General features: G+C 34.4%; 1 protein-coding gene and 1 pseudogene across 2 annotated transcripts; one reads left to right on the forward strand and one right to left on the reverse strand.

Moving 5' to 3' along the window:
• The first annotated feature begins 22,747 nt into the window (after positions 1-22,747).
• On the forward strand, positions 22,748-25,794 carry LOC100784394 (transcription factor DICHOTOMA). 2 transcript variants are annotated; one of them, XM_003523972.5, is made up of 3 exons: positions 22,748-23,062; positions 23,311-24,628; positions 25,250-25,794. In XM_003523972.5, the coding sequence occupies exons 2-3, from the start codon at positions 23,519-23,521 to the stop codon at positions 25,295-25,297; spliced, it is 1,158 nt and encodes a 385-aa protein (XP_003524020.1). In that variant the 5' UTR covers positions 22,748-23,062; positions 23,311-23,518; the 3' UTR covers positions 25,298-25,794. The 2 variants fall into 2 exon arrangements, with proteins under 2 accessions (XP_003524020.1, XP_025984031.1); XM_026128246.2 differs by lacking the exon at positions 22,748-23,062 and having other exon boundaries at positions 23,244-24,628.
• A 15,485-nt stretch (positions 25,795-41,279) lies between these two features.
• Positions 41,280-45,178, reverse strand: LOC102669037 (uncharacterized; annotated as a pseudogene).
• Positions 45,179-72,089: the final 26,911 nt, after the last annotated feature.

Below are 72,089 nucleotides of genomic sequence, written 5' to 3' on the forward strand. Positions count from 1 at the left end.
GCCTAAATCATTTCCAAATATGCATGTGAATTAGGAAGCATCAACAAGAATCAAGCCAAGGCTATTGTGCAAGCAATCAATGGGGCAAAACACATCAAATGATTATGTTGATGTCCCAAATTCTCACAAAGGTAAACTTATCACTTCCAAATTGAGCTTTCAAAACTATCATGACATGTAGAGGAAAAACAAGGACTTCAAATCACAAAATGTTAAGCGACTTTTATTTTCAAAACAATTACCCATTACTTGAACATATCCTATAATTCAAAGAAAAATATGCAAAGTTGTACATGCAAACAGAATTGACCTAAAATATTAAACTAGAAACCCAACAAAATTAACAAATTTAACACAACTAACAAAATTAACAAAACTAACAAAACTAGCAAAATCAAAGAACACTCCCCCCATACTTAAACAACTCATTGTCCTCAATGTAGCACAAGTAAAAGACTAAAAGCAATTAAACCATCAAATAGAATCGGACAAATGTAATAAAAGTAAAGAAGGAGATAGGAAAAGAAAAACTCCCTAAGTCATGGTGGAGGAAGAGTAGGGAGGAGTAAGGAAGTCTCTTCCACCACTACATCCACTAAAGAAGGGTTTGTGAGGAATGGCTTAAGTCGGTGTCCATTGACCTTGAAGCTCTTGTTTGTGGACTCGCTTTTGATCTCAACTGTACCATAAGGAAAAACATTAGTAACAACAAAAGGACCAATCCACTTAGACCTCAACTTACCACTCATGAGTCCAAGCCAAGAATTATACAATATCACTTTTTGCCCAACCATTAAGTCCATCTTAATTATCATGCTATCATGGAACTTCTTGGTCTTTTCTTTGTAGAACTTGGCATTCTTATACGCTTCTAGGCAGATCTCATCTAACTCACTCAGTTGCAACTTTCTTTCCTCACCAGCTTGATCCATAGAGAAGTTGCGGGTCTTCACTGCCCAGTATGCTTTGTGCTCAATTTCCACTGGAAGATGACATGCCTTTCCAAAGACAACCCAAAAAGGAGACATTCCTATGGGTGCTTTGTAGGTAGTCCTATGTGCCCAAAGAGCATCATCAAGCCTGGTACTCCAATCTTTCCTGCTTGGCTGCAGAATCTTCTCTAAAATTCTCTTGATCTCCCTGTTAGAAATTTCTGCCTGTCCATTGGTTTGCGGGTGGTATGGTGTGGATACCCTGTGTACAACCCCGTACTTTTTAAGCAAGGCATGCATTGATTTGTTGCAAAAATGGGTTCCTTAATCACTAACGATTGCTTTAGGTACTCCAAACCTGCAAAACATATTAGATCTGACAAAATCTGTAACAACCTTAGCATCATTAGTTCTAGTGGGCTTGGCTTCCACCCATTTTGAAACATAATCAACTGCAAGGAGAATGTAAACATAACCAAAAGAGACAGGAAAAGGGCCCATGAAATCTATGCCCCAGACATCAAACACCTCACAGAATAGCATAGGTTGCTAAGGCATTTGTTGTCGCCATGTAAGTGCACTTCCTGCTCTCTGACACTGCTCACAAGTGCTACAAATCTTCCATTCATCTTTAAAGATGGTGGGCCAATAAAAGCCACAGTCAAGCACTTTGCGAGCTGTCCTTTGAACACCCAGATGACCTCCCGGTGCGGAAGAATGACAGAACTGCAGGACTGAGTCAGTCTCATGATCTGGAATGCATCATCTAATGACCTGATCACTGCACAATTTCCACAAGTAAGGGTCATCCCAAATAAAATGCTTAGCATCACTTTTAATTTTATCTTTTTCAGCCTTAGATGCTAAGGGAGGAAAAATAGAAGCAACTAAATAATTGATAATGTTAGCAAACCAGGGAGTAGAAAGAGAATCAGAAATACTATACAATATATACAAATGATCATCCGGGAAATCATCCCGAATGGGTGAATCCTCATCAGACACACATTCGATCCGACTCAAATGATCAGCAACTAAATTTTGTGCTCCGCTCCTATCACAGATCTCCAAGTCAAACTCTTGGAGCCAGAGCATCCAATCGGATCAATCTAGGCTTTGAATCAGCCTTCTTCAACAAGTACTTTAGAGCTGCATGGTCAGTATAAACAATAATGCGAGTACCAAGCAAATAAAAATGAAATTTTTCAAGAGCAAAACCTATGGCTAGTAGCTCTTTCTCAGTAGTAGTATAATTCGCTTGGGCAGCATCTAAAGTCCTAGAAGCATAATATATCACCCTAGGCAATTTATCAATCTTCTGAGCAAGGACAGCCCCCAATGCATAATTTGATGCATCACCCATAAGCTCAAAAGGGGCTGTCCAGTCGGGTGCTTGGATGATGGGGGTGATAGTCAGTGCTCTTTTGAGGCAATCAAAAGCCTCTTTGCATTTATCATTAAAGTCAAACTCCACCTCCTTTTGCAACAAGTTGGATAGTGGAAGGGATACTTTGCTAAAATCTCTTATAAAGCGCCTATAGAATCCTGCATGACCAAGAAAAGATCACACCTCTCGCACGCAAGAGGGGTAAGGCAATTGTGAAATAACAGAAATTTTTGCAGGATCTACTTCAATGCCCTTATTGGAAATAATGTGGCCTAAAACTATACCTTGCTCAACCATAAAATGACATTTTTCAAAATTTAGAACAAGGTTAGTTTCAGTGCATCTATTCAAAACCTTTTCCAGACTATCCAAACAAATATCATAAGAGGATCCATATACAGTGAAATCATCCATAAACACCTCTACGCAATTTTCTAAAAAATCACTAAAAATACTGATCATGCACCGTTGGAAGGTACCAGGGGCATTGCACAGGCCGAAAGGCATCCTCCTATAGGCAAAAGTGTCGAAGGTGCAGGTGAATGTGGTCTTTTCCTGATCCTCAAGAGCAATAGTGATTTGCATATAACCAGAAAAACCATCAAGGAAACAGTAGTGAGATTTACCTGCCAGGCGTTCAAGCATCTGGTCAATGAATGGCAGGGGAAAATGGTCCTTTTTGGTAACCTGGTTCAGCCTCCTATAGTCGATGCAGACTCTCCAACTGTTCTGCACCCGAGTAGGAATCAGCTCCTCCTTCTCATTTTTTATCACGGTGAGGCCAGTTTTCTTCGGGACTACCTGGACGGGACTCACCCATTGGCTGTCGGAGATAGGATAAATGATTCCAGCTTGCAAAAGCTTGGTTACCTCCTTCTTCACTACATCAAGAATCATCGGGTTGAGTCTTCTCTGTGGCTGTCTTACTGATTTAGCCCATCCTCTAAATTTATCCGATGCATACATATGGATGGGCTAATACCAGGAATATCCGCCAGGGTCCAGCCTATAGCCTTCTTATGCTTCTTGAGAACTGATAACAGCTTCTCCTCTTGCTCATCAACAAGGGAGGCAGATATAATTACTGGAAAACTTTTGCTATCATCCAAGTAAGCATATTTTAAATTTGATGGCAGAGGCTTCAATTCTGGTGTGGGCGGCTGGATAATGGTAGAAAGAGATGGTTTCTCAGCCTGTACCTCATAAAGAAAGTCAGGGGTATGTGTACTTCCTGAAACATGGTTAGTTTTATCTGACTCTAGAAAATCAATCTCAAGAGGTAAAACATCACCAAACATGTAATCAATATCAATTTTAGATTCACTCTCAGCATCTAATTCAGCCATATGATCAAGTACAAATTCAGATTCAATGCATGAAGAGTGACAGGCATGCAGATTAGAATGAAGATCAGACATGTATTCATCAACAATATGGTCAATTATTTCAACGGGAAATACAGAAAGATCTTCAGATGGGTGTTTCATAGCATCAAGAATATTAAAATGAATAGTTATATCACCAAACTCCATAGATAGTGTGCCAGCATATACATCTATCTTAGTTCTAGCAGTTTTCATAAAAGGTCTGCCTAGAATGATGGGAACTGATCCTTGAGAAAATCCCTCCTCCATATTCAAAATATAAAAATCAACAAGGAAAATCAGTTCACCAACTCTAACTAAGACATCCTCCATGAAACCAGCAGGATAGGCAACACTTCTATTAGCTAGATGAATTACCACATCAGTTGACTGCAAAGGACCAAGAGATAGAGAATTGAAAATAGAAAGAGGCATAACACTAACAGAAGCTCCTAAATCTAGCATGGCATTGTCAAACTTACTGTTCCCTATAATACAAGGTATGCTGAATGTACCTGGATCTTTACATTTTTCAGGGATTTGGGGAACAAATTTACCAATCAATGCGGAGACATTTCTGCCCATACTAATTCTTTCACTTCCTTTAAGTTTCCGCTTATTAGTGCACAACTCCTTCAAGAATTTAGCATATCTTGGAATTTGCTTTATTGCATTCAGCAAAGGTATGTTTACCTCTACTTTTCTAAATGTTTCCAATATCTCCTTCTCTGCCTCTTCCATTTTTTTGTTGGAAATTGCTCTTGGAGGGAATGGAAGAGGGATATGCTGCTTCTGTAAATCAGAATTACTAGTGGAAGATTCACCTGCATAGAAATTGTTAGGTAACTTACTCTTTAAATTTTTGTCATCATCTTTTTCTGGAGTAGAGTGAGGTTGGGCAGGTTCATTTGCAGATGAGGAAGATGCTACTGGTTGAGGTCCTTGACACTGCTTTCCCGACCTCAATGTAATGGCACTCACAATTTTGGGATTCTGGACAGATTGAGAAGGTAATCTGTCATAATTCTAGGACTGTTGTTGATTTAACTGTGTAGCCAATTGTCCCATCTGATTAGTTAAGCTCTGAATGGAGGCTCTGGTCTCTTGTTGAAACTACATGTTTTGCATAGTCATTTGCCTCACAAGTTCTTCAAGGGAAGGTTGCGGAGGGGCCTCAACTGTTTGCTTTTTCTGGGGCTATTGTTGTTGTTGTTACTACTGGACTGGTGGAGGAACGTATGGTCTGCTTGGGCCAGCAGCATTATGAAAATAAGGTTGTTGTTGTTGCTGCTGTTGTGAAGGACTCGACCATCTAAGGTTGGGATGATTCCTCCACCCGGGATTGTACCTGTTGCTGGAGAGGTCATAATTGTTCTGTTGTGGCTGATTTTGCTGCTGAGGTTGAGGAGGTCTATTGTAGATGTTTGCAGCATAAGCTTCAGGCTGTTCAATTGCTTTAGATTGTTGCACAGAAGGGCAAAGGTCTGTGTGGTGGTCGGTAGAGGAGCATAAATCACAGAGTCTAACAACAGGTGCAGATTTTTGATTCATGGCTAGTTGGGTTACCAGGTTAACCAAGGCATCTAGTTTACCTTCAAGCTTCTTAGTCTCAACTGATGAAGATAAATTCGTGGCTACTTCATGCACTCCTCTAATGACAATAGCATCATTTCTGGCACTAAATTGCTAGGAGTTTGAAGCCATCTTCTCAATTAAATTTCTGGCTTCAACAGGGGTTATGTCTCCAAGGGCTCCACCATTGGCAGCATCTATCATACTTCTCTCTATGTTACTGAGTCCTTCATAAAAATATTGGAGAAGAAGTTGCTCAGAAATCTGGTGGTGAGGGCAACTGGCACATAGTTTTTTAAATCTCTCCCAGTATTCATATAGGCTATCTCCACTGAGTTGCCTAATGCCTGAAATATCCTTTCTGATGGCCATGGTCCTGGAAGCAGGGAAAATTTTTTCTAAGAATACTCTCTTGAGGTCATCCCAGCTCGTGATGGACCTTGGAGCAAGGTAATATAGCCAGTCATTTGCCACTCCCTCTAAAGAATGAGGAAAAACCTTCAGAAATATGTGATCCTCCTGGACATCTGGGGGTTTCATGGTGGAGCAAAAAATATGGAATTCTTTCATATGTTTGTGCGGGTCTTCACCTGCAAGGCCATGAAACTTTGGAAGCAAATGGATCAATCCAGTTTTAAGAACATATGGGACATTCTCATCAGGGTATTGGATGCACAAGCTTTCGTAGGTGAAATCAGGTGCAGCCATTTCCCTTAGAGTCCTGTCACAGGGTGGAGGTTGTGCCATGTTCTCAGAATGTTCAAAATCAGAATGTTCAAAACTATAATACTCAAAATTAAGATGTTCAAAATTAACAACCACAGAATGCTCAGACTCACCAATAACAGAATGCTCAGGATGCTCAAAAGGTACAAAATGATGCCTAACTAATCTATGAAATGTCCTATCTATCTCAGGATCAAAGGGTTGTAAGTCAGATGGATTGCCTCTAGTCATACACTACATTCAGCATGTGTAACTAGTTGCCTTCTTATGCAAGTAACAGTGTAGGTTTGAACTACAACTACCCTCAAATGATATCCAAATGACTTGAAATTTTGTGAGCAACACCCTAAAATCATGAAAAGATGGCACAAATATTTTCAGGCAAAAACTCAAAGTCTAACTATGGAAACTACCTAAGAAAAGTTTTGAAAAATAAAGCAATAAAACTTGAAAAAAAAAACTAGTAAACAGGAAATTTTGGCTAGCTAGAGACCTCAGCCGGCCTTTGCTGGGCTGCCATGATATGGGAAATTTTTTTTCTACCCCAAATACATATATAATAATAGTCATTCTGATACCCGAAGCAAAAGTTATGACCGTTTGAAGTTTTGCTAAACACAAGTTCTCAATTTTTTTTGAATCTCTCAAATCTGGCCACACCAAGTGTTCCTGGTATTTTTCACACAAAATATAAGTCAAAAGAACCTACCACACCAAAATTCAGCCAAAAATAACAACCCTAACTATCAAAACAAAAATCGCCAATTAAATTGTCGGCAGAAGTCACTAATTCAGTCACTAATGGATTTGCACTACTACTCTGTTTCCCAGGTCAGCAAAAGTGGTCGCTAAATCCGTAGCAAAGCACTATTCACAGCAAAACACAAAAACTGAAACAGGGGAAGTGCTGAACAAAAAAACTAAAGCAAAACACCCCACTAAAAAAATAACAAGACACTGAACACACTAACACAACACGAAAACTTAAAACAACTAAACATAAAACACGAATCACTAGCTATTATGAACCTTTGGACATTGTTCCCCGGCAACGGCGCCAAATTTGATCAAGGCCGTACCCGAATCAAATAAACATTAAAAATGAAGTATCTAGGAAGTGATCCTAGGTTGTCTCCCAACGAGCAATGGTCAACCAAACGTTCATAATAGATAGTAGGAAAATAGTAACGAATTAGGGGGGGTTGTTTGCTTTTGTAAATTAAACAGCAAATAGATGTGAATTTGAAAATATCAGAATTAAAACACGTTGCTTCCCCTTGATTCACAAGCAAGTCTCTTATCCTAGATTACGAGAGTTTATCCTTTATTAGTTCAATCACTTAATCCAACCCTAAATTAAATTACTAAGCGAAATTTAACATAAGGCATTCATTATGTGATTAAGCAACACATACACCAATTAATCATGAATGATTATTAAGCATGAACGTAAATTAAGCACAGAGACAATTAATCAAGCACTAAGCATGCATGGATTAATAGCAACAAATACAGAATAATTAGTGAATAGGAGAAGCTGATCAGAATTTAATAGTAATAATAGAACCTCAAAGATAGTTGTGCTTGATCCTCAAGAGAAAATAACGTTGGAGACTTAGCCTTCCATTAATCAGTAGAGAAAGAAATTGTAGATTGAAGCAGGAAACGAAATTTTATTGCTAAAACGAAAAGTGACTAAAACGAAAAAGAGAGTAGCACTCTAAAACTAAAACGAAAGAGAGAGAGAGGAAATGAGAGAAAGGAGAGAGCCTAAACTAGAACCTTGGTGCTGTTATATAGTTTTCAGCCCCAAAGCTTACAAATCTATTTTAAATCCAAGCCCATAAATAAAATAAATTCTAGATAAGATAAGATAAGATAAGATCTAGATAAAATAATATCTAGATGAGATCAAATCTAAATAATATCTAGATAAGATAAAATTTGGTAGAATAAAATAGTCTGCTCTCTTCAAGTCAAGCCTAATTCTGGATTCAAGCCCAAGTCCAATTCTGGATTCAAGCCCAATTGCTTATAATTCTCTTGAAATTAAATTAAAAACACAAAATTAATCCAGTAGGCCCAAATGACAAAATTGCATAATTAATTTGACAATTAAGGCTAATCAGTAATTAAAATGATGACAAAAAGGGTTAAGAAATATGAGAAAATGATGACACATCATCCGCCAAGGTGCTTCCCTTTATCGCCTTTTGGGTGACGTAAACTATATCGAACTCGGATAGCAAAACCTGCCACCGAGCAATCCACGCCGTGAGAGCGGGCTTCTCAAAGATGTGCTTGACTGGGTCCATCTTGGATACCAACCAGGTGGTATGGCTTAGCATATACTGTCTTAGATGGTGGGACGCCCATACCAGAGCACAACAAGTCCTTTCTAGCAGGGAGTAGTTCATCTCACAGGCCATGAACTTCTTACTTAAGTAGTAGATGGCTCGCTCTCTTTTTGCGGACTCGTCATGCTGCCCCAGCATGCACCCCATCGACTCGTCCTAAACTGTCATGTACAGGATGAGAGGTCTCCCGGGCACCGGCGGCATAAGTACTAGAAGGTTCATGAGGCGCTGTTTGATTTTTCCAAATGCCTCTTGACAGTCCTCGTCCCAGTGGACAAACTAGTTCTTGCGTAAGAGTTTGAAAAGCGGCTCACAGGTAGCTGTGAGCTATGATATGAATCTGGCAATGTAGTTTAAACGCCCTAGGAAACCTCGGACCTGCTTCTCGGTACGTGGTTCTGGCATCTCGAGGATGGCTTTTACCTTTTCGGGGTCCATCTCTATTCCTTTCTAACTTACGATGAAACCCAGCAGTTTTCCCGACTTGACCCCGTAGGTGCACTTAGCGGGGTTCAACCTTAATTGATACTTCCTGAGCCTCTCGAACAGCCTCTACAAGTTGACAAGGTGTTCCTCCTCAGTTTTAGACTTGGCGATCATGTCGTCTAAGTAGACTTCGATTTCTCTGTGCATCATGTCGTGGAACAAAGTTACCATAGCCCATTGATAGGTTACCTCGGCATTCTTGAGCCCAAAGGACATCACCTTATAGCAAAATGTCCCCCACAGGGTGACGAACATGGTCTTTTTCATATCCTTTGGCGCCATCTTTATTTGATTGTAGCCTGAGAAACCGTCCATGAAGGAAAACAAAGCAAAATTGGTTGTGTTGTCCATGAGGACATCGATGTGTGGCAGAGGAAAATTGTCTTTAGGACTGGCTCAGTTTAGGTCCCGATAGTCCACACACATTCGTACCTTCCCATCTTTCTTAGGGACCGACACAATGTTGGCCACCCACTCGGGGTATCGAGCTACCGCCAAGAAACCGGCATCGAACTGCTTTTTCACCTCCTCCTTGATCTTCAATGAAATTTCGGGTTTCATTCTCCTTAGCTTTTGTTTCACCGGAGAACAACCGGAGTTCAAAGGTAACTTGTGCTGCACAATGTCGTGGCTTAAACCAGGCATGTCTTGGTACAACCAAGCAAATACTTCTTGGTAGTCCCTTAGTAGGGCCACTAATTCCTCACGGATGGGTGGAGTCATACTCGTGCCTACTTTTACTTCCTTCCTTTCACTGCCGGCACCTAAGTCTACGAGCTATGCCTCTTCTTGGTGTGGCTTCATCCCTCGATCTTCCTGAGCAATTATCCTCTCTAGCTCTGGGGGAAGTCCTACACCTTCGTCTTCTTCATCCTCCATCTGACTCGTTTCTCGCTCGAAATCGACGGTCGGGTGCCAGTATTAGTACCTTTGCGAGATTCATCGTCGGATCTGCACCGTTTAAGCGCAACAAGAAAATAAACATGCAAATGAATTAGAATGGGTGGAGGCACAAGAACAGATGAAGAAAGATCTTTATATTATAAATTTCAAGAACAAAAGACATAACGCCTTAACAAAAGGAAACCCTAAAGCCTAGGCCCAATCATAGGGTTTGAAGCTAAAAAGTTACATTGTGCTTGCCACGTAAACTTCAGGTCGTTCCTCCACCCGCCAGTTTCCTAGCTGGAAATCGGGAGGGCATGGCTGCAACAAATTCTAACTTCTTGGGGAGTCTTCATTGCATATCATGGCGACTAGCCCTTCATGCCTTAAACTCGCACTCACGAAGCTTCTACTGATGTGGCACGGTGGGACCTCTTTGGCCTGTGGTCTCGACCACGGGCCTTGGCCTCTATTTTTCCTTTCCGAGATGTTTTTCCTTATGTCAGCCTGTGTAGGTTTATAGCCTAGCCCTAATTTCTCGAGGTTTCCTTTGATATTTACCAGGCTGTCCCTGCCGCCATTATTCTTGCCCAAACCCATTTCAGGCTTGTAGACATGCCCTAACATTACCCTGGCCACCATCATTGCCGCGCCAGACAGCCGGGGCTACCTTGGGAGGGATTCTATGGAGGCATTGGTTACCACCTCAAAGGATTGGAAATCCGTTTCCAACTACTCTTCTGCAGCTTCCACATATGGCGTAGAGGAAGAACAACTCACCAGGACGTCTTCCTAGCCCCATACTATGGCCAAATGTCCTTCCACCACAAATTTCAGCTTCTGGTGGAGTGTGGAGGGGACGACTCCCACTGAGTGGATCCATGGATGCCCCAATAGACAGCTATAAGTCGGGTTGATATCCATCACTTAGAATGTAACTCGGTAGGTGTGAGGCCCTATCTGTACTGGAAGGCCCGGACCACCATAGAACTCGACCTCAGGTGGGAGGCGTTGAACGACAACTTCTACAACGTGCTCTTGGACATCACATTCAGGCTTGAGCCATTGTCGATGAGAACTTTAGCCATAATGTGTTCCATGCATTTGACTGACACATGTAAATCCCTATTATGCCCTCTCCCCTTGCGGGAATTTCTTCCTCGGCAAAGGTGAGGTAGTTGTTGGCTGTGATGTTATTGATGATCCCCTCAAAGCCCTCCATGGAGATGTCTTGGGCCACGTGAGCTTCATTCAAAACCTTCACCAATAAAGCTCGGTGAGGCTCAGAGCTCATGAGCAGTTCCAGAAGAGAGACCCTAGCCGGGGTCTTGTTGATTTGTTCAATGACCTTGAACTCGCTCTGTTGGATAATGCGGAGGAACTTGCTGGCCTCCTCTAGCGATACCTCTTTCTTGCCGTGGTCCTTTTTTCCCTCGACAAACCTCTCTGTCGGAACATCCTCGCACGGTGCGGGGATCGCCTTGATGTTTTGTCCATCGATCACCTTTGTTTTCCTTCTAGCGTTCATGGGTTGCGCTGGTAGGTCGGGGGGTGCGAACACACGACCGCTGCAGGTTATGCCACTTAAGCCAGAGATGTTGGTTACTTTGGCTGACAGTGAGCCGATGTTGGTAGCTTCTCCCTTCCTATCGCCTGGAGGGGCGTACTTCCATGGGACTGTGTTGCTATTTTTGTAAGTGAGAGGAACAAGTCTAACGCCCGATACCGCCGAGGGGACTCGGGGCCTTTGGGGAGCAGTGCCCCTGGTGAAGTGTATCACCAAGGGTTTAGGTTTCCTAGGACTTTCCTTATCTGCCGACTGCATGCAGATATGCTGTTCCTCTTTCTCCTCGCTATTGACTTCAAGTCGGCCTTGATCTATCATTTGTTGTAATAGATGCCCTACCGCTGAACAAGCTTCCATGTCGTGCGGCATGCCCGGATGCATTAAACAGGAGTCCTTTTCATGCCCACCGCGGGGATTGACACCCGTCTTTTGTAAGGCTTCATAGATAAACCCTCTGGAGGTCGTTACATCCTTTAAATGTTTGTGTTTGTGCGACCTACACAACTCGATGGCATTAACAGCTGCCCCTCCATGGTTGGCGAGTGGGTTTGTTTTTACATTGGGCCCATCCTCTTGAAACGTCAACCATCTTGCTTCTATCAAACTTTGGACCTTATGTTTCAAGGCCATGCACTGTTCGACCGAGTGGCCCGGGGTTCCCCCATGGTATGCGCAGGTCGCATTGAGGTTATACCATTTTGGGAAAGGAGACTGGTAGATCCTTCCCGGAGTCACCACGGCCAATTGGTTGGCAATGAGAGATGGCAAGAGGTCCCCGTACGCCATTGCGATCGGGGTGAATTCTGGAGCCTTTCTTGGTGGAGGGTTCCTCGCCGTGTCGGAGCCTACGCCAAGGTGGGCATGGCTAGCCGGGCGAGGATAGGCTAGAGCCAAAGCTTGTGGGGGCCTCTATGTTGACACGGGCGCCTATGGCTGGGCGGGCGCTAAGTTGAAGAGCTCCCGGCGTGGGCCGAAAAGCTCGGGTGATGTTGTGCATATTGGTGGGTACCGTGGGAGGTTTTCTGCAGCTTGGGCCATGCAGGCGTTGAAGTGACGGCGTGGGCATCTCCCTCCTTCCTCATTGCCCTAGCTGTTCCAGTCCTCCTACTGCTGGTACCGATGGGGGAGACGTAATCGAACTTCCCCCTTTTCAAACCCACTTCGATCCTTTCTCCGGCGAATACCAAGTCCGTGAAGCTAGAGGGCATGTAACCCACTAACTTCTCATAGTAGAATACAGGCAAGGTATCCACTATCATTGTAATCATTTCCCTCTCGACCATGGAAGGGGCCACTTGTGCTACTAGATCTCTCCAACGCTGAGCATATTCTTTAAAAGACTCGTGTTCATGCATGCTCGTGTTTTGCAGCTGGGTTCGGTCGGGAACCATGTCAGTGTTGTACTGATACTGCCTAAGGAAGGCAGTAATCAGATCCTTCCAAGTGCGGATGCGGGAAGCTTTTAGGTTAGTGTACCAGATGACCGCTGACCCATCCAAACTATCTTGAAAGAAGTGCATTAATAACTTCTCGTCCCTGGAATATGCACCCATCTTCCGACAATACATTTTTAAGTGATTTTAAGGACACGTCGTCCCCTTGTACCTATCGAAGTCAGGTACTTTGAACTTCGGAGGAAAGATGACGTCCGGCACCAAGCACAGGTCAGTCATATCCGCGAAAGGATAATCGCCAAACCCCTTGACGGCCCTCAATCTCTCTTCGATGAGATCGAGTTTTTCCTTTCCTTCCGCTGCCGAGGGAGGCCCTCCCACGGATAGAAGTATTGGCTGCATTGGGCGGGGTTGACGCACTCCCGCAATGTTGGGTTGAGGTAGTGCGTTGGGTGCCGGCCCCTCAGTGGGAAATGGGGGGTAGGAATCGACTTCCCCATGAGTGCGCTCTCGAGGATCCTCGTGGGCACTGTCAGGATGTCGAAGAGGCTGCCCGTCGAGGATGAGGGGAATAATGTGACCCTCGTCTTCATGCGTGGTCAGTGGCGTGTAGTTGGGCGGTAAACCATAGGGGTACGCACCTTGGTTGTACCCCAGATGGGGGTTGTTGGCATGCCCCAGCGTGTTCCTCCCTCGTCCCATAATGTTCGGAATGGGATGGTGCACCGCAGTTGGGAGAATCGGGTCTGCTTCGACAGCCGTGCTAGTGGCAACGGTGGTGGTCACGTTACTCTCCATTAGTCGTTTCATTCCCAGCATGGCTTCCATCATAGAAGCCATTTGTTCCTTCAAAGCCGACATGTCGGCTTTCATCTGTTCTTGTACCTCCTCTAAGTCACCCATCGTCCTAGACTTGGATCTGGTGCGATAGGGATGCCTCGGGGCGCGTTTAGTTATAGTGCCTTCCCTAAAGAGACAAAATGTGAGGAGTACGTAACGAGGAATTTAAACATGAATTCATGCTAGAGATAAAGTGTCGGAGAATTTGATTCACACTGTCCTTTTCTGGAGTAAACTCATAGGATAAAAAACATTTTATTCAGAAAGTTACAACTAGTCAAGATCTGAGTGACAATACAAACTCCCTAACGGTTCCTAATTATATGGGCCATCAATTCTATCATATGCTGACAATAGCTGAGGAGCTCGTGGATTTCCTCGGGGGCGGAGTATGCATCTGCCATTGCTTTGGCCTTTGCCAGCAATCAGGGAAGATCTTGACTCCCGTTCAAAGTAAGAGCAAATCGGTCCATCCATATCATCACTTCTCGGTGCAATGAGTCAATCACCCTTTCCCTAGCCTCCTTTTTCTGCGTACACCTGGGTGTATTCATCCGCCACCTTGTGCTCGTGGGTGGTGGCCAAATCTAATTCTTCTTTGTACTTGCTGATGATGGCCAACATGTTTGTTTCGATCTCGCTCAGCCGTTGGGACAAGCTCCTTTTTTACCTCAGGCAAGTCTTCAATTCGTCTTTCAGAATCATGCCTTCTACTCATGACTACTCCCTTTCCTCTCTTCGGAGTTTAAGTTCGTTGTTACTGCCCCACAAAGTCCCTCAGAACTTGTTCCGACCGTGTTCTTCCTTGCAGGCCCTTTTGGTCTCTTGCTCCAAGGCGTTGGTGGTGGCTATGTTGACGTCTCTCAGTTTGGCATTCTCCCTTTGGATCCTAATGGTTGTTGATTTGAACTTTTCCTTGATCGCTTGGGCTTTCTCAAGCTCCACTTTGAGGGCTTGCACCTCTTCGCTTTCTTCCGGGGCTTCAACCTCCTCCCCCTTAGCGGCTCTCAACCTCAGGAGCTAATCCAGACCTTGTGCGTAGGCTTTCAACCACCTATGGTAGCCGCTGATGGTCCTATTGCTACTCCCCCTAAGTTCTTTGTCCTTCTTTTGCACCATTTCCCATGCCTTGCGGACTCCTTGAAGCACCCCCGTGTTGGGGATACTGAAACCTCGTGCAATAAAAGGTGTGAGGCCTTCCTCTGACAGTGCCCCCCTCATGGGGTAGCCCAGTTGTCTTATGGCGAGGACAAGATTATAATTAATGCAACCCCTCGTCCCCATCAAGGGAACATTTGGAAAGCCTCCGCATGAGAAAATAATCTCAGCTTTTCCTTCCTTCCATCAAGGGAACCAATTGATAGACGCTCCTTCTTTGCTTGCTAAGAGTCGGTCCCAATTCACCTCTCTTTTCTCGATGCACGAGCGGTGACCTTCTAGCAGGCAAACGTGTCTCCCTTCTTGGTGGAAAAGGTGTGATGCCAACCATACGTAGAGGGCCGGTGTACAGCAAACAATCCTCGCACTGTTCTTCTCACATCTTCGGTCAAATGTGTCATACAGGTCGGCTAAGATAGCGACGATCGGGCTTTCCTTGCGGTCGTGAAAGGCGAGAAAAGCGTCAATCGCTGCTAGGTCCACCAACCCATCCACGTTTGGAAAGAGGACCACTTCGAAGATCAAGAGTGCCAGGACATCAATGAATGGAGCCCATTCGTCTTGACTTTCCAAGGCTCTTACCTTTGCTTCCAAACATTTCCTTGGTACTCCAACCACTCCATTTTCGACTTGCTTCCCCCGGTCCAATTCCTGTGCCGAGATTTTGACTATTTTGGAAATTCTAGCCAAGGAGGGATAGAACCATGAGAAAAGATATGGTTACCTTCCTCCCAGCAGGCATCCCAGGATCTCTTCAAACTCTTCTACCATGGGTGTTAACTAGAAGTCCCCATAGGTGAGGCACCTCAAGGGCTGGTCATAATACTGGGTGAGGGAGGCAACGGCCTCCGTGGAGACCTCTTCCATAGCTAGGTCCCAAATCTTACCATAGGCTTTGCGGAAGGGTTGCCGCTGGACTTGACCCATCAATTGTCCTAATTCTTTCAGACTGGTGACTCCTAGGCTCTTGATCTTGACTTGATAGAACCTCTTTTTAAGCAAAGGTGCTTGACTTGATCCCATGTTTTACTAGAGTGAAAAAAGTCCTGTGTGAATCAATACTTTGACATCTACCATGGGCGAATGGATGGATGAATGAAGAAATTCTTATGTAATGCATGACACAAACGCATTTTACGGACACGAGAGCCCGGAAGATTATCTCTTTTCAATTACAGCATTTGGACAACACAGTGCCCCACACATGCACTTAAGAAGGTGACACAGACCTTCCGGCTTCTCGTGACAAATGAGAGGACCAAAAAACAATGTGAGCGCAATGATGCGGCGCAGATGCGAAAAAGCACAACACGGGGATGTACACGGTAGGGCAATACCCACAAATAAACATACAACAAAGGTGTACATGAAATTTAAGTTATATGCATGGCAATAAGTAAAAAGCACGCAGCATGTTGGCTTCGTGCCCCTATTTTAGGGACCTAAACGGGAGGAACTAAAAGACTTTTAGTGATAATTCCCAAGGTGGTCATATCTCTCTTGATGGTTTCTAGAGGTATCATCCCCTTCGAAAAAACATATTGCGGCAGTAAGGACTACCAGCAACAATATGTTATCAAAGAGAAAAACTTTAGATAAGGGTTCACTATTATCAAGCAAGTCAGAGACCCAACATGACCACAGATTCACCTCCACTCCTTATTTTCCCATGGACCCGAGTATAGGGCCCCTTTTCAACTCACCGTGTGTGCAAAAAGGAGTTGGTGTTGTGTGCATCAAATGAATACATATTTATCTCATGTATACATTAAAACACACTTGCAGCATCAAAGAAGTTTATACAAGAACATAAAGGAAAAAGGAAACCGATAAAAAGGAAAACACAACTTTTGCACAAAAGATTAATAGGCCTAACTCTCTAAAAACAGTCCCCAGTGGAGTCGCCAACTGTCACAACCTACCTTTCGGTGGAAGGGCGACGCGAGGGCTCACGGGTGCATCTTCCAAGGGAGGAAGGCGCGCGGAGTCGCCACCAACGTTTATTCGAGGAAAATGTCAAAAAAACCGGAAAAGTGTGGTCTATGAACTTTAATCGTGAAAGGTTTGAGAGTTTTTTTTACGCATGGGGAAGGTATTAGCACTCCACGCGTCAGTCACAAGGGACGACAACCTTTAATCAAGTGTGCAAATATGACTTCAAAATTATGTATTTTCCCCTTTTTATGTTTTTTAACTTTTTATGGACCTTTTTGTATTTTTATCTTTTTGTGGTCGACAAAGGTGTTTCCCTTGCTCCTACGTATTCCTCAATTGCGATGAGAAAATCAGACCTACGTAGTTCTTTCAGAACTAAATGTTGGTTAAGTTGTTTTTATCTTTTTTCGCAAGATAGATTTTAATTGAACAGAGGTCATTTAAGGCGTTGGACCATAAAACGATCTTTTGATTCTTTTGAAAGGAGAGAAACGTTAAGGAATTGGACCATTAACGATCTCTTGGTTGTGAAAGAAGAGAAACGTTAAGGCGTTGGACCATTAACGATCTCTTGGGGTTGTAGAAGCAAAGCTTCATGATGAATCAAGAGTGATTCAAAGATGTTTTGATGATAACAAAGATGATAACAAAAGATGATGACAAAGGTGATGACAAAAAGCTCAAAGGACAATCAAAGAATGAGTTCAAGATATTCAAGATAGAATCAAGAACACTTCAAGATTCAAGAGGAAAGTTATTTCAAGAATCAAGAATCAAGATTCAAGAGATCAAGATTCAAGACTCAAGATTCAAGAATCAAGAAAAGGCATAATCAAGATAAGTATGAAAAGGTTTTTTCAAAAACTGAGTAGCACATGGATTTTTCTCAAAACATGTTTACCAAAGAGTTTTTACTCTCTGGTAATCAATTACCATATTGTTGTAATCGATTACCAGTAGCAAAATGAATTTGAAAAATTTTTCAAATGAATTTACATAGTTCCAATTGATTTCAAAAAGTTGTAATCGATTACCAGTGCCTTTGAACGTTGAAATTCAAATTCAAAAGTGAAGAGTCACATCCTTTCACATAAAAGCTTTGTGTAATCGATTACACTAATTTGGTAATCGATTACCAGTGATTGTTTCTGAATAAATCAAAAGATGTAACTCTTCAAATGGTTTTTGACTTTTTCAAATTGGTTTTAAGTTTTTCTAAAAGTCATAACTCTTCTAAATGGTTCTCTTGACCAGACATGAAGAGTCTATAAAAGCAAGGCTTTGATTTGCTTCTCAATATACTTTTCCAATCAATCTTATAAAATCATTTACAAGCCTTGAATCTCTTTGAACTTCTTCTTCTTCTTTGTGCCAAAAGCTTTCCAAAGTTTTCTGGTTTTCTAAATCTTGAAAACTTGTGCTATTCATTCTTTTCATCTCTTCTCCCTTTGCCAAAAAGAATTCGCCAAGGACTAACCGCCTGAATTCTTTTTGTGTCTCTCTTCTCCCTTTTCCAAAAGAACAAAGGACTAACCGCCTGAATTCTTTTGTGTCTCCCTTCTCCCTTGTCAAAGAATTCAAAACGACACAGTCTGAGAATTCTTTTGATTCTTCCCTTTCCCTTATACAAAAGTGTTCAAAGGACTAACTGCCTGAGAATTCTTTTGTATCCCCATTCACAAAGTATGAAAGGTTTAACCGCTTGAGATCTTTGTCTTAACACATTGGAGGGTACATCCCTTGTGGCACAAGTAGAGGGTACATCTACTTGGGTTTGACTGAGAACAAGAGAGGGTACATCTCTTGTGGATCAGTTCTAGTGGAGGGTACATCCACTAGGGTTTCAAAGAGAACAAAGGAGGGTACATCCCTTGTGGATCTTTTCTTGTAAAAGGATTTTTACAAGGTTGAAAGAAATCTCAAGGACCACAGGTCGCTTGGGGACTGGATGTAGGCACGGGTTGTTGCCGAACCAATATAAAAACTCTTGTGTGTTTGTCTCTTTCTTCCCTACTCTTTTAATTTCCGTTGTACATTTAATTTCCGCTTTTACTTTCTGTTAAGTTTCTCTTCTACTATTTATTCTCTTAACAACTTAGTAAAAGCCTTAGAAGAGTAGTTTTTTAATTAGTAAAGGTTTGGGAATAATTAATTCAACCCCCCCCCCTTCTTAATTATTCTGAGGTCACTCGATCCAACAGGTGTGATCGACAAAAGCGGGACTTTTGCTCCTATGTATCCTCAATTGCGATGAGGAACTCAGACCTATGTAGTTCTTGAAAAAGTGATAAAGTTATGTATTGATTTTATGCTTTGAATGATCCATTTTAACCATTAAAAGCAAAGAGGACCATTTTTAAGGCGTTGGACCTTAAAACGGTTTTGAGTGACTTTTGCGGACAAAGCTTGATTTGTGAGTTGATTTTAGCCTTAGTTTCACTTCGGTTATTAGTCAATTCATTCAAAGAAACTTTCAAAGAAAAAAAATGTCCGATTGATTTTTTTTTATTATTTTATTCAAAGATATTTTGATTATTTTATTATTATTTTGCCTTTTTTTTATTTAACCGAGGTTACAGCGTGAACGATCAGTTGGATTTTATTTTAACGGTGATTAAACGAGATTACAACACAGATGATCAGTTGGGATTCATTTTATCATTTATTAGGCGAGAAAACGGCTTAAATACGGTTAAAGCTCGTTAAAAATGAACAAGAAAAAGGTATGGAAAGTAAACAAAATGAAAGTGAAAGTACATAAAACAAGTAGGGACCACTAAGGGTACATAGAATGAATTGAAAGATTCGATTTCGGGAACTTACCGGTTGAAGACCGAAGAACGATGAAGAACGGACGAAGAACGATGAAGAATTTCCACAGAATCGCTTAGGGAAACGTCTCGGAAGTGCCTCATCTTGGATTTTCTTCACGAAAGCAATTTTTCTCACTAATTTTGAGTGATTCCTCAATACCAGAAGGGCTGCACCCATCTACTCTGCCCCCCTTCCCCTATTTATAGGAGAAAATGGGGAGGTGGTTATCGCTCAGCTTGCCCAGGCGAGCTGGTTTGCTTCCACCAGAAGCCACCGCCCTTTTTTGGAAGATTCAGGATGGCCTAAGTGGGCCAAATTACTATTTACACCCCTTTTTACTAAATACACCCCTCTTCTGAGTTTTTTTTTATCGATTTCTTTCCAAAATGTTGCAAAACTTTACGGATTATGCAACAATACTTGTCTTCCTTCCGAAACATCACGAAACTTTACGGATTATGCAACAATGCTTGTTTTGACCTCTGAAATTTTGCAAAACTTTACGGATTACGCAACAATGCTTGTTTTGACTTCTGGAATGTTGTGAAACTTTATGGATTACGCAACAATGCTTGTTTTGACTTCTAGAATGTTGCGAAACTTTACGGATTACGCAACAATGTTCATTTTGAGGGTCCCGAAGGGAGCAAACAAGGTTCAAAAGCCGACCGCAAGTATCCCCGGACGAAATTAGGGTACGACACAAAGACTTCAATGTCTTTAGTTATTTATGCTTTCAAAAGACTACAATGTCTTCATTTACATTTCAAAGACTTCAATGTCTTCAGTCATTTACGCTTTCAAAAGACTACAATGTCTTCATTTATATTTCAAAGACTTCAATGTCTTCCGTCATTTACGCTTTTAAAAGACTACAATGTCTTCATTTACATTTACAAGACTTCAATGTCTTTTGCCTTTTACATTTTACAAGACTTCAATGTCTTCTATCTTTTACACTTTATAAGACTTCAACGTCTTCTGTCTTTTATTGGACTCAATTTCCTTGTCTTTATGATTCTTAGGACTCAACGTCCTCTATTTCTATGATTTGGAAAAAAAAACTTCAAATGTCTTCTACTCTACAGGATTTCAATGTCCTCCATTTTACATTTTATAAGACTTCAATGTCTTTTTGTTTTTTCGGTTTCACTTCCTTGGTTTTCGCCAGTTGCCCGGTCAAATAGCAAGGTCGCTCGAACGAAACTAGTGTCCTTATCTTTACTTCCCTTTTATTTCCAATAAAAGATAAGTAAAGAGGGGTAACTGTCATACCCTAATTTTATCCCGGGATTATCGTTCGTTGATCTTTTGATCCTTGCTAGTTGACTAACGGTGTTGAATGCTAGTTACAATGCGAAATAGATGATCATTCAGTATTTTGATCAAGAATGCGAAAAATACCAAAAAAAGGGGGGGCAAAAGGGTCTTTTCATTGAGTTTCCTAGACCTTAGCTCGCCTAGGGTGAAGGGACCAGCTCGCCTGGGCGAGCCAGTTACTTCAGGAGTAAGAAGGGGTTAAGAAGGGGTTCCAAGGTAGACAAGGTGAGGGAATTGAGAGAAGAGAAAAAGAAGAAGAAGAAAGAAGAGGAAATGAGGCCGAGACGCTACCGAATCGCGACCACGATCATTCCTTACTTCGTTTCTTGTTCTGTGTTCGCAATTAAAATGAATCTTCCAAAAACATAAAATCAATTTAACACACAAACATTCAGACTTAAAGAACTGCGTAAGTCTGAATTCATTATCGCACTTGAGGATATGTAGGAGCAAGGGCAACCCCCTTGTCGACCCAAAAAAAAATATAAAAATATAAAAGGGGAAAATACATAATTTTAAAGTTATGTTACGCAGACTCGATTAAAGGTTGCCGTCTTTTGTGACGGGTGCGAGGGGTGCTAATATCTTTCCTATGCGTAAACAACTCCTGAACCCTTATTTTCAAAATGTGTAGACCTCTTTTTGGGTTTTCTAATGTTTTTCTCGAATAAATGTTGGTGGCGACTCTACTCGTTTTCTCCCTTGGAGACGGACGCTTTGGCTTATCTGTTTTGGTTTTGCCGTCCCATCGTAGGCTAGGTTGCGACAATAGTGAGAAAGAGAAAAAATGATGTGATAAGAAGAGAAAATAAAAAGAATAAAAGATAGTAATGAGATGTTTAAAATAATGAGATCTTCATATATCATTATTTTATAAACAAAGAGTAATAATACACAAACACATTTCATTATTTTCAACACCTCTTTAATACTTCTCATTTATTTTTATCTCTCTTTTTCTATTACATCATAAATCTTATCGTACCTATATTTTTCTCTTTTTTCTCCCTCTCTCTAGGTATTAAATAACATAACGGGTGTTCATGTAATATTTTTCATAAAACAATATGAATTTTTTTAAATATATAATGGGAATTGTTTCTTGAACACCCCATATACTTTCTTTGATCATAATTATAAAACTCTTTTTGAAAATTTGTTTGTCCTTTTTTGTAAGTTTTTTTTTTAATTTATAGATGCATTAATTCTTTTTTCCCTACATACTCTTAATTATTCTTTCTTTAAACATTAATGAGAAACAATTAAGTGGATAGAGAGATAATAAAGGGTAATTTTGGAATGATAATACACATAATTAATTGATAGATTTAATATAATTAACTATTTTTCTTAAAAAACGTGAATTAATTGAAAGAATCTTAAAATTAGGGACGAATAGAATACTGATATACACCAAGAGAGAGAAAAAATAATAGAGAAAAATGGTGTTCAAGAAACATTTCCTATCATGAGTAATGATATACAAATACCTACTTTTCTAACACCACTCATTTCTTTCCATCTCTCTTTTCTTGTGACATCATAAATTTTATCATACCAATATTTTCTTTTTTTTTCTCTCGTTCTCTAGGTGTTAAATAACACATTGAGTATTCATATAACATTTTTCATGAATAAATATGATTTTTTTAAAATATATAATGAGAATTATTTCTTGAACACCCCATATACTAATATACACCTAGAAAAAAAAATCATGTAATAAGTACTCTCCCAATTTTTATTATAAGATCTAATTAATTAATTTATACATGTTAATATCTAAACTATTAGAGTGTTGATGTATCACGGTTAAAGGTGTACTGAAATTGTGTGAATCTTAAAAAAAAAAAAAAAGTGAGATGGCATGTGAAACCCCTTCTCCATCGGCACTATTCTGTGGGGACAAAGCATGAAAATTTAGTCATGCAATGTCAATAGGAGGCTTTGGTAGAGTATATAGCAAATGAAACCTGATGAGGGGTAGTATAAGGGACGTGATGAGTGATGTGATGAGGGGTAGTATAAGGGACGGGCGTGGAGGTTTGTTAGTTGGCTTTAGTTCCCTGTCAACTCGCACCTGCGCACCACGTGAAGTGCTACAACTTTAAACTTCTTCTATCCACTCATTTCTTACATTGCATATCATATGCTAAATACCTTCACTTTTTTTTTCTCCAAAAAAAGCAAAGATTACGAAAAAATAAAAAAAAGTAAAAAGATGCTTTTTCCTTCTTTGTCTACAATAAATTGCCCTTCTCGGATTCTTTATCTCTTACACCACACCACATCACATCTAGCTATCTTTCTTTACTGCTCACTCAGGTTCCCTTTTCACTCTCTTTCTCTCCCTGTAATGAATTTACTGTTTGTGCTGTCTTTCTCAATCTGTAGTACTAGCGTGATGAATTGCCAATTGTACAATTACACTATGGTCACTCTCACTCTCTCTCACACACACACTCGAACACAAACACACACATGTTGCATCATTAGTTAAACCCTGTCTACCTCAATCACTCTCTACTAAACACAAAGTATATCTCAAATTAATTGTTGGATTTTGTTTGCAGGGAGAAAGAAAGAAAGTAAAATCTAAAACGCAATGAAAAGGCTGAAATAGATCGATGATATATGCTGTTGTTCAATAGTAGAGGGAGGGTGAATAAGTGAAGTACTACACATCGTTCTCAATCTTTTTCTTAATAGTCCTATAATATCTATAACTCTGCACCTCCAACGAGGGTAGTAGTAAAGTAGGGTTATATTTGGTGCAATAATATGCAATCTCAAAGTTCAGATACGTTTCCCTCTCACAATGGCAATGACCCAATTTCCTGTTATGACCCAGCATTTTACTACTACAATAGCAGGCCCTTTTCTCCCATTGACTCTGAAAGCAACCCAACATCAAAACAAGACAACAACAACAACTGTGACCTCGTTCCTTCTCCTACTCCTTTGTCCTTTTTCCACTTTCCTTCTTCTCCCTTTGAAGACACTCAAAATCAAATTTTGCTCGAACAACACCACGATTTTCTCCTTCAGTTTCACCATCAATCTCTCCCCAAAGACCCCGTGCCTCAACCGGCAGTTATCACCACCATGGATCCTTTTGTTAAAAAGAGTGACCAGATCCAAAGAAAAAGACCTGGCAAGAGAGACAGGCACAGCAAGATCAACACCGCAAGAGGGTTGAGGGATCGGAGAATGAGACTTTCCCTTGAAGTTGCAAAGAGGTTTTTCGGCCTTCAAGATATGCTGAACTTTGACAAAGCAAGCAAGACCGTGGAGTGGTTATTGAACCAAGCAAAAGTAGAAATCAACCGTTTAGTGAAAGAGAAGAAGAAGAATGATCATCATCATCAAAGTTGTAGCAGTGCTAGTTCGGAATGTGAAGAAGGTGTGTCTAGTCTTGATGAGGTTGTAGTAAGTCGAGATCAAGAACAACAACAACAACAACAACAAGAGAAGGTGGAAAAAGTTGTAAAGAGAAGGGTCAAAAACTCTAGAAAGATCAGTGCATTTGACCCTCTTGCAAAAGAGTGTAGGGAAAGGGCAAGGGAAAGAGCAAGAGAGAGGACAAGAGAAAAGATGAGAAGCCGTGGAGTTCTAGCTGAAGAATCAAAGCAATGTGGAGAGGAAACAAATCAGGATCTGATCCAATTGGGTTCTTCGAACCCCTTTGAAACCGGAGATCAAGAATCTGGTGCCAAGACAAGTCACAGTGTTGATGTGCATCCTTCTTCCTTGGACGTGATTGCTACTGAGGCTAAAGAACAAAGCTACCGTGCAGTAAAGGAGCATAATGATGATGATGATGATTCTTTGGTTGTTTTGAGCAAATGGAGCCCCTCCTTGATTTTCAATAACTCTGGATTCTCTCAAGATGTAAGTTTCTATTAGTGTCTGGTAGATTATAACTTCCTTCAAATTATTAAATAAATGTAATGCTGCTGCATTCACGATAATGTTTAGTCATTTTTTAAAATTGAGGGAAAGGAATATTATTATTATTATTATATTAAGAATATAAGAAGTAATCAAGCCCATACACATAAATATTATTAACAGAATCAATATCTAAACTTTTTTTTGTTGAATAATCAATATCTAAACTAAAGGATACACAAACCAGAAAATACAAGTGAAGGGATTAACCCACCACATCCAGTCAAACAAACAAGTAGCCTTATTTTTTAACCAAGAACCATCTCTAAACAATTCATCTTAATCCCATTATTCCCATATAATATTTAACAAATCATACCTCTTATAGTTCTTTGAATTAGATTCAATTTTTTTTATATAATTTATTCCAATTTCATGTTAAAAGTCAAAATAATAAATATCTGTTGCCACTTTTTAAATATTTTTTACCATGATTTTCAGAATCAAAATCAATTTTGATAACTATCTTAAAACATTGTTAATATTTTATATATGCAAAGTGAATGCTCAAATTGCATCAATATATAACATTCTGCTGACTAGTCAATGAAATTTTTGCAGCACCAATTTGCAGAATTTCAGTCCTTAGGAAAGCCGTGGGAGACCTAAAACAATCACATCTTTGATGTGACAACAGAAATGCGCGAGCCTGATATGTATTTGTTTACTTTCCTTTCAGAAATTTAACGGAGTAAGGTACTTTCCACTTCTACGAATCTGGTAAAAAATCAATATATAAAACGGTTCTATTTTCATCTCTATACCACGTTTCCTTTTCCATGTTTCTGCTCTGATCCTGGCTACGTACTTACTACTCAGTGACATGGTACAAATTCAATAGTATCTATAACGGCCTTATTCATGCTTTTAATTAAGAAAAATAACTAATTACATTTTTTTTTATCTCAACCTGGGTTAATGCATTCATTATACCACTTGGAACATTTTAGTGAAGATGTTTCAAATGCATTTACATATTTTTTTGTCTTCTTTGTGATGGTATTGACACATTTCATTATTTTAAAATAAGTCCAATAGGAATCGGATAATATTGGGTCACTTCTCAGATGTATATTTTAGATTGTCTGTGGGTAGCATCCCCAGTGTATTCCAATGTGTTATACTTATCTTTATAGACGTGACTGAATAGACACTTGGGTGATCCACACATTTCCTTCAAATTCAAGCTTAAAATTGACTTCGTCATTTGAATATTCAACATAGTATTATCTGCTCGTTAGAAAATATTAAGGAATATAAGGATGTAACTAAACATGTTAAAGGAAATTACTTAAAACTAAAATATATTTAATGAATAATGTTATAGGATATTCTTGAACACACTTTTTATATACATTTTCTATTGGTTAAATTTATTGAAAGTTACATAATGATGAATATATATAACTCATTAAACAAAGTGTGAGCCCTTATTACTTTTAATAAAATTTCACTCATCAATAAATATTGTTATCATTTCTGAAAATATAAAATAGTGTATGAATATCAAGTTTCTAAATTGAAACGTCAGAATTGGAGACTAATAAGACAAAGAAAGAAAAAAAGTGTAAGTGTAATATATATAAAGAGGGAGAGAGAGGGAGAGAGAGATTTTAAGACTAATTACAATAAAAACAATAATTTTGTGATCAAAATTTTAGAAATAAAATTGGAAGTAAGCCACCCAGTTTCTCAATATAATGAAGAAAACTTAATAACGCATGTAGTTTATGACAATTTCTGTTAAAATAATTTGTCCTTAAAATTTTAACAATTTTTTAGTTTGTTGTCGTTTAAAGTGCGTGAATTTCCTAATTACTTTAGACATGTCAAATTCAAATTCATATTGAAGAATATATTCATATTCATTGCTTGGCCGGCCGGTAGGGACAATCATGTGAAAATGAATATTGTGTCACTTCAAATATTTCTTCTAAGACACAAAAGAGCTAAAAACAAGCTGGTCAACTGGTATATATATACGACATGCATGTGGTTATCAAATCCTTGCAATATTGTGTTATGCTACTGTATACTGACAAGACTCTTTTGATTTATTTAGGCTAGCTGTTGGACTTAATTAAGTGTAGGTCTTTATCTTGGTTCTTGGATTAAAATTACTCAAACTTATCTCCTTCTCTTGTTGATGTACTAATTCATAGATTGTATAAATTCTTTTATTAGATGATGATTTGGTTATTCTAAGATGTAAATTACAACTTTAAAAATATTTTTTTCGGCTTAAAAAAAAATATTTTTATGATGAGAAAAGTTTTCTAACGAGATAACACTTTCTTAACAAAGCATAATATATTTCTTTTTGCTGGCTAACTTTTCAAACAAAACACTCTTCCCATAGGTTTATTTATTGCTCAATTGGCTGATGTCTGTTTTCATCTGTATATCTCCTTTCAGCTAGCAAGAAGAAATACACGTGATTGAAAGCTATTAGTAAAGACAGAAAATTGTAAAAGAAAGACAAATCTTACCAAGGGATTAAAGTAAGAGTAACATGTGAGAAGTCAGCTGCATAACATGTTTGTTTTTGAAATCACAGACAATTTAAGTTACAATTTTGTCCTTTTTAGAAAAGGAAAAGGATGACATACATGTACTTCATCTAAAAGAAATTGTAAAGCAAACTATGAAATATATGTGTGCACACAAGAAATGTAGGCTAATTAAGAATAGGTTTAGCAAAGACATGTTTCCTAATTATTAGTCACAAAATTCTTAGTGATCAAAGTTAGAATCCTCGCATGACTCACTTACATAGATGAAGCATTAGACTTTATCCGGGCAAAGGCTTGCAAATAGTGCAATATGGGCAACATATTACATATGAAGGCTTGTTGCAAGCACATTGAAGCATTTAGGTTATAGGAAAAGAGTAAAAAATTCTTAGACCTAAAATAATTTCTTTACTGAAGTATGTATATACTGCAAGATTAAGAAAAGATGCTTAACAAGTTCTTTCCAAATACAGTACTATGACATGTTTATTGTTTAACTTATTCATGGCTGTATTGCTGAATTTACTCTTAGAGTAAACCACTGTTAAGTAGTTATATAAGCTAGCCAGATGCTTTCTCGGGAATATTGGAATGCAAACCTTACGACATGTTTTAGACTATAACCTAATAAAATCTTAAGGGTTGCACGTTAATTTACTAAAACTGAAAATTCCAATATCTTCATCTTTCAAATTTCAGTGAATTGTCTTTACTCAACAAACAAGTTTGATGTTTTGGGCACTAGTAAAACTTATCATAATGTTGTTTTCGAAGAAAACTCGGGTACACTATCTTGGTTACTTGTGGTATTATTCTTTGGTCAAAGTTAGAAATTTACCTGAATAAATAGCATCAAACTTTTCATGTTAACCTTTATTATATTGTGCGAATTATTAATGATAAAATTTAATTAATTTCAATTGAAAGACAGTGTTACTATAGCACTTAAAATATACTTAATTAATACAGTGTATTGTCCTTGTTTTTTTCTGTTCTACACATTAATTTTGAAACCAGCAGCTTTCCCTTTTAGATATAGCCCTCCGGAATTCATTTAGACGAAATGGGCAAAGTTGTCATAATTAATTACCATGCACCGAAAGAGAAATCTGACAACTGATTGATCAATGGTGATTTTCCTTTTCTCTGTTTTCTGTAATTCAGTTAGGTACCTATACTCTTAGCTTGTTAGTGATAGCACTTATCTCCTTTTCTTTTTCTCTTTCTGTTATCTCTTGTGTAGGGTGGCCTCTATCTAGTTTACCTTCTTTTGGGGTCATAAGTTTTCTTTAATCAGAACCTGAAAACGAAAAAAAAAACATATCAGTAATGTTGTGATGTTTGAATTTTTGCAGGGTAAAGCTAGATTAAGTTTGTATTTTGATAAGATTAAAAATTAAAAATATTGAGTAAAAGAGATCATGTATACTTCTATTCATCCTTTAAGTGAACATTTATGAGTTACTAAATCATGATAGCTTTTGTATTGAAGTGATTATAGGCGTAAGTAACAGTAGTTGAATATTGAAATCATGTCTAGCCCTGAAAGTTTGAAACACTAACTAAACATACAAAGAAAAAGAGGAATGTCTCAAAATATCACTGAAAAAGGTTGAAGTTATGAGCTAGTAAGGAAGAAGATCAGAATATATCATGCACAAGAGATGTCCACCCACCAAGCCCTACATCTTTTATTGTGAACATTCATTTTAGTTCCTAGAAGGTTGAGTTGACATCACTTAGGTCTTTGCAAGATGCATGACAATTATAATCTCTTAATCATACCTGTGACATGAAAATCATCCTTTTATATTATTATAAGGGGCCAAATCAATATTCACTTTCTATGATTTGAAAGACTGCATGATATCATGTTTTCTACTATGATAGATTAAATTGGAGTTAATTTTTTTTAAATGATCATTGATTTGATATCACTCTCCATCATTCAAAAGCTAAATTGATATCCTTTGAATGACAAGAAAAATGGAGATCATTGATTTTTTTTCAAATGATCATTGATTTGATATATAATGTTTGTAAGAAGCATAGAATTGGAGAAAAACGTACTACCTGCTTATAACTTGACTTAGGTTAAGTATATGTTCAGACCACTAATTTAGATACTCTCATTAATTAGTCTAACTAGATGTCTGACCTGCATTTGGAGTCATAGTCCTATCAAACATAAGAAAAGCAATTTGTCATCCTTGTTATACTTCAATAATCATTGATTTTTTTATGTCCAAATACACTCAATAAAACAATTAAACGAGATCAGTATCTCATTTTTAGTATAAATATATATTTTAAAATCTGTTTGTTTAATTATATATTTTATTTTCTTTATAAATTTTTACTTTTTAATAAAAATTCATGTTACGTGATACCCATGAATATTTATATAATCCATGGATATCCGCCTAAGGGTAGCCTATTTTCATTCAACGGGACTAGTGAAGGAGGGTTACTATTCATGCTTGCTTTGCCCCTATTTTCATCTCTTATATATGTGATATCTAAGAGAGAGGGAGAGAGACATCTGTCATTTCTAATAAATTTTAGCGAATAGCTAAGAATATTTGAGAGTGTTTCTTTGTTGACTATGATTACAATAAAAGAAATGCTAACCAAATTCTCTAACACTTTATTGGCTTAAATTTATGGGAAATAAAAAAATTTCGCAAGACATATTTCTTATTTTTAAGTAATTTTCTCTCTTAATTTAGAAGTTTTTAGAAGTGAAACTCGCTAAATTTTGTAACTTTTTAAAAAAAATTACTCAATAATTTAAAGAGTGTTAATGACATAATTCCTCTAGAATCAAAAAGTTGATATCCACTCAATCACATCTAACATGTTATAGATTCAAGCCCCAACTTGTTTTTTGGATGAGATAAATGTAAATATTTTTGTAAGTATTTTTTGAGCTGAGAAGCTTTTCCTCTCTAGCCCATCATTTCCCTCATCCCTTGAAATTTAATCTACTAACATTATATTTTGTACCAACACGGGATTTTTTTTTAAAAAAAAAAAAAGTAATTTGGTACATTTTATCCTAGAGAAAATGAAAATAAATGTCAACATGGCAAAAGTAATTTTTTTTATAGAAATCATAAGCATCCTCCAAGTACAAGGAGACAATTATACTCAAGTTGAATAATTTTATCATACGTGAAAAAAATCCTCCCTTAGAGCATCTAACACAATTGTATTCTTAAGATTCAAATAAAAGATTATATTTAAGTTGAAATAATTTCACGTAGCAAAAGTAATTAAAAGGCTAGTTTGAAACTAAGCAAATATATATTTAGAAGTTAAAAAACTATTTGGTAATTTTGAATGTTAAAAGCGGTTAAATTAACTTATTAAATTGTTGGTTATTCATATATATATATATATATATATAAATTGGCAAAAAAAAATAGACATGTTTATAAGATATTTTTATATAAATTTATTTTTGTTAATAAAAATAGTTTTGAGATATTTATAATCATTTAATTTTAAATTAGATCAACCATTGAACTAGTTAATTAGTTATTAATTCAAGGTTCAATAGTCAAATCGTGATTGAAATAATAATAATAATAATAATAATTCATCAAATAATATGAGAGAAACATAACACCATAAATTTAAAACACTATAAACTAAAATTAAACAACACAAAAAAATCATATAAAATATATTATAACACTTAGGTCTAAGTGTCATTAATAATCCACAATATTGATTAACATTAACAATATTAAAAATAAAATGACACTCTTTAGCTGATTAATTTTTTACTTTTTACAAAAAAGTCAAAAGATAGTGTATTAAATATTTTTCATTTACCCATTGTGAACCGTTTTTTACTATTTTTTTTACATATTTTTTGGTTCTTTAACTAGTATTTTTTCTCTCTCCAACAAAAAAAAAACTAGTATTTTCTCAAGGTCATTTTTGTAGTTTATTTGAACCAAACATTTGATTGATTCACTAGTTTTTCGTCCGGCCGACTGTTCTGATTTTCAGAACATTGTTTATAATTTTAGTTTTTATTTAACTATTATTGTAATATTTATTTATAGATTAATTATTTTAATAAAATTTTATTTTTATTTATTATATTATTTTCATAGTCTATTGTATTACTAGTCTTATACTATTTTTTGAAATAGTTCCAACCAAGCTTAAAATAAAATAAAAATAACATACACTTAATTAAACTTATACCTTTATCACGTTGATTAAAGTAGTAGTTCAAGTATCTTGAGTATAAAATTTAATTAATAAAATAAATAATGCATATAATAGTGGTTAAAATAAACAGTGTAATATAAAAATAATAAAAATAAAATAAAATAAATATGTCATTTATTACTATTATTATTATTATTATTATTATTATTATTAAAACATATTGAAGTGTAATGTTAAAATAATAAAATAAATATTGTAGCTGGATGATTGCTAAAAATATTGGTAAAAAGATACACATAGTCAACCAATTTCAATAGAAATTGATATATGTTTCAATACTTATTTTAGATATTAAATTTCAATAACTTTATTTTTTAATTAAATTAAAATTTCTTGTTGGATAAACCAAGTCTATATTTTTAAAATATATTTAATAATTTATTAAATAATTTGAACCTGATAGATAACATTTTTTAAAATGTAAGTACCAGTATATACTTAACATATCTAATTTGTTTAGTTATCTAGCGTATATGATTATTGAAATGATATTAAAATATTCAATAGTAGATTATTAAACAGAATAACTACACCAAAAGTTACTTCTGGAAAAATAGATTTTCTTCCCATGCAATTTTAATGGTACAAATCAGTCGTATATGAAACCTCAAGCAGCAAGGAAAAGTCGTATATAACACCTGTTATGTTCATTATTGATTATTAGATATTGCTTTGAAATGAGACCCTTAATTTGAATAGTTAAAAAAGCACGAGAAGTAAATGCACCTAAACTAAAGTATAGAAACTAAATAAAATACAATTCAGTTAAAAAAAAAAACTAAATACAATTAAGATTTGGGGGGAAAAGATTACAGTAGCACAACACGGTAAAAGTTGGAGAAACGTGATTATATGATCAAATCTTGCAACATAATAAGATAGTACTTTACTGTACTTTCAACCCTGTTTGTTTTTTCTTTCTTCATTTTGCTTTTTTTTTAAAAAAATTCATTTTTCCTGTGTGTGCGTTTATATTATGCTATGATTTATACTTTTTTATAAAATAAAAGAGGAAGAGGGAGTAAATGGATAAATACAAAAAGAAAAGTGTAAGAAACTAGTGGATAATTTTGAGAACAACTGAACTATAAAATAGTCTTTAACAAAGTCAAAGTGTTCACAAGAAGATATTCTCCTTGAGTCTTTATATATTGTTATAGATATATTGATGAACACTTTCTTTTTGTTACACTATAAAATTTTACACACGTATCGTATATTTATACATACATGGGATACATGTCTTCTCCTATATTCGTAAACATGTTAGAAAAATGTAAAATTTTGAAGTGAAAAAAAAGTCTTTTCTCATATTTGATTACACTCGAAGGATGGGACTTTTGAATTTTATTTTTCATTTGTTAGCATAATTCTAAAACTGGTTTCAAAGCATATGTAACTTAATTTATCTAACCAAAAAACACGCACAAAAACAAAATATGGAACATTGATGTGGATTGGCGATAATCACCCAAAACTAGTATTTGGTCATCTCACATAAAAACTGAGGAACCCTAACCTAGTATTATTCTTATCAATTTGAATTAGTATTTTATATTGTGTAATATGCAGAATAAATATTTATTTTATATAGTTAAATCTATAAAATAATAATTTTACATATATAAACTGTTATAATAAATAAATATTTTCTAACATAAAGGTTATGTTTTAGATTTATGATAAATAATTTATATTTTGTTATAAATTTATTTTTAAATATTAGTAATTATTTAAAAATATTGAGATTCAATTTCAAAAATATAGATTAAAAATTAAAAAAGAAAAAAGAAAAAAACAGTAAAAATATGCCATGTAAAGAAACAGTCCTGATATAACTCATAAAAATATTCTCGTTTGAATAGTACATTATTCGCAATTCCCTACGAAACAATGAAGTTCCGGTCCGAACAGATTAAAGTAAAACCAAGAATGTTATTATTAGCACAGACTTTAATCAAAACATCAAATGATGGAGGATATCCTATCACTTCACCCGCAATTCAGAAAATAAAATGAGCCTTAGAATATACAGTATATGTCTACGAGTTCAGATTTTGTGTTTGAGCAATATATCATCCTTTACCCACAAATAACATTAATTTGTAGTGGTCCAATGACACCTAATTCAGAAAGGTTGAAAAGAATGAAAAATATGATGAATGTTGTAACTTATTAATACAAGCACATGGGGGAGGTGGAACCGGTTTATGGGGGAGGTGGCACCGGGTTATTGGTCTCCACTCTCCAATATTCAGAATTCTCTCTCTCTCTCTCCATTTGTTTGTCATGTTTAATGGAAAACTTATAATAAAACTCTAGAAAAGAAGAAGAATAAATAAGAAAATAAAAAGGAGATAAAGCATATTAGGGAAACCGGTGTACTTACTGTTCATATCCCATGACACCTAATTCAGAAATTTCAAGCAGCGGAGCCATCTGTTGGGACAAAAGAAAGTATTATTGGCACAAATATGTAGATTCCTCTCTGTCCAAAAAACGCCAACCCCACTTTTCTTTCTACTATAGAGACATAGGGAATCAAACTATAGTTTTCAACAATTATTTCATTTTGATATCATAAAAATAAAAAAATAAAAAACATTACTATTTCAGTTTGGTAACATCAATTTCTGTTATTCTTTACCCAAATTCTCAGGCTCTTTGTCTCCCTCCGCCGCAAGAAGCTTCAAAAAGGAGAAAACTCCCAGGGCTGCCTTCAGAGCCGTGTTATTTCTCATGACATTTTCTAACACTGCTTCCACTTTTCAATCAAAAACATGTGATCGTGTTCCAGAACAAGAAAAAAGGGAGAAAGCAATGTATGACATTGTGTGTACCCCAAAATCAGGATCCAGAAGCAAACCCAAGAGGCCATTCAAAAAAAAAAATAAAAATCTGACTAGTCAAATAAAGACATTTATGATTCTAAATCCAAAAGACAAGGAAAACAAAATAAAGGGACATCTACGGAATGCCCTAGAACACAGACTACATATATAGTAACATACTGTACCCTTCATATATGCGTAGATCTATAGCCTAAGGGCATGCATGATATAATCAATTGGTGAAAGAGACACCAATATTTTGATGGTCAAGTGAAATTGAATTTAGTCTCTTTAAATCATTTTTCAGTCTTTACGCAACTTTTCAGATTTGGAGCTTGTAAGATCTTACTAAAAATTATTTAATTATATTTTTTATAAGATTAATTATCTGATAAAATTAATAAATATTTCAAATCAATGTTATGAAAACAAATAAAAAAAACATAATGAGAGAGGCAGAAAAAAAATAATTCTTTTAACAGCAGCAGAAAAAATTTGGCTCCAAACTATTCATGGAGAAGAACATGAGAATAGAATGATTCCAGAAACAGAAAACCCACCAACCTGCCCTCTGCTAACATTGGGATATACACTGTTTTCCAGCTACTTTACCCAATCTTTGAGACTATTATTCAGTGTTCCAAATGAGTTGTACAACACTTTCAGTCTAAAATTCTGGATCACCTTCCAAACTTGAACCAACGAACCCCGTTTTCCGGCTTTTTCATAAACTTTGATTAGTAACAAATTACTGCAAAGTAAGCATAAAAGTGTGTACGCATAGCCAGATCTAGAAATCATATGAATAAAATTGTGCAGATCTGTGTTGTGCTGTCTCTACCAACGCCCAGAAGCCCTAGCCTGGAAAGGGAGTGAACAGTGTATCAGAAACCCTAATGGGGAGGGATAATGCCAAAGCGTCTTTTGTCATTGATTGATTGGAGGACCGTACACATGAAGATAAGGGTAGGGTTGGGTTAGGTTATGATATTGAAAATGAAAAGCAGTGGCGTCCTTGGTGTTGGTGGAATTGAAAATGACTTGTTCCTTTTGGGATGGAAAGGCTCAAAGAAATATCATTATCAGGGCAAGTAAATTATTGCACTGAGACGGTACTACGGCCATCTTTTTGGTGCTGATAATCTTACCCCTATATTTGTCTCAAAACTTTCTTTTTATGTAATAATAATAATAATAATAATAATAATAATAATAATAATAATAATAATAATAATAATAATAATAATAATAATAATAATAATTGGTACAATCAAATTTAAATTTAATATAATAGATTTATGTTAATAAATTAATTACTGATCAGTTAATTATTAATCAGATATTAATTAATACATTATAAATATGTATTTTATGAATTGACATATATGAAAAATATATATTGCGTATAAATTTTTTATACATGTCACGAGTTATATGAAAAATATAGAATTTTTCACTCAAATAATAAAAGAAATATTTATTTAAATAATACAACTCAAAATATATTTACAACAATAATATAAAATATTATTCATGATGAGAAATCGGTTCCCCTCACCTGTAGTTTTTCGCACGTTATGAAATCGATTTTTCAAGATCCAATTTTATAAGGTCTATTTTTTTTTTTCTAAGCCACCTTACGAAATCAATTCCTCGTGAACCCATTTCGTAAGTTTTTTTTTTTAACTCATTTCATAATGTGAACTGAGTTTTTTTTCTTCCTTTTTTTGTTATTTCTTTTAGTTTTTTTATTATTTAAATTGTTTTTTATTTCTTCTTACAAGTTTTTTTTTAAATTTTCTTTTTTGTTTTCATTTTTTTATTCTACTAAATTATATATTAATTTATAAAAAATATAATTTATCTAGAATAGCATTTAAGAAAAATGCATACATTTAAATACTTAATATAAATATAATTTAGTTAAATATTTATGAAAAATGTATATATTTAAATGATTTAATTATTTTACCTAAACAAATTAAATAAATAAAACATGTTCAATTTTAATAGTTTGCATTGATGATTGATGTAAAATTATGAGTACTTAAATATGAATTAATATAGAATAGTATTGAAAAGAAAACTAGTCCTTAAATGAAACCAGACAATTTTACTGATGTGTGATCCTTCTTAATATTTATTTTCCAAATCCTTAGTAAACTCCTTTTATAATATAATTAGTTAATTATGAGTTGATATATCATATTAAATAGTAAAACTTAATGTAAACTGGAATTACTACTATTATTAAAAAGACATTGCGATTGAACTTAAATGACAATCCATAAAATAAAACAAGATTACACATAAAATTCTTAAAGCATACATAATCAATATCATAAAAAAACAAACATATATGATAAAATCATTCCTGAAACACACTTCATGACATGTTGCATGCACAAAATACATAATTCTTGACAAGAGGTCAATTTTCCTTCAGAAACACCTGTGTCAAATATTAACAACACATGAGCATATAATGCAAATTTGTGAATACCAAAATTATTGGTAACCTGAAATGCAAAAACATTACCTTGACAACATTGTGCAGCGTAATATTCAAATAACATTTGGAGTGAGGAATAAAGGAACAAAACATAATCGCTTGTATAATATATCATTCAGTTCAATAAAAAAATAAACTCTATATGACACAAAAAGTAAGAAATTAACAAGAGTAAGAAACTCACCTCTTGCAGAACTAAGACAAAACCAATATCTATATATTGGCCAAAATCTTTATCTTGTATGATTGTCCGCCGCAAAGTGACATCATCGTAAGATCCAGAAATTAAAGCTCTCATGAATGAATATCCCAAAAATAGCAATGTAATCGTTAGAGACCAAATTAAACTTGACTACCTTGAACGTAACTCTTATGTCACCACAACCATTGGGTGTATAAGTTTTGAGATTGTTAAAGGTACACAATCAAAAGTATAATGGATCCTAACAGTGTCCCATGATGTATGTCAATCCTACAATTATGCAAATTCAACAATCAATTAAATGTTTAGGTGTATCAAATACAATAAATATTTTACGATTGCTGACCTTGTGATCAAATGAAATCTAAAGCATATAACCATGGATTCCTGTTAAATTTACATTGGGTTACTTGGCGGGCACAAATTATGAATTCTTGAGTTGGGAGTGGCTCCCTAGATTATCAATTCATCATGACAACTTGTATGACCCCTACAAAACTAGGAATAAGTGTTGTTGAATTGTAGGATGACAAATTTGGGTTAGAAAGGCATACAAAGGATGGGAGGTCTGAGTCATCAATGTCGAGAAACTCCTATGGATTATTATCCATGATGAATGAGACTTTGTGAAAAAAATAAAAGGTTTGAAGATAATGAGATATTGAATTTTACATCCATGCATTACCCATATTTATACAAATAAATGAGTTGGACTTTGAATGGAAGATATATCACAATTATGGGCCAATAATTGTTGTAGGTGCTATCTCGACCACTTTTTTTTTTGGCACAAAAGATGAAGCTCTACAGGATTCCTGATGGGTGAATAATGACCTTGTTAACGTTAATGTGTTATGGGCGGTTGATTACTGCTAGTGTTATCTCGACCACTCCTTTTTTGGCACAAAAGATGAAGCTCTACAGGATTCTATTGCTATATATATTAGGCGATCTACTATTTTCACATGACTCATACTAATGGTTGAGATCACACTGAAAATATAAACAATTTAAATTGAGTCTTAATTAATTACGGTTGGTTTGCACTATTCGAAAAAAAAATAGTGTTTAGTCAAATCATCTCGTAAAAAGCATTATGCAGTCACATCGTCTCGAAACAAGTAATGTGAGGTTAAATTTGTAGAAGCAAAGCTTCATGATGAATCAAGATTGATTCAAAGATGTTTTGATGATAACAAAGATGATGACAAAGGTGATGACAAAAATCTCAAAGGTCAATCAAAGAATGAGTTCAAGATGTTCAAGATAGAATCAAGAACACTACAAGATTCAAGAGGAAAGTTGAAGAACACTTCAAGATTCAAGAGGAAAGTTGATTTCAAGAATCAAGAATCAAGATTCAAGGATCAAGCTTTCAAGAATCAAGATCAAGATTCAAGACTCATGATTCAAGAATCAAGAGAAGGCTTAATCAAGATAAGTATGAAAATGTTTTTTCAAAAACTGAGTAGCACAAGGATTTTTCTCAAAACATGTTTACCAAAGAGTTTTTACTCTCTGCTAATCGATTACCAGTAGCAAAATGGATTTGAAAAAGTTTTCAAATGAATTTACAACGTTCCAATTGATTTCAAAAAGCTGTAATCGATTACAATGTTTTGGTAATCGATTACCAGTGCCTTTGAACGTTGAAATTCAAATTCAAATGTGAAGAGTCACATCCTTTCACATAAAAGCTTTGTGTAATCGATTACACTAATTTGGTAATCGATTACCAGTGATAGTTTCTGAACAAATCAAAAGATGTAACTCTTCAAATAGTTTTTGACTTTTTCAAATTGGTTTTAAGTTTTTCTAAAGGTCATAACTCTTCTAATGGTTCTCTTGACCAGACATAAAAAGTCTATAAAAGCAATGCTTTGTTTTGCATTTCATACATCTATCTTTTCCAATTCATTCTTTACACAAGCAATTTTTTCCACATTGTTTTCTGAGTCTCTTTGAACTTCTTCTTTTTATTCCTTTTGGCAAAAGCTTTTCAAAGTTTTCTGGTTTTCCAAACCTTGAAAACTTGTGCTATTCATTCTTTTCATTCCCTTCTCCCTTTGCCAAAAAGAATTCGCCAAGGACTAACCGCCTGAATTCTTTTTGTGTCTCTCTTCTCCCTTTTCCAAAAGAACAAAGGACTAACCGTCTGAATTCTTTTGTGTCTCCATTCTCCCTTGTCAAAGAATTCAAAACGACATAGTCTGAGAATTCTTTTGATTCTTCCCTTTCCCTTATACAAAAGTTTTCAAAGGACTAACCGCCTGAGAATTCTTTTGTATCCCCATTCACAAAGTATCAAAGGTTTAACCGCTTGAGATCTTTGTCTTAACACATTGTAGGGTACATCCTTTGTGGTACAAGTAGAGGGTACATCTACTTGGGTTGTTGACTGAGAACAAGAGAGAGTACATCTCTTGTGGATCAGTTCTAGTGGAGGGTACATCCACTAGGTTCAAAGAGAACAAGGGAGGGTACATCCCTTGTGGATCTTTGCTTGTAGAAGGATTTTTACAAGGTTGGAAAAGAAATCTCAAGGACCGCAGGTCGCTTGGGGACTGGATGTAGGCACGGGTTGTTGCCGAACCAGTATAAAAACTCTTGTGTGTTTGTCTCCTTCTTCCCTACTCTTTTAATTTCCGCTGTGCATTTTAATTTCCGCTGTGCATTTTAATTTCCGCTTTTACTTTTGGTTAAGTTTCTCTTCTACTTCTTATTCTCTTAACAACATAGTAAAAGCCTTAGAAGAGTAAATTTTTAATTAGTAAAGGTTTAGGAATAATTAATTCAACCCCCCGTTCTTAATTATTCTGAGGCCACTCGATCCAACAAAATTGTATGGGGAAAAGCAACGTGGGGTGAAATCATCTCGAAGAAATGAATGTTCAATCAATTTATATCAGAAAAATACAGTGTAGTACTTTGGTGAAAAGATGCAAATGAAGGTATGGGCATACTTTGCATGTGCGCATAAGTAGACTCTGGTGTTTGAAGATCTGTGCCCATGAGATTGCTTATAAAGTGTTCTCCATTGGCAATGAAGAGCTACAAATTGTACTCATAATCTTCTTGATGATGAGTTTGTGGCATGAATTCGTATGATTGAGCATGTGGTTGTGGTCCTTCATCATGCATGCTAGCAACAACTGGAGGACTTTGTTGTGGAGAATGTTGTTCAGTTTTCATGTCTAGAGCTTAACGAGATGTAGCAGCAACGTTTAGATAATTTGCAAACTGTCTTTGGAAAATTTTTGAATTTGCTCGGTACCAATCCATGTAGTGACTCATATGTTCAATCTTTCCAAGAATTGGTTGGCCGATTAACATATATTTGCGTCTTTCCTTCCAAATTGCAATCCACCATTGATGTTCCTTTGCCCAATTTGTGTCACTATGTCCTCTCATGTCAGTATGATGGACTTTGTCAAGATTATGCGGTGGATTTGGTATGTCTTGACCAAGTCCAAATTAGAGCGTGGCCTTATCAATTTGATGTCATACTACCACTGGAAAACAAATTAAAGCTACACAAGCACTCCATATTTTGGATTGTATGTATTTTCTGGCAGAAATGACTCAAAACCTTTGTAAGGTATCCAATGGAATTGAAAAAATAATTTGCATTAGTAATTTTAAAAATAACGTAATTGATGCTTGAATAAATAAAACAAAAAACAAATGGTTCAATCTCCTCGTTACGCATGTTGTTGAATCTTGACTTGTAGCCTATCACATCACCGCGTGGGATTCTAGAAAATCGTAGGCCTCTGCTGCTCCAGTCTAGTGAAATGTAATATGTTAGTGTCAAATATATTACAAAAAATGGACCTTGTTTGAGAGAATTTTTCATTTACCAAGTTGCAAGTGGATATGACGACTGACGCTCGATCCTTGGTTGAATGAACGACATGTGATACCATGCCCAAGACTGTAACAACACTACACATCCTCCCTTTTTTGGATGTGGGATAAATAGTCCTACACTTTTCTTTGTACAAATGTGCTAAACATGTCAAACCCCAGTTGTACAAGCCAGCCCAATCAAGATCTGCTAACAGGGGTAAATACATCAGGTGAACTTTGTTCGCTGACTTATCTGGCATCAACATCCCACCAATCAACCCTCAAATGTATACCCTACAATATGTTGCTAGTTGTTGCAGTGTGGTTCTGTTGGGAGAGTCAGCATGTGTTATTTTAACCATTTTAGTTTAATTGTTGATCCCACCAGTGCATTGTCTGGGAGAACAACACCTATATATTCTGCGCACATTTATTCTCAATCATAATATGTTGGGCCAGTAACTAGTCTTCCATCAATGCGTAAACCTAGTTGAAGAACAACATCTTCCAAGGTGATTGTGCATTCACCAACAGGAAGATGAAACGTGTGTGACTCAAGTCTCCACCTTTCTACCAAAGCACTCACTAAAGCATCATCAATTTTAACTTGTCTGAGCTTTGCAACATCTGAAAACCTAACTTGAACCAACAAAGGTTCAATTATGGGATCTAGAGAAGGCATAGCCTAAGCATATTATTGGATTAAATAATCTATTACCAACAAAAATCAAAATAGTAACAACATCATTATTTGTAAATCATAACATAATTAACATTCAATTAAATATAATATATTACATACTTTGTCAGATCTATGAAGATGTTGTTTCCAAAGAAGAGGAACAGTTGTAGATGTCATGGTTTAGGCTTTGGTATTAATGTCAAGAAGTTAAAAATGCATATATGAAAAGGAGAGAAAGTGAGTCTATGAGTTAGAGTATATCATGACAATACATGCATTGTATTTATATAAAAAATCTAACAGTAACACAATTCATTCGGTGGAATCTTGGTCGTTGATTTTGTCAGTGGGATATTGGCTATTCAACATGCGTTGTTCCAATCGGTGATATCTAGGCCGTTCATTTTTTCGATGAGATCCTGGGCATTCAACATCAGTTGCTCCAATTGGGGATATCTAGGTCATTAATTTTATTGGTGAGATATTGATCGTTCAATGTGCATTGCTCCAATCAGTGATATCCAGGCCGTTCATTTTGTCGGTGGCATCTTGGCCGTTCTTTTTGAAGTGAATGTGACAAGCCATTAAACATTATAAATATGATATGCACTAAGACATTCTGATCCATCACCTCAATAAGAAACCTTTATGTAACCCTAAACCATGATTTCATCATCAGTCAATGCGATTGTGTGTTCACTACTATATTTTTTGCCTAATGCTACACGTGAAATGTGTTGTCTATTACAATAAAGCAATTGTATTTTTCTTAGAGAATGGTTTTTAAACTGTGGTAAACTAAGGCATTGCCTTAGCCTTTGGGAACAATTTTTTCAACAAGGGCAACGCTGTCAAAAAAATTGTAGTCTTTAATATGATAAAGAGAATGGTTTTTTAAGTGACCTGCAACAACAATTTTCCACCGTTGCAATGAAAGGCAACAACAAAAACCGTTGTAGGCAAAGGAAACCGTAAAAAAATGTAGCAATCAATGACATAAAGAATGGTTTTTTTTAATGTTCTACAACAACAATTTTATACCATATTGTCAAACAAAACACGCAATTGTTTGTTATTATCAATTATAAATGTAGAAAATATTTTTCTTTTGTTTGGGAATATACGATATATTTTCTTTTTAAGGCAACAATTTGTATTCTAGATGTATAAAATGATTTTGTAAGATAGTTTGGGAACAACTTTAACAGAAAAATAATTTAATTAAGTATAAAATTTATTTATTTTTGTTTATTAAAAATTATTTTTATCGATAACAATAAACTAATAATAAAGTTATACAATAAACTAATAATAAAGTTATACTTTTGGAAACACCAAGTAAATTAAAGAAAAAAAGATATTATGTCATCACATCGTTACCGTGTTCACTAAAACAAAAATTGTAGTCATGAACTACGTACAAGTCATAAATAAAGATGACTAATTGGGTTGATAAGGTATTTTCTAGAAAATAATATCAATCATCATTCATCATTATGTAGCTTCTAAAATAATCTTGTAATCTAAAAAAACTAAAATTTTTCATGTCACTCATGAATCATCTTGATCTAGGTCTTCATCTTTTGCTTCCAAAGTCTTGATCGTCTTCATCCATACCATCTTTACACATCTATAAAATAAATTTAAAAAATCATAATTAATAAGAAATTTGTCTAATTAAAGCTAAACTTTTATAATAGAAAATGAAGAACCCACCTAAAACAATATTTGCAACCAAGAATCCTCATAATTATTACTACAACCAAATTAAAAATCATCAAAATATAGAAACTTCACACCAGGAACTTAACAATTAAATCATAAAAAATAATCAAAATCATCAGTCAAATTCCAATGACTTAACACCAAAAACTTGACAAAGTAGTGATGTGATAGAAAGGCAACATTGTCTATTTATCATAAAAATATACTACCACAAAATCTGAATTTATTAAAATAATAAAATTATCACAAGCAATCAAATATAAAATCTAAATATTTCAAGTCACAACTCAAAATCAAGCAACAACTAACCAAAAAGAAAAGAAAAGAGTAGAATAGAAAAGTAAAGAAGATTATTAACAACTATCTTATACTCTTTAATTTGTTAGCAAGGATATAAATCAAGGCATCACATATAATTAGCATTATATATGAAGGAAATGAAACTATAAACAAGGCATCACACTTGCTTTTAAAAGGAAATAACTGCAAAACCAAATTTATTACTTCAATCTAGGCTAAAAAGATTAAGCTTCAATATTACCTTATTATTAATTGGAGCATGCGTTGATGTTGAAGAACGTAAAGCACTTAGCATCAGGTGGAGTTGATAACAAAGCTGCCAAAGCTGCAACATACCTTATTATTAATTGGAGCATGTGTTGATGTTGAAGAACGTAAAGCACTTAGCTTCAGGTGGAGTTGATAACGAAGTTGCCATAGATGCAACATTAAATTCTGATGCGTTTTGATTTAGTTCAGTCTCTACAAGAAATTGAATTTTTTGCTCCACTGTTGCCATTTCTTGAAAACATTTTTCCTCGGTTGTTGCCATTTCTTTGTCGCATTTTTCTTCTATCTCTTGAATTTTATCATTTAATTCTTTCACCTTTTTCAACATGTCTTTTTTCGATTTTTGAAATTTTATTTATTTTTCAAGAGAGTAGGTGTCGTAGTTTTTCTGTGACAATGTACTTTCCCTGGTTTTTCTTTGCCAAACATAGTTTGGAAAGCTTCTGAAGAAGACTGGCCAGAATTTTCAATCAACTCTTGAAGTTTCCCCTAGTATATTTAAAATTAAATATTAATTCAAATTTAGATATTTATATGCAAATTGATAAATTCATATAAGAAAACTTACAATTGCATGGTTTTTTCTATGTCCAACTCCTTTCCATTCTTACTTTGTCAAGTTTCAATAAACATTTTAGCTTGAGTCGGGGGCTCTATCCTTCTTACTTGCACGCTATACCAAGGAAATATAGCTATGAGTACAATAATGAAATGAGACAATTTAAATATTGACTTACAATATTAGAAAAGGCAATACCAATTGTTCCCTTATACGAGCAAAGCTTATAGGCCAGGCTCGATGTCTCCATTTCTGTTGAGCTATATTTATGGCATTTTTATGATTGATTATCTAAATTTATTATTAGAGAATGTATTAATACTGAGTATCAACTAGTGTAATATACAATAATATATATGTATGTCATACTTGAATGGCTTCAAGTCTCTAATATTCCATCAATTCCTTAAAGTGTGCTTCTGGTATTTCTGGAGGACGATTTTTCAATCACTCACTTAAGGTTTTATACTTGCCAAAATACTCCCTTTTAATCAAGCATCACCACCAAGCATCATTTATAATAGAAAACACAACCTTCTGTCCTTTCTTCGGGATAATGTATTTTTGCTACAAAGAAAAAAAAATTAGAAATGTCCAATTCATTTAAATATGCTAAGACACATGTTCAAATGGATGAAGTTAGTACATTGGCATAATCCCATATAGGGTCTGTGTCTAGAGCCTTCCAATTAGTGTAATTGAGTGGACAAAAATCTGAACTTCTCGCTATAGTTCCCAAAAAACTACCGAATTCAGAAACTGTCTTTTCATTTGGCCCAATAGGTTGCCCTTCTTCATTCAAGGTGATTTATAAAATACTCAACACCATTAATGTACCTCGAGCTATATCTCGGAAAATTCATCCATTCCTTATCCATTTAAGTTACTAGAAGAGTAACAACTAAAAAAGGGAAAAAGAAGTATCTAATCATTAATAAATATGTAATGAAACGCACTAGCAAATGCTTAATCGATCCATCTGGCTATGAGAAACAAAAGTTCGTAAATAAGGTGGCATTTTCACATTGAGTCTTGATTTAAGACTCAATTCAGTATAATTAGTTTATTGTGTCATGTATATATTTTTAGATTTTGTTCCATTTAAAGGATTATATTGCTGGTATTACAAAAGTGTAACATTCAGAGTTTTAGAGATACAACAATGTTTATACTCAAGCAGTCAAACATTTTAAGATAAGGAAACTATAAAACTTTATTAATTCCAACTTTTGTATGTTTTTAGTCCACTCGCATCTACTAAACTAGTAGCCAATTTTAATTGATATTGTGTCCCAAACTGTGTTTACTATGAAGATGAGTTATGATGGTGCAATCATAACAACTAAACACGGTTCAACATTTGTAAGCAGTTCACTAAAGATCATTCAACTTGATAACAGAATGTCATTTGATTCCTTGAAGGGAACTATTGGAAATTAGATTAGTCTACCAAATGGTAAAGTGATCAAGGATATATATTTCCGATTACCTGTATCTTTTGTTGGTGATTGTGGCCAGTACACGGCATGCATGTTGCACGATGATGAGGATGTAATGACTATGTTTTCCATGTTCCAAAAAATATCCAAGCTCACATGCTTGGAGTTATATATTACCACTATAGACACACCTACACAAACATGTGCACATCCATCACCAATTTCTACCAACTCTTTGAATTTGGATGGTTGGGATGAATATCTCGATGAAGTAATGAACCTTGAATCGAGTTTTGAAGAAACCCCCCCTCCATATTTATTTGATTACTATTTTATTATTTAATGATTTGTAGTCTTCATGTGTGTTTTTCATTATTGTATTTATGAGTTGTCGTCATGTGTGTTTCAATGCCAAAAGTTAGAAGCATTGATTGAAATCTTCAAGTACTAATAATTTTTTCTTGTTTTTGGCCACTTCGTTAATGCGTTTGAGTGTCAAATCAAGACCCAAAAGTTATCTTAATGACTTTATTGACATGAAAAATATGAGAATGAAACATTATTTTAACCAAAATTGATATAAATAACAATCTAAGTGCCAAAAGTTTCCCTCATGAATGGAAATATTCAAGTCTTAGTAATTTTTCTTATTTTTGCCCTAATTCTCAACCTCGGTCCATATGTTTGTGGCACAAACCCTAACCCTAGTGTATTAATTGGTCCATGGCCACTAAAATTCACTCTAACCTTAGCCCAGACCCTACACTTAAGAGGAGACAAACCTTCTTTTCTCTAAGCTTTCTTCTTTTCGTTGGGGAATCCAATGCTTCAAATCTTTATTTATTCACGTCGGGGAATCCAATGCTTCAAATCCTCATTTATTCATGTAAGGAAATCCAATGCTTCAAACCCTAAACCCTAGCCCTAACCCTAGGTCCTAAACACTCAACTCTACCTCGGACCATACACTTAAGAGGAGACAAAACTTATTTTCTCTGATCTTTCTTATTTTCTTCTTTTTTTCTCTCACTCACGGGTTCACAACTTCATCTTCATTTATTCATGTCAGGGAATCCAATGCTTCAAACCCTTATTTATTCACGTTAGGGAATCCAATGCTTCAAAACCTAACCCTAATCCTAATCCTAGGTCATAAACACTTAACTCTAACCCAAGACCATACACTTATTTTCTCTTATCTTTCTTCTTTTCTTCTTTTTCTCTCACTCACATGTTCACAACGTCATCCTCATTTATTCACATCAAAGAATCCAATGCTTCAAAAGCTAACCCTCACCCTAACCCTAGGTCATAAACCCTTAACCCTGACCCTTATATATAGAATTCATATTCACCTTCGTTTAACTTATCCGCACAACACTTTCTTGCTCTATTACTTTCTTTCAACTTTGCAAACACAACCCTTTTGTCACGTTTCTTTCTCTATTACACAACATGTCTCCATCATCTGTCAAATGGTTAGTGCACTATAATGGTCAAATAATCAAAACAAATGAAGGGCATATGTTCCAATGCCCTGACCCATTGTTCTTTCAAACAAAGCAAGGCCCACTACTACAAAAAGCAGTTTTAACATCGGCTTATTAACATCGGTTTTGTACAAAACCGATGTTAAGTTAAACGCGGTGACATATTTGTAAATAAAGTATCCTTCTTAACATCGGTTTTCCAAAAAATCGATGTTAATGCATACACGTTAATATCGGTTTTTTGGAAAACCGATGTTAACTAATGATGTTAATTTCTAAAAAACCGATGTTAATTCATACACGTTAACATCGGTTTTTTAAAAACCGATGTTAACATCATTAGTTAACATCGGTTTTTGAAAAACCAATGTTAACGTATGATATGTCAACATCGATTTTCCAAAAAACCAATGTTAATATAAACTTTTTTTTAATTATTTATATATTTTTAAAAAATCATATATTGCGTTATTAATTATATTTTAATTAAAAAATATAATAATTAAGAAACAAATATAAATTCAAAAGGTAAACATTTAATAATTAAACTAAATTTTTAAAATGAATTGTTGTAATTTTAATTTGAGTATTATTTAATCAACAAATTTTGATCAGAATTCGCCATATTTTTTGTCATTTGATTAAGCAAAGTTTTTTCTTCACTGCTTAAATGACCAACATACAAATGGAGGTAAAATTTAATATTTTGGTTATTACAAAATGCATTGTGTTAAGAGTAAATAGTGGATGCTACTATAAAAAAGAGTAAATAGTGTATGTTAATAATTTAATTTTTTACACTAATATTTAATAATAAATTATTATGTACAATTTTTTTTCTCATGTTAGTTATCCTAAAAATTGTAGTAATAATAAATTTTAACTAATGAATGATATAAAAAAATTATATGGTTTCTTTATAGAAATTAAAATCTTGCGTAACTTTTTTTTGTCAAAGATCGATCTACCGCAAATGTCCAAATGTAGTGTGTGACTACTATCCAAGTAAGTGTAGGGTCGGATTGATTAATTTTTTTTATGCATAAAAATTAAACATAAAAATATATAATAACTATTCAACCAAGAAAAGACAAAAAAAATTGTTTAGTCAGATCTCTTTGACCGATAAAATAATTTATTTCAATGGACATATTTCAGAATAAATATAAAATCATTGTTATTTATAAAAAATTCCAAAAATTAATTTAAGATATGATTCTTGCATAATACTAAATACATGTCGTTAAAAAGATACATATTTTAAAAAATGTGATTATATCCCATGAAAATTAATCAACATTATAATGATTTGCTCAAAAAGATCCAAATTTTTAAAATTATATTGAGCTTTATAGAGTCAAAAACTTTAATTATGATGATTATTTAAAATAGAAAAAAATTACAATTTATTATATAAAAAATAATTGTTAATAATTAAAATGCACTATGCCTGATTATTGAAAAACATAAGTATCCATGTATTCCTGTTTTTTTTATTTTTATTTGAAAACTTTGATTATAGAAAAATAAATCAAATATTAAGTTGTATATCGATAAATTGTTGGTCCAAATAGTAGTGAATTAAAGTAAGATTTTGGATTTGGATCTCGTAGGTGAAAAAAAACATTGTTAAGTAGTTTTAAGACCATCACGTCATCCATGATTCCAACCAATAATCATAATAAGTGAATAATAATTATTGTATTATTGATTGATCTAAGGGATTTTAATTAATTTAAAATATTAAATTATCTATATGTCACATGATTATTGATTAGGATCATAGATAATATGATAGTCCGAATCACTTAATAATTTCTAGACTGAGAGGGAAGAACATATGAAATCATTTTATTTGAAAAGTTAGGTAATCAAGTTCATATGTAGGATCTTTAAGCATTTTATCTTCAACCATTTTATTTGATTAATCTAGAATATTTCATCTAATTTATTGAGAAGATAAAAATTATTTTGGTTATCATCAAACATGTTTCTAAAGCCACTATGAAGCATTGTAACATCATAAAAAAATATTTTAATCCATATATTCACTACAAAGAATCATTCATCAAAAAATAAAAAAATATGACACAACAATATTCCAATAGAAAAATACAAAGAAACAACACAATAAAATTTGACGGACGACAAAATCACAAGAATCTGATTTTTTTAGAAGTCGTTGGGCCTCTGAATTTTTAGTTTTCTTTTTTTTTTAATATGTTTGAAATAGAGGTTGTAGAATATGTAGGGATTTTTTTCTATTTTGAAATAAGTATTATTAAAATAAAAATTGATTTAATTTATTTAATATGATTATTTTAATATTAAGGATAAAATATTTATTTACTAATAAAAGGTAAGAAAAATGCGAAAAAGAAAGAAATAAATCATGGATAAACTCACAACTTCAAATTGGAATTAAACAAAAAAAAATGAGGTTGCAAGGGGTTTCATGACTTTGGTGAGGACAATTTTTTTTAAGAAAAGGAAAATTAAGAACATTCTAATTTAATTTTTACAACATAGATTTTACTGTGCAAATGTGGTTTACCAATTGTTTAGATTAATAAAGAGAAAAAAATTAAAAGGAATGAAAGAAAACAAATAAAAATTAAAGATAAATATAGTAAAAAAAAGTGTTGTTTAGGCAAATAGAAAAAAAGAAAAATAAGTGGAAATATTAATATTACTTGTTTGAATGAACGTAAAAGAAATAAAAAATAAATAAATAATTATATTAAATTATTTTATATTAATTAAAAAAATACGCAAATATATTTCTAAAACAATTTTTAAAAAATTTACTTTATAAAAAATCATCAGATAAAGGCATCTAATGCACCACAACAGCTCACCCACATTAGTCTTTGTTTTTTATGTCTTTCACTTTCTTATATAATTTTTATTCTCATCATCAATTTTGCTTGGGCACTCCAGCTTTTTATTAGTGGACCATTCACAATGACACAATTACCCCCACTCCATGCATATTTCATTTTTCTATTCTACTGGAAACCAAAAAAACTTGTCAGGCTTTATATTCTTTTGATCCCATCTACTCTAAAGGAATAGAAACTAACGATGAAAGGGAAAATAAATTGACTTCATCACGTGACTAAAGTTTGTTTCTTTTTTTAAATAAAAAATTACATATTTTTTATTAAATGATTTTATGGAGAAGAATATTGAAGGTGTTTAGAAACTGGCTTTTTGTATTGAATGACATCCTTGCTTCATTACATTTGTGCAAAAAAAATGTAATGTCTTTTGCAAGGTATCAGCAGGGGAAGTTTGATATTTTCATGAAGTTATGAATACTTTTGGGTTTGACTTTGCATATACACTTTTAAGCATGAAATTAATTATTATCTATTATTTACTCATTTCTTCCAACTTTTCAAGCATTAAGACAATATATTGAACAATGTAATGTTTTACGTTTTTTCTTTGGTTAGTTACTGGATTTGGACTCAGGAAGTTTCACTCAAAATTGGAGGAGTATTTTTTACCTTTCACTCAAAATTAACACAATCAAGTGTTAGTGTAGGGGTATTCTTTAGACATTGGACAATAGTTTCGCCGCTAGGATTCCGAGCATTTCGATTAAAATTAGGTTTAAATATATTTTCATTTCATTTAAATTGTATTTTCTTTTAATTTAATTTATATAAAAAAATTATTCAACTTCATTTTTTTAAGTTTGTGCTTTTCTAATTTTTATTATTATAAGATATTTTGTTTATTTTTAATGCTTATAAGTTTATGTTTTTTAATTTTAATTTTTAAAAACAAGAACTTATGGAAACCATAAAATAAAATAAAATAAAATCTTAAAAAGATTATAATTAAAAAACGTACAAACTTATAACTTATAAGAATTTATAATAAGCAAAATTTTTTTTACAAAAATCAAAACTGAAAAATTACTGACTTACGAAAACTAAACTTATGAATACCAAAAACGAAAAAACGTTAACTTGAACCAAAAATATCATCGTAATGCTATGTGCAAAAATTTAAAAATCTGCTCCTTCCTCTCACTCACTCACTCACTCACTTAGTCACTCACTCTCCCTCGCTCGCTCCAGGTACTATAATGTCTCTTTCTCTTCCTTCCATCACATACTTCCAGCAGATTAACTCTTCTCCATGGGCTAGGGTTTATGCCAACGAAAGTTTCTAACTCACAACTATTGCCTTTCGGGTTCAAATCAAAGTGAGAGATTATAAAATTTTCTTGTTATTGAGATCTATACTTCATTCTTCTTTCGCTCTGTGAACTATGTTATTGAGTGCATATTACTACTAGTTATGCCTTTCTAAAAACTGACAATAAAGTGTGCTTTGTCTGTGACCTTGTTTTGCTTTGAAAATCTTCAGCATTGCATGAAAACTATTTTTTGCTGGTGGTTTGTGGAATTGTGAACCAATTTGCATAAACCCCAAGAGAGGGAGACTAATATTTTAGGGTTCATGCTTTTGGTGCATTTATGTTGCAGTTGTCATTCTATTCTGAGAGATAATGCTATGAGTTTGTTATTTTTACTTCTTGTTTTTGGTCAAATTTCACTGTGTTATATACTATAATTTATGAATGTAAGCAGAATTAAAAGACGTAAATTTGAAAGCATTGAGGAAACTGAGAGGGATCTACTTCAGAAGGAATCATCAAACGGAGTTTAGGTAATTTTGATTGTTATAGTTCTTTATTTCATCATCTTTGCATGGAATTTATTTATTCATACACTGTTCCTCTTTTAAAGCAAGAAAACCAATTTTCAACAGAGGGTGTGCCTGGTGTGATAATGTTTCTTAGTTTTATCTATATATATAGCTCTCTTGAACAATTTCACTTGTTGAACCTAAGCTTGTATAGTTTGCATTGCCATCTGTAACTTGCTTTACTCAAATCAAATTTCTCCCCTTTACCAAGAAACAATATTAATTGTTTTTTTACTTCTTGGGAAGACCAGTTGGCTAATAAGTTGGGACTGCAGCCGTGACAGGTGTTTCTGTGGTTTCAGAACCTCAGGGCTCGAGAAGAACCAGGTGTGCCTCATATTTATTTTATCTCATGATTTATGAAATCTATATCCTTCCACTATCTCATGAGGTGTTTTAGTTTAGCCTTATTTAAATTGGAACATTCAGCTGACTAATGGTGATGACCTTAGGGCACTTGTTGGCTGCGCCATTAATAAAAAAGTTTACAAGGGGCCAGTAAAACAATAGTGAAGAAATAGAAATAAAAAGAAGGATATATACTCCAAGTTTAAAAGGGGCCACTAATAATAGTGCAAAACTTGTAAATGTAAATCATTATTATAGAAAGATATATAAACTAGAAAGTGGAAGTGGCAGATGAAAATGTCACTAACATCACGTGTGCTTCACTCCAGCACAAATTCCATCGCCACTGACAGTTGGCTTTCATTCAGACACATGACATTATATCAATTAAATGTTTTACCTTTTGGGCAAGAAAGCTTAATTATTTTCTGCTAATCACCTTAACCTTTTCTCCCCATTTTCGTAGCCAACAATATACTCCAAATTAGCTCTACTTTGACATTCAATTAGATTATTTTGTCTCTATTATTGCCTTTCTTATCATCTTTATTATGCATAGATTTCTTTATAATATTATATTAGTTGAAGTGAAATTGAATTTTAAGTCTAACATGAAATAATATCATAACTTGACTAAGATTTATATGTAAATCATTAATAAATCTGTCAAGTATAGTCCAGTTTTCCCATAATTGTAACTTATTGTCCCTGCCACTGCTCGTGTAGATCATATCTCAAACTTACTGTAACTTACCTAACATAGTTAATGTCTAACAACTCATTTACTGACCCACCAATAGCCCACTACTAGTACGCAGGGAATATTCAAATTTTATCCAATACCAGTTTATTATAATTACCCATCTCAAGTTAAGAAAGCAGTCCATCATATTCATATATAATAAGAATATTTTATGTTGCTAGATGCTAAATAGCCTACTATAATGTTTTAACTAATTACTAATGTGATATTAGATTTTATGTTGCTAGATTTTATGTTTTAACTAATTACTAATGTGATATTAGATTTTATGTTGCTAAATAGCCTACTATAGATGCTAAATTTGTCATTGTTGACGATGTCATGCATCCATTAATCCTTGTAAGTCAAACTGCGTCTGACAGTCAAAATGGAACTTATTCATATTCAGATATTTGAGCAAGATGGTCATCCATATATAACAGGGTAAATCAATTATTGATATTTATGATCCAATTGCAACAGAAAAGAAGGTTAACTAACGCCACGTATACATGCACGTTCTAAGATAAAACCATTCAGTAGGACTTGTCCAAGAAAAGAATAAAATAACTCAGGGAAAAAAAAGGCAAACGAATATTCAAAAGAAAGAAAATCATGAGCAGTATTTAATTCACAAGTCACGTGTTTTTTTTCTTCTTATCGACAAAAATAAATGGTTACTCCCTCGGTCTTTACATATAAGATTATTTTAATTAATTCATATATTTTTTTAAAAATAATTAATATAATTAATAATATTAAATTTATTAAACATTTGTATTATCTTGTTAAAATTATCTTTAAGTTTATTAAGACTTATAATCTCTTTCTTTTTATTTAATTGTTTCTATATTTAATTAATTAACTAATTTGTGTTAGTCATCGTATAAGAGAAATATTATATTTATGTTCTTTTTATGTAACTATATTTATATTTTAAATATATAGCATTTATTATGAAATAATAAAAGATATTTAAATAACAAATTAATACAAAACACAATTTAAAAAAATCTTATAAAAAGGAATAAATAAAATAAAAAAAATATTTTTATAGTTAAAAATCGAAATCATAATTATTAATTTTTATCATCGAAAAAATCGAACGCAACCTTTCCTTCCATATTTTTTTTTTCATTCAACAAACCTTATAATTCCACGTAATTTTAGTGTTTATTTTAAGAATTAGTAATTAGTAATTTCTTTGTCATTGTTATTATTTCTTGATTTGATCTAATAATCAAACTTATAATTCTTGCCTCCTTTGTGCTTTACATTTAAGTTACAAGGATGATTATATATCTTACATTCCCCGGCCCTTTTTCTTTCTTATGTTTACTAATTTTTAAAAAATTGCCATTTAGTAATGGACAACAAAATGCCAATTTTTAATTGTTTTTTGCGTGAAAATTCTGGTATAGATCAAGGAAAAAACTAATTAACGTAAAGTGCTCTATATGAATGTAAGTATATATAGGTCTGATTCATTTGAAGTCTTGTGAAAATGTGTTGTCTTTAGGATAATGAAAGAATAGTATTTGTGTCACGTGCATGACTTCATTATTCGTGTTTAGCCATTCCTTATTCTTGGTTTTCAAATTAAGGAAGCTACATATACAAATTGAATGCGTCATAGGCAGGGAAGAGAAGAAAACAACAATCAAGACAAACAAACAAAGGCATGGGAGGAGTAAAAATTTTCCACAGATATATGCCTTCTCTTTTCTTTCTAATAAATAAGCAGAGAGTAATGAGATTTGATTTGTCCAATTAGAGAACACACACAAAACTCAGCGCATTCATGTTTGAATCCCCACCTCCCACATCTCTCGTACATATAATCACATATACTCTCTCTTTACTTATTATCTGGTCCTATAGTTGTCTACTCATCTTAATATTTTATATTATATAGTTTTATTCCATATATAATTATTTCTTTACTTAGATTATGTCTTTTCTATGAGTTGGAGACAAAATTAAACTATATGCAAAATTGTTCTCACTTCCCACAATGCAGTTCTGTGATCTTGTGAGAGGTAATAGAAGTTGTGTGTGTGTGTGTATATATATATATATATCCGAAAAGAGAAAGAAGTAAGACATTTTTTTGATATAATTTAGAATAAATTGTTCTCATATCTTCTGAGCGCTTGTTATACTTAATCTTACTCTTTTTTTATCATACACAAGATTGTCTTATGTAGGTGTTCATTCAGTTATTTCTTTGATTCTTGCTTTCATTTTGGACCGTGCTGCTCATCATCACAGGTACAAATGTTTGTTACCAATGAATATTTTTATTACGTGTTCACTGCCATTAATGACAATTGATATATGCTATACAAATTGTGTTCATGATGAGTGAACCTTAGATTCCCATTTGAGATTGGATGCAATGATTCTTGCGGACAATTTGCATTAATCATTGTATTCAATCTTGAATTGTCCGTTTGAACAGTTTGGGGAGACTGATATTTTTATGGTAGATTCATGTGTTAAGGTTAAAATTATTTTGTTTAATTTGAAGAAATTTTGGTAATGCATTTCTAGTTGTTCTCTGAGTGCATACTTGATTATCGGGAAATTAATTTCACTGATTTCATGTCGTGTACTTGGAGACCAATGCGAAATGCTGCCAAAATTTTGTCAAATTTAACAAAATAGAATTAACCTTGATGTATGAAGCTACCATAAAAGACGGTCTTGCCGAATGGGATACGGCCACACCTTTAATAAAAAAGTGAGATTTTCATGCATCGAATAACTTTGAGAGTATGACCGAGTTATTACTCAGATGGATCGAAGTTGAATGAATGAAAGTCGCATCAGCCTAGAATATGAGGAAGACGTCGAGCAATTCTTACAATTTGCTTCACAAAGAGGTCAACCGGATGAAGATGGAAAATATTATTGTCCTTGCATCAATTGTTTGAACGGAAGACGAAAAATACTGGATGACATACGAGAGCATCTGTTGTGTGATGGAATTAAGAGAAATTATACGACGTGGATATGGCATGGACACTTATGTTAGTCCTTTGTCTACACAAATGACTTCTAACAGCGTCGGAGAAGAAGAAGCTGACGACGTTCATGCTAATCGTAATGATCATGATGAAGGAGAATTAATTAACATCGTCTAACGTAATTTTCTAATATAATATTTCATTTCGGTACATTCATTTACATAACTCATACAGTGTTTTTTGATAATATTAACTAACTCAACTTTTTCTCTTTAAAGGACCATGGCTACTCCACCTGCCTCGCCTCCTCCTCCTCTTCCTCCTCCTCCTGCAGACGCATCAGCGTCTCCATCTACGTTGAAGCGGACACGCAAGGCGACACGGCTACGATCATTGGCCACTAGACCACCTGGGGCAGAAAGACCTGTGGTCAACGTCGATCCTGCTACTGGCAAGGCCGACGGTCCCCACAAGAAGAAATTAAGAACATATTTGGGGATTGTCGCTCGTGATAAGGTCGACGTGACATATGACACCTGGAAGGAAGTCCCTACTGCTCAAAAGGATTTGATATGGGAGGATATTCAGGTATTTGAGTTTTCTTCATTGATTTTCTTTAATATTCTAAATTTGTTATTTACTTACAATAAAACCTAATTTATTGTTTGTCAGGCGGAATTTGAAATCCTTGAAGCTTCTGACAGTAGGACAAAGAAGAAAATTCTTCAGATTGTCGGCGAGCGCTGGAGGCATTTTAAATCTGACTTGACTAGGAAATGGGCACTTGGAGCCGACAAGGACAGTGCAGACGACATTGTCTGTGAAAAATATGGCATTAGCAAGGAGAAATGGACCCAGTTTTATCAGACCCGCAGAGACCCCTCATGGGAGGTATGTACTTTGTCATTTTAGTTGTTTTCCACAACAAAATCACTTCTTATAATTTATTGTAATAAGAATTTTCATTAATGTTAAAGTTTTGCAAGATGTGCGGAAAAAGGCACAGGCCTCCCAGAAGCAAAACACTGCCCCCCACGTATTGTCTCGTGGGGGTTATGAATATTTAGAAGAAAAGCTCATGGCTGAGAAGACAAAGAAAAGACTGGAAGAAGCTGCCCAATCTGGAAGCACTGAGGGCATCATTGACCCTCCATCTCCCATCAGACGCCACGTGAAATGGAAGATGGCCCGCACGAAGAAAACTGGACAAATGACATCTGAGGCAGCAAAGGAAATAGCTGACAGGATTGTAAGTCATTTTTAATTAATAATTGTAATTATCTTTGTGTATTTTGTGAATTCCTTGGACAAATATTTGTTCGGTACATGATTCTTTGGACGAGCAAGCGTCACAGGGATCGTTCATCCCCCATGGACGTCAGGATATCCTGACTGCTGCCATTGGGCGACCAGAGCACCCTGGCCGTGTTCGTGCTGTTGGAGCCGGTGTCACCATAAAGCAATACTTTGGATCGGCTTCACAAACGTCCCACAGTTCTTCCTCCATGCCTCCTGAAGACCTAGAACAGTTGACCCAACAAATCAGAGACCAACTGGAGGAGTCAATCACAGAAAAAGTGACTCGAAAGATGATGGAATCCTTCAGCCAGATGCAGTCCCACTTTCAGTCTTAGATGCAATCACAAGGACTTGCACTACCTCCAGAGCCAGAGGTTGGTCTCTCAAGTCCTCGTGTCAGCATAAAGGAGAGTTGTGTTGCTCCCTCAGGGAACAATGCAGGGACGGGTGACTCAGACAAATGCGGGCTATATATTGAAGAAAATCCTTCCCGCCTGGTTGCCCTAGGAAGACTTTATGAGGGATCCACAACAGTTCACAACATCCCTTTGTTGCATGGCCAAGTCAAGGTTGGTGTTGAGGAGGTTAAAGATGCAGAGGCTCTCGTTCCTGTACCCACTGACGAGGTTACCTTAGTGGGGCAGACACTTAACACCTTCCTTGCTTGGCCAACACATCTTGTGAAGCATTTATCAGAACAAGTATTTTACTCTAATTATATGTTTATTTTTTTCCATTAATTTGTTCACTGTAATCAAAACTTGCTAATTAACTATGTTTTATTAACATGCAGCTGTGTCTCCAGCAAAATCTCCAGAAAGCCCGGATGAAGAGGTCGATGATCCCCTGTACCTGATGACATTGACCATCCCACAACTGTTTTTGAAGCCGCTCCAGGTTATGTGGGATGCTACCATATTCGGGGTGTTTAATCAAAACTTCTTGTTGTATATAAAGCACGAAGATCTCTCTGAAATTGCACACGGTGGTCAATGTCTCAGCATATCTGTTATACAGTTTTGGATTCTGTAAGTCATTTTAGATTACTATTAATTACCAAAGTAATTATTTTAAATTCATACATAATTAACTTTGACTTAACAACACAGTCATCTGACTGAGACAAGTGTGCGAGCGGGGAATTCTGATGTGTATGGATTCCTCGAGCCACAGTCCATTCAGAGATCTGGGCAATCACAATTTGAATCCGAAAGTTACATCAAGAGTTGGATACAGAGTTCAAAACGAGATGTTTACCTTGGAGCCTACCTGAATGGGTAAGTGAAACACAATAATTGAATTTAAATAATCTATACTACTACAATAACCCATATTCGTCTCTACTACAGCAGACACTGGCAAATGGTCGTCATTCTGCCTAAGGAAAACATAGTTGTCTGGTTTTGTTCTTTACATAACAGGCCAGACAACTACCTTAAGGGAATAATTAACAGATTAGTATTATTTTCAATACATTTTCATTGGCATAACTCAACAACATCAATATTTTAATGTTCCTCATATTCAACACTAGTGCTTTGAAAGGACTTGATGATACTCCACAACCGAAATCCAAGGCTGCTGCTAGGTAGATTGTTGTTAAGGTACGTGATTTAAATAAAAGTTCTACTTATATATATTTTATGTGTGTGTACACTAATTGTAGTTAACGTTTAATTAATATCCAAATTTCATTATGTATTTAGTGTAATAGACAAAAAGGAATCACTGAATGTGGCTACTACGTGATGCACTGGATGTCCACGATAATCTTAGGATCTTTCAGGAATAATTGGGAGACGGTAATTGTTTATTTCAAACAAAGTTTGTTTTTTTATAATTGTTATTACATTATTAATTTATTTTTTTATTTGATCATGCAGTATTTTAACGAAGTTAGACCATTGGAAGCAGAGAGATTCAAGGCACTTTGCATACAGTGGGCACAGTATTATCTAAAAGTTAGAAATCAAACATAGGATGTTAGGCAACTATGTAACTTTTGGTTAATTAATTAGTTTACATACTTTACATTACATTTTTTACAATTGTTGTTTCATCTTAACATTCAATAACCTTTGTTAATAGCTAGTTTTTTGCTAAAATCTATTTGAAAACAGAATGCAAATGATATATGTTGTGTGCTGCGTGGTCTGATTTTAAATTTACAAGTTAAATTTTGGTTTTTTTTTGTAAAAACAGAGACATTATTTTAAAAAAAATTCCTGAAAACAACATCGGTTTTTTATAAAAAAATCGATGTTAACTGTCAATAACAACACATTCGTTAACATCGGTTTTTTAAAAAAACCGATGTTAACTGTCAATAGTAACACATTCGTTAACATCGATTTTTTTGTAAAAACCGATGTTAACTAACGTTAACATCGGTTTTCTGAAAAAACCGATGTTAACTGTCAGCATTAACACATTCGTTAACATCGGTTTTTTGTAAAAATCGATGTTAACTTTCAATATTAATATACATTTTCTGGGTGTAATTCATATTAGCAACATCGGTTATTTATATAACCGATGTTGGTATTTTACGTTAACATTGGTTTTTAAAAAACCGATGTTAACGATAATACTATCAACGTCGGTACTTTCAACATCGGTTTTTGAACCGATGTTGAAAGTCATAAATAACCGATGTAGAAAGCATATTTTCTAATTGTGGCCTCACACACTACAAGAAAAATAAACTATGCTTACAGACGCCTTTTGCCTATAGACATGAATTAGTGTAGGTAAAACTCAACAAAACTTTTACCTACAACTAATTAATGTAGGTAAAACTCAACAACTTATACCTACGATTATTTGGTGTAGGTAAATTCATTAAAACTAAAAAAATACTTCTACCTACAACTACTTTGTGTAGGTAAAACTCTAGAAAAAACTTGTGCCTATGATCGATTAGTGTAAGTAAAACTCAAAAGGATTACTATCTACAAAAGTACAATGTAGGAAAAATTCTAAAAAACTTATACCTGCAATTGTTTGGTATAGGTAAAACTCTTGTTTGAATTTGAATACTAGTCTCTTGTTTTTTTTTATAGTAAATACATAATCTCAACAAATAATCATTCAATTCAATTCAATTTTTAGTTAATAATTATTCAAAATTTTAAAGAAAATATATTAGTTAATAATTTTAAGAATTAATTTTAATTTAGATTAGTATTATTTATATGGATTAATTTAATTTACCATGAATTGCTTACTCAATAGAAGATCGAGAAAATATTTAAAAAAATGTATTTCTTGTTGGTTTGAACCAACAATAATGACCCGTTGTGAATACTTGCGCCATCTCAACTTTTCATTTTGCAGTAAGTGAGCTCTCTTCTCAGTTCTCACACTTATCACAAAGAGTGAGAGTGAGCCATATTCACAATTTTCCTATTCTCACAGACTCAGAAGAGAGTGACCTCTCTATTTTCATGATTCTTGATAGCTCTCTTCTCAGTTCTCTCTATTTCATTGTATGCTCGATCTCGTAGAGTTCTGTTGCAATCCTCCCTAGGAAGGGACCAGTCACTAGAGCCATGAGTAAGAGGCTCCAAGAGGATTGGGCTAGAGCTGCTGAAGAAGGCCCTAGGGTTCTCATGAACCTCAGGGTAGATTTCTGAGCCCATGGGCCAAGGTTGGGTCCAATTATCTTTTCAGCCCTTGTATTTTAGGGCACCTAGACTAGTTTTTGTATTAGGGGTAGTTTTGTAATTTCACATGCACTAAGTGAATATTTGATGTGTGTAATTGGAAATAAATTTAATTGAATTGGTTGAAGCCCAATCCAATTAAATTTTAGAGGGGGAGGTGAGCATTTGCTTACTACACCCCATTGCCACATCATATAATCACACTTTGTGCATGTCCTTCATGCTTTACATGCCTCATGACACCTAAACACACTTAGTGGAGAATCTTGGAATTGATCTTGGATTAGTGGGCTGAACCATAACTAAAATTCACTAATCATAATTAGTGAAATTTTGGCTCCACAAATTCAATTTCAAATTCAAGTGAAATTTGAATTGAAATTCAAGTTTCCCTCCAATTTTGTGTGACACTTAGGCTATAAATAGAGGTCATGTGTGTACATTTTTTTGGAACTTTGATCATTTGAATATTAAACTTTAAATTTTAGAGCTCTTTTAGAGCACAAAATTTTGTACTATTCTCTCCCCCTCTCTTCATTCATCTCCTTCTTCCTCCAAGCTCTTATCCATGGCCTCCTATGGTGGTGAGCTTCTTCTAGACTTATCTTCTCCTTGAAGTGGCGTCTCCTCTCTCTCTTCCTTCTCCATTCCACTGCCATTCATCTTCCAAGAAGCAAAGGAATCCATTGATGAAGAAGATCCTAGGCCTACAAGCTCCAATGGAGCTTACATCAAGTTCTCTCCCTCCCTTACCCCCTCTCTCTCATAACATTCAAACTCGTTTATCTCGTTTAACATTCAAAACCGTTGGATTTGAACTCATTCAAAATTGTTCCTCTCTCACAGAGTTCCGCAAAAGCCCTAGGTTTGACACAATGATTTTTTTTAGCAAAGCAGAGTTGAAGAATCCCTAACCTCAGGTATCTCACATCTTCACCTCTAATTTCACCTATTAGTGTTTGTGCGTGACAATTTTGAATTTCCTTTGAATGTCTTCATCTTCTAGTTGTGACACCCTCTACCCCGACATATATATATAAATAAATAAAATATATAAAAATATCGGTAACCAAATTCACACGGGTAAAAAGTTCACATTCACTTCACTATTATCAATTAAAACTTATTAAAACATATTCAACTCAAAATAAAGCCGTCAAAATTTACAAAAATATTTTGTTAAATCAGTGAGATAAAATAAAATAGATTAACATCATGCAATTAATATAAAAACTTATGCCCCACTGTCACATCCTATCAGAGTATTGTGTCCCGACGTCCTTCAGCACAAGGTTCCTTAAAGCACTTCACCTAGACATCTGTTTCCCCGAACACAAAGTTCAAGATCATCACATGATCCAAACACAAACAATACACAGGGAGTGAGTTATCACATTCCTAACTAATAGAGAAGCAAGACAACTAGATATACATATCATATAAACAAAATAAAACTTACTTAAATATAACTCACATAATTACACCACTTTGTCATTCAAAATTCACCTTTCAATCATCAATCACACTTTTCAATCATCAATCACATTACACAAGAATCACACACTCCGATCAAGACATAATAACACATCAATTTCATAATAAACAATTAGCAAGCGTATGCAACAGTTATGCTAAGACTTAATCCTATATGCAATGTGGTACCATGTCAGTGAAAAACCATCCTGGGGCGCTTAAGAGTACATAACAAGACACACCACACAATGGGTTTGCCAGGTCACTTTCACTAAGTAAGATCATAGGGAGACCAGTCAAGGTCACGATGTTTTGTGAGAATGCTCCAACCATATGGGATCAGCATAGGCTTAAAAGAGCACTCAAACCCGGTGACCCCCAAGGCCTACACTCTAAAGAGTCTATCAGGGCCTCTCCCTTCTGATTCAGGTCCAACCCCTAAAATAATTTTGCATACAAACACTGCTCATGAATTATACAATACCCACGACCTCACACTCGTGTTTTAAACACGTTCAACACAATTGCGCTACGATTTAACACTGGTTCCTAAATAGGAAACCTACACTTTCTCTATAACACTGGTTCCTAATTAGGAACCTACACTTTCTCTTTAACACTGAGTATCAACGTTTTTCTCAAGATAACACTGGTCGGGTTATTGTACAATTCATAGCTTACAACACAAGTAATCTCACATCAAGTGTTAACTACACACTTATCCACAACCAAAACTCATTCACAATTTCACATCTCATAGTGTCACAATCCACCATCACATGTTTACACGTATCTCACAAATTAACACATGCTCAACTTTACACTTATACTCAATCTCAATAACAATATTATAATCTCAAAGCAACATGTTATTCCACAATTCATCACATATTTCATTTATAAACACTACTCATGAATTACACAATACCACGACCTCACACTCATGTTTCAAACATGTTTAACACATTACGCTACTATTTAACACTGGTTCCTAACTAGGAACCTACACTTTGTCCTTAACACTGCGCATAAACATTGGTCGGGTTATTGTATAATTCACATCTCACAATACCATTATTGTAACATCAAGTGTCAAACACATCCACTTATTCACAACCAAATATCATACCCACAATTTAACATCTCATAACATTTCTAATGATATTCATAAGGTACAACATACACATGTTTATCAAATCTAACCATAATATTCTCAAACTCCAACACTTAATAATTTTTGGAATCATACTATAACAAATCTACAATATTATTTACATAAAATATTAATATAAATAAATATATAACTATATATATATATATATATATATATATATATATTAATATAAATAAATATATAACTATATATATATATATATATATATATATATAAACTAGCATACATCATATTGGATCACGAATTTCAAAGTAAGCTTTCAATGCACAAATTCTAAATAATTATATGAACACTTTGGTCAATTTCAATTATGATATTAATTTTAAACTTTATAAAAAAAACCTAAAAAGCATGAAAAAGAGAAAATAAAAAATCAATATCTCACTCTAAATTTCTCTTTACTTTATTTCATCAATTCATGCTAATTAGAAAAATGTTCGATTTATAGGGTTCACACTCGACACAATAACATATCAATTTCACAACAATTGGTTAGTCGAACATATATAATTCACAATTATAATTATAAGGATGGAATAAAAAAATGATGGAAACACCCCAAAACCCATTCCAATTGATACTCTAAGGATTCCTACACATGTTCTCACTAATCCTCAACTGTGAATAACTCATCCCTTACCTCGATGTAGTCACTCATGCATTCTCCATTATCAATTGTGGTATTTTTGGTGCTCTCTAGAGCTCCTCCTCCGGTTGTTTTGTTAGGGCTCCTAACGATAAGGAGAATGAGAAGGGATTGAGGTCTCCATTCTGTACTGCTTCGTGCGATTCATCTTTCTCTCTTCAAAGACATTACTTTGCTAAACCCAATGGTGAAGACGTGCGGAAATGACTCTCAAACAACATATCAAAATTTCACTATAATCCAACGGTTAACGAGTCTGAGATCATGGTTTTACCAAAACAGTTTTGGGTTTCTGTGGGAAAGGAAAAAACTACGATGCGAAGGGTATTTCTATCAGCTCCGGCATTATTTCAAAATTTCCAATGGTGACAATTCTTGGAGTTGAGTTGCGAACCTGGTGCTTAAATTTCATGATGATCCGACGGTGAATGAGTCTAAGATCGTCATTTTTCTGAGATAGGTTTGGTGGTCTGCGGGAAAAAGAGAGGCTTTTGAGAGAAGGAGAAAAACGAAAATGAGGGAAAGAAGAGACATCCGTCAGTGTGAAAACTGACTTAACACTATTTATAACTAGGTTTACTCTATTTATTTATTTATTATTTTATAAAAACAAACTCTATTTTATTCTCTATCAAACAAATAAATAAAATACCCTTTTTATTTCCTCTCAAATCATTATTTTAATTAATAATTATATCTCCTTATTTATTTATAAAATCTCATCATTTTTCTAAAACTCTATTTATAAATAACAATTCTTTTTAAATTAACTTACGAAAAATGGGATGTTACACTAGTCGATTTCTCCATACTCTATTTGTGTTTGAAGCATTGAATTGTGAAAAATTGAGAACTAGTAGAATTTGTATTTGTTAATGGATGAATGAATGAATTGAGTTGTGAGTGATTTGTGACTTCACCAGGGAGGTTGTTACCTTGTTGTTTGTGTCAGCTGCAAAACTCACCTCCGAGGCTAAGGTGTTTTTCTAATGAGACTAGATTATCAGTAAATGCAGAGGTTGTTGATGAGATTGTTGACAGTATTTCATTGCTTGTGTTTTCTTCATGATGTCTTGTTTGAGTTGTTTCATTGTCAGTCAAATTTGGATTTTTAACTTGGGTGGTGTTATAGGTTTAATTTGATTTCTGGAATGACATATCATTGAAAATTGATTTCTGTAACTTTAATTTGTTCAATTTACTTGGGAGTCAATCATAGGATGCACTGCTTAATAATTGGCTAGAGCATATATAATTGATATGTACTTCGTGGGCATGAGGATCTTCTTCCAAGTCCATTGGTCCCTCAAAATTGACTTTAGCATGCACTGCTTTCTCTCACCCCGTGACCCATCAAAATGTTAATTATGCTTCCTTCCTTACAAGAATTTGGATGCCCTGGTATTAATTGTAATGCTTCTTGATATGGAAATGATTTGCTATTTGTAGATACTTTAAATTAGAGGAGCTTTTGTTTTTCAAGTTAGTCATGACATATACATAGCAGGATTACACACAGCATATAATGGTAATGTTAAGGAAAAAGGAACAAAGTAGCTTTCTCTCTATATATCTGTTTCAACTTCAACTGAAGGTTACCCTTTGAAATTTGGGAGATGAAGTTTACGCATAAATTAAACCCAACTTTAGTGCCAAACGAACTTGGACTTGGCACGATTGGGTTGGTAGGCCATAAAACCAAAAGAATAAATTAAACCTTGGCCCCGAAACTTTAATTTACACCATACTTTTAAGAAAATCAATTAGTACAGAAATTCACAATATTTTTTCCCCTCAAATATAACTCGATTACTTTCAATAATTGAATTTCTATGAAGTATTTTATTTCTGAATATAAATATTTTAATTAAGTTAAATTTCTAAATGACAATGAATTTAAAACAAGCTTTGAAAAATAAATTCTTTTAAACTTAGTTATCGTCATCCTCATCTTGGTCTTATAGTTATAACACATTCAAAGGGATGAATTATACATCATTATAGGTACTAGTTTAAGTAATACTTAATAAAATATAAAATATGAAATAAGACAGGTTATAATTTAAGTTCTCCAAATTTTACGTTACCGATGGTTTTTTTTAGCTTATTGTTGAATTTTACATTAGCAGCTCCTTGTCCACGTTATTTCTAAGAAGATATACTATTCTTCATCTTAAATAAATATGCATCATATGACGAATGCAATTTCAATTAAGGTTTATGTGATACGCGACTTCTTTATTTTACTATCACAAAAAAAGTAACGACTTCCAATTTAATTCACGTGCCTTCTATGTCCTTGTTTACTCTATGTATTTTTTTTTCTTATTGAAACTTCCACTACTTTAGTAATTTTAGAAATATGTTACCTTATTGACAGAAAAGAATTCATGAAAATTTTATTTCAATTGATTATGAATTTTTCATGAGATTTTTTTTGTCAAAGAATTGTTCTTGAGATTAACATACAGGTCATTCATATTGGATTTGGTCAATTTGGTCTAGAGTGAAACTTCCTGTACTTCTAAAACTTGTTTCTAGATCATTACAATGGATGAGTCCTGTATTACTCAGTTTAAAGATTGCCATTTTGATAACTGTCAATTCTCCAATATGCTCTACGTTTCTGTGGGATTTTAATTTGTGGTAATGTAGTTGACGTGTCAAGTTGTTATTTTTCCAACTGGTTTAATTTTGGCTTAGGTGACTGTATAAAGTTGAGTAGTGCTGCTTTTTAGCTTATAGACACTCTCATGGGTAAATTCACTTCTCTAGAATGCTAAGATGGAAACATCACCCATCATTTTTTTTTATTTTGTCTTAATTGATAAGTTTATTGTATTTTCATTTGACAAGTTCTAATTTAGTGTGTCGATTTCATTTTACATTTTGTTATACTTTACATGGATATTTTAGTTATACTAAACACTAATTTGTTATGTCTATTTCATTCTACTTTTTCAGTTTATTTTATCAAATGGATAAGAGTTAGATAGATTACAACTCTCTTAATAAAGAGAAGTATATTAGAGGGGCTCTAAATTTTCTTGATTTTGCATTTTCAAAATCATCAAAGGATGGAAAAATTTTATGCCCTTGTACCCAATGTGTCAATTGCAAGTGGCGCTCTCGGGTGGATGTTTATGAGCACATCATTAGTAATGGGTTTCTAAAAGGATATGTTACTTGGATCTTTCATGGTGACCAAGTTGGCCCATCTAATTCTTTGGGTACATCTCAAGTAGGAGAGTTTGATTATGATATGAATACATTGGTTCATGATGCACTCACAATGCATGCAACTAATGAGAGTGATGATACAAATATAAATATTGAGGATGGAGATTCTGTAGCATTCATGAATGAGTCTAGTGTTCAACAATTTGAAGACAACAATAATTCAGATAAGTTGTATCAGCTGTTACGGGAGGCAGAGCAAAGTCTTTATACAAGTTGTAAGAAGTTTACAAAATTATCATTCCTTGTACATTTGTATCACTTAAAGTGTCTAAATGGGTGGACTGACAAAAGTTTTTCGATGTTAGAGTTAAGTGATGCATTCATTACCAGAAAAAAAAATACTTTGCCGAAATCATTTTATGATACAAAGAAGATTATTTCAGGGTTGGGTCTATCGTATGAAAAAATTCATGTTTGTCCCAAATAATGCATATTGTGTAAGAAGGATTTGGCTGATGCTGAAATTTACCATAAATGCAATTTATCAAGATGAAAATGCAACTCTGATGATGTTGAATGTAGAAAAAAGATACCAACAAAGATTCTTCGTTGGTTCCCTCTTATACCTATACTACAAAGACTTTTTGTATCACCAAAAATAGCTTGTTCTATGACATGGCATGAGGATGGTTGAACTAAAGATGGACTCTTGAGGCATCCAACTGATTCATTTGTTTGGAAGGATTTTGATCGCTAGTATCCTAATTTTTCTTGTGACGCTCGTAATGTTCGACTAGGTTTGGCTTCTGATGGCTTTAATCCTTTCAAAACTATGACAATTTCCCATAGCACTTGGCCTGTTATCTTGATTCCATACAATCTTCCTCCATGGATATGTATGAAGCAACCTAATTTTATACTTTCATTGCTTATTCCTGGTCCAAAAGGTCCAAGAATGAACCTTGATGTATATGCAGCCTCTTGTGGAAGAATTATAGGAATTATGGGAAATTGGGGTAAAAACATTTTATGCATGTAAAAAAGAGTCATTCCAAATGTGTGTTGCAATTATGTGAACTCTTAATGATCTTCCTGCTTATGCAAATTTTTCTGGTTGGAGCGCTAGAGTTCAATATGCTTGTCCATGTTGTGGTTTTGAGATTGGCTAAAAGTGGTTGCGTTATGGTAGAAAGTTTTGTTATATGTGTCATTGTCGTTGGTTAGATCCCGATCATAAGTGGAGATATAATAAAATAGATTTTGATGGAACCCATGAGTTTAGAGCTCCACCTAATCTACCTAGTGGAGCTTTTGCTTTGAGACAGATGAAATATCATGGATTTTGGGATTGGTCACCATGGAAAAAGGTATTTTTTCACATTGCCTTATTGGCAATTGATGTGCCATCATTTTCTTCTATTTTCTAAACCCTTTTTGCACCATTTTAATTATTGATTGGTCTTAATTGTCAATTAATTAGGCAGTTTTATTATTTGGGCTCAATTAGCTAATTTGATGTTTTTAATCTAATTTCAGGAATTAATGAAACATTGGGCTTAATCCGGATTTTGGTTGTGGACTTGAAGAGGGCAAATAAAGCAGCGCTTACCTTAGTTAATTTCTAATTAGGAAATTTCGCAATTTTATTTTATGTTGTTCAGTGTTTATTTCGTTTTGGGCCAGAGTATTGTAATAGGGTCCAGTGACTTTTTTTTAAATAGTTGCCTTGGGATTCGTGCAGGGCATTCTATTCTGTTATGCTATTCATTATGGAGAGCTTTGTTTTTAGGGTTTTCGTTTTTCTATTTTGACGTTTCTGAGTTCGTAATGCAATTTTACGTTTTCTGCTTCTAATTACAATTTCGTTCTTGCTTCTCCTTCTACTCTCATTTACGTTTCTGTTCCATTTTACATTTCTGTTCGTTTACGTTTCTGTTCATTTACGTTTCCGTTCATTTACGTTTCTGCTTCATGTTTCAATTGCGTTTTCTGTTTGAACCCATGGAAGGCTAGATTTTCTGGTGTTGTTTCCTTTTGAGGACGAAGCCCAACTCTCTTTGAGGTTTCGCTTGTAATGTGGTTTCCTGGCAGTTCTCCCTTCACCAGTATCCCAAATTCGTGAATATTAATCAGTGCACGCTTCGTGTTCGATTAATTGCCTCTGAGCCTAACTTGCGTTCATGCTTAATGGACGAAGGGCTAACTGGTGTATGTGGTGCCTAATCACGTATTGAAAACCCTAAGTTGATTTTCGCTTAGTAAATTGAAATAGGGTTGGATTAAGTGGTTGACTGTTAGGGACGAATTCTCTAACCCAGGATAAGAGAATGGCTTCTGAATCAGAGGAAACAACCCGTTTTTAATATTAGTAGTTTCGAATTTCAGTTTACTTGTTCTGCTCTTTAATCACAAAACAAACAAACCCCCCCCCCAATCATTACTGTTACTGCAATTATATTATGAACATTTGGTTTGTCACTGCTCGTTGGGAAACGACCTAGGATCACTTCCTAGTTACTGCATTTTCATGTTTATTTGATTCGGGTACGGCCTCGATTAGCAATATAGTGTGCTCCGTCATAATCTTGATATTATGCAAATTGAAGAGAATGTGTGTGATAACATTATTGGGATGTTGTTACAATTAGAAGGCAAGTCAAAGGACAATGGTAAGGCATGATATGATCTTGTTGATATGAATATTAGAAGCCAATTACATCCAAAAATGCATCCAAGTAAAGGCAAATGATATTTTCCTAGAGCTTGTTACCAAATGACTTCAAAGGAGAAAGAAACATTTTTGGAAGTTCTCAAAACAATAAAAGCTCTTGATGAATATTTGTCTAATATTTCAAGATGTGTGCAAGTGAAGGAACACAAAATATTTGATCTCAAAAGTTATGATTGTCATCTTTTAATGCAAGAGTTTCTTCCTATAGCTATGGAAGGTTGTCTGCTGGACAAAGTGAGTTTAGCTATATCCGATCTTTGTTGTTTCTTCAAGGAGTTGTGTGGCAAGGTGCTTAATGAGTGTAATTTAGAGCATTTAGAGAATCAAGTAGCTCAAACATTATGCCAATTAGAATGGATTTTTCCTCCATCTTTTTTCACCATAATGGTACATTTGGTAATCCATTTGGCACATGAAGCTACACTTAGAGGTCCTATACATTACCGGTGGATGTATCCTATTGAAAGTTATGAATACTTTTTAATCATTTTAAAAGATTCTAGAGTTATAAAGTAAAATGATATTATCTTAATTTGTAACCTAAAATTTTCTTTTTAGTTTCCTTTTACTCTAAAGTCATTTGTTCATAATCGAGCACATCCAGAAGGATATTTAGCTCATGAATGCTTATATTTTGTTCAAGATATCTATCTAGGGTGGAGACTCATTTTAATCGATTTGCTTGAAATGATGATTCATGTTTTGTGGAAAATGAAAGTGTTTTAAATCCTAGAGGTAGACCATTTGGGAGAAAGAAACAAGTTTGATTCAATGTGAAGAAGAGAAAAAGAGCTTCTCGAATTTCTCTTGATAAGAAAGCATTGGTTCAAGCACATAGATATGTGCTTTTCAATAGGAACAATGTTAACCCTTTTTAAAAGTAATACAATTTCTTTCATGTTTATACTTAGTTATTGAAATTTTATATAATATCTTTCTATCAATGCTAATGCTTACTTTTTCTAACCTTTTTTACATAAAGCCCAGACTGATCTTATCATGAGATAAAATCAGCGATTATCTCCATATGAAGTTGACAAAATTGATGGTAAAGAATTTCTAGATTGGTTTCGTGAATGAGTAAGTTTAGGAAGCATCAATAATGTTAAATTTTGCATTCATTTAAAATTTTAACCATTTGAAATAAAATTGTGGTAGGTTGCTCGATTGGAAGAGCATGGCAACACACTAGACAAATGATGACAAGTGGTTAGTACGTGGTCCACTAGAAACAATGAGAAGATATAACGGGTACATTGTTAATGGATTTAGATTTCATACAAAGACATGTAACACCCCATTTTCCTAAAATAAATTAACAAGGATTTTATTTAAAAATAAATAGAGTTTTGGGAAAATAATGAGATTTTCGTAATTAAATAAATAAGAAGAAATATTTTTATTAATTAAAATAATGGTTTTAAGGTAAATAAAATAAATACATGTTCTTAGAAAATAAAAAAGGATATTTTATTTACTCATTTGATAAGGAGTAAAATAATTTCCTTTTTTTTTATAAAATAATAAAATAAAGAAAAATAAAGTAAATAATATGTTGAGAGTATTATAGCTATAAATAGAGACATATTAGATTATTTTACAATACGTCTCTACACTCTCTTCCTCTCAAATTTGTTTTCCCTTCTTCCTCTCCCAAAACTCTCTTTTCCCACATAAACTCAACTTGTTCCAGTAAAACTATGATCTCGAACTCGTTAACTGTTGGATACTCGTGAAATTTGAAAACCAGGTTTGGAACTCATTTTTTCATATCTCTATCATTGGGATTTGCAACATAATATCTTTGGTGAGAGAAATGTCCCTCGCAC

Source organism: Glycine max, chromosome 4 (genome assembly GCF_000004515.6).
Source record: "Glycine max cultivar Williams 82 chromosome 4, Glycine_max_v4.0, whole genome shotgun sequence".
Taxonomy (NCBI): Eukaryota; Viridiplantae; Streptophyta; class Magnoliopsida; order Fabales; family Fabaceae; genus Glycine; species Glycine max.

Coding starts and splice junctions, on each gene's coding strand:
- LOC100784394 (XM_003523972.5), top strand. CDS start 23,519: ATGCAATCTCAAAGTTCAGATACGTTTCCCTCTCACAATGGCAATGAC. Junction 24,629..25,249: donor ACTCTGGATTCTCTCAAGAT/GTAAGTTTCTAT, acceptor AAATTTTTGCAG/CACCAATTTGCAGAATTTCA.